The 60,948-nt window shown below is 33.8% G+C and overlaps 5 protein-coding genes and 2 long non-coding RNA genes across 8 annotated transcripts; 3 read left to right on the forward strand and 4 right to left on the reverse strand.

Annotated features, from left to right (window-relative positions):
• Window positions 1-6,961: 6,961 nt before the first annotated feature.
• LOC25486423 (nucleosome assembly protein 1;2) lies at window positions 6,962-9,225 on the reverse strand. Its single transcript, XM_024776974.2, has 10 exons — window positions 9,177-9,225; window positions 9,024-9,067; window positions 8,711-8,812; window positions 8,289-8,381; window positions 8,092-8,164; window positions 7,948-8,009; window positions 7,651-7,835; window positions 7,319-7,493; window positions 7,191-7,234; window positions 6,962-7,082 (listed from the first exon to the last, which is right to left on the reverse strand). The coding sequence occupies exons 1-10, from the start codon at window positions 9,223-9,225 to the stop codon at window positions 6,962-6,964; spliced, it is 948 nt and encodes a 315-aa protein (XP_024632742.1).
• Window positions 9,226-12,168: 2,943 nt separating this feature from the next.
• On the reverse strand, window positions 12,169-14,341 carry LOC11438772 (nucleosome assembly protein 1;2). The gene is made up of 11 exons (XM_024776975.1): window positions 14,305-14,341; window positions 14,126-14,184; window positions 13,880-13,987; window positions 13,604-13,696; window positions 13,456-13,516; window positions 13,318-13,379; window positions 13,036-13,220; window positions 12,778-12,934; window positions 12,645-12,688; window positions 12,320-12,539; window positions 12,169-12,195 (listed from the first exon to the last, which is right to left on the reverse strand). The coding sequence occupies exons 1-11, from the start codon at window positions 14,339-14,341 to the stop codon at window positions 12,169-12,171; spliced, it is 1,053 nt and encodes a 350-aa protein (XP_024632743.1).
• An 8,819-nt stretch (window positions 14,342-23,160) lies between these two features.
• On the forward strand, window positions 23,161-24,930 carry LOC120578172 (protein MAINTENANCE OF MERISTEMS-like). Its single transcript, XM_039830485.1, has 3 exons — window positions 23,161-23,189; window positions 23,513-24,244; window positions 24,345-24,930. Exons 2-3 carry the CDS (start codon window positions 23,720-23,722, stop codon window positions 24,492-24,494), a joined length of 675 nt encoding a protein of 224 aa, XP_039686419.1. The 5' UTR covers window positions 23,161-23,189; window positions 23,513-23,719; the 3' UTR covers window positions 24,495-24,930.
• Window positions 24,931-27,315: 2,385 nt separating this feature from the next.
• On the reverse strand, window positions 27,316-27,821 carry LOC120578035 (uncharacterized). The gene is made up of 2 exons (XR_005643989.1): window positions 27,619-27,821; window positions 27,316-27,414 (listed from the first exon to the last, which is right to left on the reverse strand). It is a non-coding gene; the product is annotated as an uncharacterized lncRNA (long non-coding RNA).
• Window positions 27,822-28,006: 185 nt separating this feature from the next.
• On the forward strand, window positions 28,007-31,347 carry LOC11443660 (30S ribosomal protein S16-2, chloroplastic/mitochondrial). Its single transcript, XM_003595164.4, has 3 exons — window positions 28,007-28,163; window positions 28,254-28,464; window positions 30,865-31,347. The coding sequence occupies exons 2-3, from the start codon at window positions 28,286-28,288 to the stop codon at window positions 31,076-31,078; spliced, it is 393 nt and encodes a 130-aa protein (XP_003595212.1). The 5' UTR covers window positions 28,007-28,163; window positions 28,254-28,285; the 3' UTR covers window positions 31,079-31,347.
• Window positions 31,348-35,314: 3,967 nt separating this feature from the next.
• Window positions 35,315-36,031, reverse strand: LOC11442849 (uncharacterized). The gene is made up of 2 exons (XR_003009617.2): window positions 35,881-36,031; window positions 35,315-35,738 (listed from the first exon to the last, which is right to left on the reverse strand). It is a non-coding gene; the product is annotated as an uncharacterized lncRNA (long non-coding RNA).
• A 2,994-nt stretch (window positions 36,032-39,025) lies between these two features.
• LOC11446628 (disease resistance protein RUN1) lies at window positions 39,026-45,209 on the forward strand. Of its 2 annotated transcripts, none has more exons than XM_003595166.4 (7): window positions 39,026-39,698; window positions 40,035-41,136; window positions 41,247-41,513; window positions 41,621-43,023; window positions 43,262-43,748; window positions 43,850-43,978; window positions 44,671-45,209. In XM_003595166.4, exons 1-6 carry the CDS (start codon window positions 39,199-39,201, stop codon window positions 43,907-43,909), a joined length of 3,819 nt encoding a protein of 1,272 aa, XP_003595214.2. In that variant the 5' UTR covers window positions 39,026-39,198; the 3' UTR covers window positions 43,910-43,978; window positions 44,671-45,209. The 2 variants fall into 2 exon arrangements, with proteins under 2 accessions (XP_003595214.2, XP_024632466.1); XM_024776698.2 differs by lacking the exon at window positions 44,671-45,209 and adding an exon at window positions 44,133-44,226.
• Window positions 45,210-60,948: the final 15,739 nt, after the last annotated feature.

The raw sequence follows: 60,948 nt of genomic DNA on the forward strand, positions 1-60,948 counted from the left end.
CGTGTCGGTCTAGATTAGGTTGTTATATTTCCTTTGGATTATTATTTTTGTTGATGACTACCCGTATGTTTGGGTTTTGAGATTTATCTTTAGGATAAGATTTATTTACTCATGGCATGTATATATTTGATCACTCTGATTTATATTCCGCTGTAACTGTTGAGAATTACATACATGTCTATCGGTTTTTGAATTTTGAATAAGACATAATCTCTATTTGTTGAATAAATGTATTATTCGCATGTTTAATTGCTTTAATAGAAATAGGAGCGTTACAGTCTTCAACGTAATATTCTGAAGCAAAGAAAATGTTTTCTTAAATGTTACAACATCACGCTTAAGAAACACGACAAAGTTAAACCTCCTATCACTGCTTCTAGAAACCACATGCTTATTCGTCAACATTTTACGTGAATCATATCTTCATAGAATCTTCAAAGATCTCTCGTTTAAAAGCAATCTCCAAAAAAGCGGAACAAGGTACACTATGATATCGTACCAACATGTCCGACATCTTACTAGAACACTTGTTCATATTCATCATCTCTAAAACACCATTAACTTCCACCATTTTTAACCATGTAATTAATCTCATAATCTCATTCTTCCAACTTTGCCAACGAAAGAACGACAACAATTAACAACAAATCCAAACAACAACACTAAAACCCACATTGTTATAGATAAAGAATAAGAGAAGAAAGAAGGGAGATCCTACGTGACTATCAAAGAGCCACTGTCATCGACCCTCTCACCATATAACACTACCACTGTCAAAATAACTTGTCGTTGCCGATGTATCAGACCGCCACAATCTCCGTCGGAACCCATGTCTTCAAACCCGTCGATTCACCACCATTTCATAACCATCATCTCCCTCTCGCACAACTCATGAGTCTCTCTGTTGAGTCTATTCCGCTAACCACAGTCTTCGCCGCCCGCCATCGTGAATGTCACTGTTTCCATCCATCTTTCACCTTCCATCAGTTTCAAAGCAGCGCACCACTGTAGAGCCGTCGTTAACCGCCTCTGTCGTCTCTCATCCCTCTCACGTTTGCTCTCTCTTGCTCTGGCTCGTGTCTCTCTCTCACGGTTGTCTTCTCTCTTTCTTTCTGAATAATGCATTTCTTATTTTTTTTACTTACTCCCTCCGTCCCAAATTGTATGTCGCTTTGGAAAAAAAATTGTCTTAAATTATATGTAGCTTTACAATACCAATGAAATATTTATGTTACTTTTCCTATTATATCCTTAACTATTAATTACTCTCTCTTCTTTCAATTATTTCATTTATCTTTTCCATACCATTTATTAGGGATAATTTTGTAAAACAATTTATAATTTCTCTTCCCCACACAATATTAATTACATTTCTTAATACGTGTGAAATGGCCAAAACATCTTACAATTTGGAACCGAGGGAGTATTATTTGTTAAGGTATTTTGCTATGTTACTTATTAGCTATTATTATATTATTATTACTATTACTATTTTTTATTATTAAAACATAGTGAGTTGGGTGCTCGGTCCATTCACGTTTTTACTTGCTTTTATTTGGTTTGTGTTAGCTACACAGTGAGTTGGCTTAATCACTTTATCAAACTAAAAAAATTAACTGTTATAAATAATAATAAAATGAAAAATTAAGTTAAATAAACCCTTTAAGAGGGTTAACCGGATGTATATCTTTTTAAATCCTCGAGTTGTCAGGACACAGGTTGTGAGATTTGATTGTTCCAACTTCCAAACGCATTTTAAGGCAAATCAAACTCACCTGAAGAATCTCAATGTTAATGACCACGTCAAATCCTCTTTTGATTTGATCATCACAAAAATCTCCTAGTCGATGACCACGTCAGTCAAATCCACTTTTGTTTTGATCATCGCAAAAAAAAAAATCAAATTCAATGAATACTCCAACTCATCTTTTGTTTTGTTCATTGGAAAATCGATGATAACGCTAAATTTTATTTTAGTTTGATCATCACAAACTTCAATCAATACACAAACTCGCCACAATCATCTTTTCACAATCAATTTATTTTTAACAAATGTCAAAGGGTGCTAATATTTTCCTTACGAATAATCGACTGCCGAACTTAAAATATGGTTTCAAAGATTATTTTTCATTTTAAAGGGTTTTTTTCCGATGTTTTCCCTATTTACATAAACTTTGGTGTCGACTTCACTGTCTTCAACCAACCCTCGAATTTTTAGGCCACTACACACCGTTAGCTTCATCACCAATGGCGACATAATTGCTAGAATAAGACTTAATGTCAACTAAATATTTCTTGACTCTTGTCATATGTCTGGAACATCCACCATCAAAATACCCGTCCTATCTTGAGGAGGCTCTAAAAGATGTATGTGCTACAAGACTAGTATTAACAACCTTAATTTTCCATTCTTTTCTAGTTTGGCTCATCACATGGTTAACTTTAGGTTGTGCTGGATGTTGAAGATAATCATATAGTCTATAACAATAGGGTTTTATGTGACAATATCGCCCACAATAATGACATTTCTAAGGTAAGAATTTAGTTCTAGCTTGAGGTTTCAGATGTTGGACAGGATGTTGAGACATTTGGTCCGACATTACAAACTCAATTTTACTTTCAGGAGAAACAAACCTAGTCATAGAGGTTCCACCTTGTTTCTTTAGGGACTGGTAATCAAAACCTACACCTTTCAAGTTTCCAGACCCCTTATCAACTTGAAGAATCTCATCTAGCATATCGGAACCATTGTTTAACATTCTAACAGATTTGGTCATGTTATAAAGTTTGGAAGTTAATAAGGTTACCTTATTTTGAAAACCATAGATGGTAGATAAGAGTTTTTCTTTTTCAATCCGCATATTTGCTATGATTTTTTTTTATGCTTAACTTCTACTTGACAAATCTCCTCACATTTAACATATAGCTTTTTGTTTGAATCAACAAGTTCTTCATAAGATACATCATCATCACATGATTCTTCATCCGATTCACAGTGAAAGCCATCAGATGGTTTGCTACTTCATCATCATGCTCTCCTTCTAAATCATCATCTAACCAAGAGGTCAACCATGCTCTCCTTCTGAATCATCATCTAACCAAGAGGCCAAAATTCCCTTTTTCTGCCTCTTATGGTATGTAGGGTATTTAACTTTGACATGACCAAAACCTTCACACTCATGGCATTGGACACATTTCCCTTGGTTTTGCTTTTCTTTAGTTTTTCCTTTGCATTGAAACCACTGTTCTTGTTGTTGTCGAACAACATGTTCTTGAGATTAGGCATGTCGAATGACATGTCTTGACATTATGCCTTGAATTCCTGGCCATTCTTTTCAAAACCTTGTTGAATTCCTACCAAGAAGCACAATTGCATCTAAAATTCTTTCATCAAAATCCAATTCACATTGAACATCTTCCTCATTAGTGTTGGATATGAAAGCTATACTTTTTTTCTTCTTCTCATGTCTGTCAATCATAGCTAACTCAAAATTTTGTAAAAAAACCAATGAGTTCATCTACCTTCATGTTGCTTATGTCTTGGGCTTCCTTAATTTTTAGACTTTCATGTCATATTTCTTAAGTAAGGATCTTAGAATTTTCCTAACCAGTTTTTCTTTTAACATCGTTTCTCCCAAGGCACGTGATGTATTAACAATATCAAGGATACTCATGTGAAAGTTATGAATGGTTTCATCATAATTCATTCTAAGGTTTTCAAAATTGGTAGTAAGGAGCTGGAGCCTTGACATACACACTTTAGCAGTACCTTCATGAGTAGTTTTGAGGATTTCCCACACATCTTTTGTCACGATGCAAGTGTTTATCAATCTAAACATGTTCTTGTCAACACCATTGAATAATGCATTCAATGCTTTGGAAGTTCCAAGAGAAAGTTCGTCCTTATCCTCTGACCACTCTTCTTTTGGCTTCAAGGTAGATGTAGTCTTTCCATCTTTATCAATAATAACATGATGTTGCTGTTTACCGGTGTTTTTGGTAAACAATGAGGGTTGTTTTTCTTATTACAAGCAGGATCAATGAGGATTCTTTTTTCAAGCGTTCATCAAGTTCATAGGTTGCTTTACGAACAAGACGGGATCGTATGATGTCTTTCAACAAAAAAAAGGTTTTAAAAGCAAAGTAAAGGCAATAAGTTTAAATTGCAGAAACTTAAAGGAAATATAAAATACAATGCATTAAAAATAAAGGTGGTTATACAAATCCTTTACATACATTCTTTATAACTTTTTTCTCTCGTGCCGGTACTTAGAGTGTTTTAGAATTCTATATAGGTGATTTGCGACCTGTTTTCCTTATGGAGAACTACTATTTATACATAAGAAAATAACTGGAAAAAGCATAATCCCACGATCAACACTCCTTCCACGTAGACAACCTTGTCTCCCACATTCTCCATTGAGGAAACCGCTTCTCTTTGAAATTCAAAATCTTCCCGCCTCAACAGGAATTGATTGGCTTCGACGGTATTGCATCCTTGACCCATGTCTTGTCAAACACTAAAGCTTTTAGGCCTTTTCCCACTAAGTCCACATCTCGTCGAACTCCTCAATTTTGAAAGAAAAGACTTCAATTGCTGCAAAGGTAAAAGTTAACTAATGTTGACCACATTAAATGAGGCTGGTAAAATTACCAGCTAAAAAATTTCCCAAAAAAAAATGCCATTTTTGACTAAAGATTTTCGAAGGAGAAGATTGACATTTTTCAGAAACTCTAAGTATTTCAAAGCATGATGTCATGTTTTATCATGACTTCCAAAAGTAGTCTTTTCAGCTGTTCCTCCACTTCTGCAATTGAAAAGGTAGTGGGACACCTTGTCTTTTCAAAGCACAGATGTCGGCCTCAAGTCGCATCAGCTCATGCGAAAAAGTTCGTCCATGTGGTGACTTTTTAGTGAATTGGTAATTTAACCATTTCCTCTCTTTTGGCTCTATAAGAACTTTACCTTCAACCTGAAGCCCTCTTTCTTGAAACCTTCCCTTTCCGAATTTTTTTACTTATTCACCAACATTGTTTCCTTTTCAAAAAAATTCAAAAGATTCCAGATTTTCTTAGCACCATTCGTCAAAACATTGTTCAATTTTTCTTTAACCTGCTTCAATTTCGTCAATCCTGACCTAAAGATGGCTTCTGGTAACGACTTGACTAACATGACAATTAACGGCCAAGAGATCCCCCCCTTGTAGTTAGTGTTGAGGCTTTCCCAAGAAGAAACAACCAAATTCACGCCCCAGAGCCCGACTTAGACGCAGAAAAGACCAAGATTTAGAAATCTCAGGTACTCATTCCATACTCTGTCTCTGGTACTGTTTACGCCTTTATAGGGCCTTACCCAGATTCCAAATTACACCCTGAAAAGGTTGAGGAAGACTTTCCTGGCAGCGAAGGTCGCAAACCTAGAGTCCTTTCACATGCTTCGCTCAACATGTCTTTCATGAGCCACATGATTTTAAGGCCGTCCCCTTCAGTCAACCACACTCTAATATATCTAAAATGGTTAGAAAAGGTCGAAACCCAAAAATCCCATATTTGTAGAAAATTAGGAATCTTCAACCTCATCCAACTTTCTAAGACGATGTTAGAATATGATGAGAACTTGATACTGGCTGCGATGTATTTCTGGGAAAGTTCCACCAATACCATGCAACTTAAATGTGGTATGTTGACTCCTACTTTTCTAGACATGGCTACTATCACTAGGATTTCTGGGAAAGTTCCACCAATACCATCTAACTTTTACTCACACTTTAATTGATATATCAACAATCTCCCATCAGATGTGTAGTCATTCACTAATTAGATTTTTGCTCCCCCCTTAAGTAGTGTTTTTTCATCACATAGACTTGCATCATCGTTACCACTTAACATTAATGCGACACACCTCTTAATCGATTTTATAACATCTTCATTACCACTAAACATTAATGGGACACACCCCTTAACCACTTTTATATGAAAGATTTTTGATAGAAAGAGTTGATTGAATCAAACTCTGATACCACTTTTAAATCATGAGGGAGCCTGAGAGATCACCACTGACTTAGAGAAATCACACGAGTGCAATTGATATCTTAAACCAAAATCTCAAGACATTAAATATGTGAGTTCCCTCACTTGTATGATGCTCAACAACAACTTTTCCATCAAATATAGAACTTTTACTCACACTTGATCCATCAACAAACTCCCTAAAAGTGTGAGTCAATCCATTCATTTGGATTTCTCTCCCTCAAGCAGATGCTTTTTCAACCACGCAAATATACAATGAGCTTAGAGCAACCACATAAGTGAAATTGGACATCACATCTTAACTCAAAACCTTTAAGTATTAGGTATTTGAGTCTCTCACTTATATGTTACTCAATATATACTTTTCCATTCAATATGGACTCTTAATCACACTTGATATACAAAAAATGTCTCTCTCAAGTGTAGACTTATTCATTAATTTGGAATTAATCTGTCAAGTAGGGGATTTTCCACCCACATACATTTACATTGCCAATGTCACAAAACATGAACATGACATGCCTCTCACCACAGTTGGATCACAGGAGACCAAGAGGATCATCACATTAATTGGACTTTGAACATCCACGTAAGTGAAATTGGACACCACTTTTAACTCAAAACCTTAAATTAGTAGGTATATGAGTTCCAATACTTATATGTTTCTCAACGCCTACTTTTCATTCCAAAACCCACAATTGATATACCAGCCATTTTTGCAAATGAAATTGAATCCAAAAAATCAAAACGCACAATCAAAACATGCACCAATAACTAAAAAGAAAAAACTTGTTGAAACAAATACCACAAAATTGATAACAACAGGGATGAAATATTGTCAAGAAACTATAATATCAAGGACAAACCTATGAATTAAAGTAGCAATAAATCAATACATCCCCAATTATAAAAACCACGTTCCTCCAAAATATTATACCTCGCCATCATCCAAGTCGTCGTACATATCATCGTCCTCATCGCCCTCTCCATCAACAGCCTCCCCAGTAAACCATACAACAGCATGGGGGATGATCTTGTCCCTTATGGTTGACCTAAACAAGCATCAAAGTTCATTTAAGTACATAATCAAAATTATAAATAGCAAAAGAGCATCATGAATCAACAATTATTATGTTAAAACACCATATTATTTAGCTTACCCAATGTCATAGTCCCGTTCCATAACATCCTGAAGTTCATAACACTGTTTAAAAAATAAAAATAAAAATTGTATAAAAATAAACATTATTTCATTTCAATATTTAACAATGAGTTTTTATTATCATACAGCATCTTCGTCAATATCCACGTCATTTTCAGGTATCTCCGGTGGGTCGAAAAAGTTAAAGAAACTTTCACACGGAGGAGTATCGATAACTGGTTCCACATTCTTCAAATCATTCTTTTGCTTTTCATTTGCAATCTTAGTCAAAGACTTCTCGGGCAGCCAATTAATTACCGTCCTGTTAAAAAATACATCAAGCAAACCTTATTCGCAATCATAAACTATTGAAAATGGATTGCATAATAGTATAGTGAATAAACCACAGTTAGTGAATCAACTAATTATGGTTTATTCACCATACTATTATAAGTATCAGATTAAAAAGACCAACTTACCCAAAAGCCCTCTCCAGTAAAGGCTCGTCCTCATCAAGCATGTGATAAGTTTTGGTCAGGACCGTGTTTGAAAAATACGGATTGGGATCAAAAAAGAACTCGAGTTTGAACCCTAGCGGTTCTACCATCTTGGTATATTTGATATCTTTGAGGTACTTTAGAGCTTCCTCATCGCGGTCAGTAATCTGATTCATCAGGTAGTGAAAAGATCATTACAAAAAAGTAGTTTTATGGCTATAAAAACTCAAGCATTTAAGAGTAAAAAAAGTTAACAACTGAACAATTTTTTCAATTTACCACATCAGCTACCACTTCATTGTTTTTTAGTGCAACTAGCCAGAAACAAGGAACTCCTTTCTCTACATAATTCACAAGAAAAAACTATTAAAGTGGAGAATCAAAACAATAAAAGTGCAAAATGTTGATTTCTATTTAATATACCTTCAGCTGTATCAGTTGCAGTTCCCATTGCTACCCCTTCCACTTCAGCAAGGCCATTCACAATTTCATAACGCTGCATTCATTTATAAATAGGTTTAGTGATAAATATATTACATTTGAATGTTCCCATACGAATCAGATTCGATAATTTTAAGTGTGAATAATTGCGCAATCATTGAAAAGAATCCTCAGGATACCTTAGCGAACAATGGTTGATACAATAATTGGTATTTGGCTTCAAGAGCTGCTCTCTCCTCCAAAAACTTTTCCTTCAATTCATCATGTTCTCTCTGGAGATTAGGTGGTAAAAATTATAAGAGCAATTGACAAATTCAATATTACAAGTGTTAAAAAATATTTTACGTTAGGTTAAAATAAATGAATTAATAAAATGAAATAATGGAATATCTTTCCTCAGTCCAGCATAGATTTTCAAATGTATATATTAAAGTTCATATCTACGTAGTCATAATTAAGGTGATATATTATATTCATATGATAAATGGTACACATCAAGCATAAATTATTCAATAAAGCATAAAAAAAAACACACAAAAATCTTAAAAAATAAAATAAAATTTAGAAGCATAACAATAACAATGAAACTTAGGGAATATACCTGAATCACTCTGAGAAAATCAACACGTTTCTTAGGATTGGGGGACAGAGATAGATACCCCATAACCCTAGAGAACTGCCCAGCCAAGTCTTGAATCCTGTTCTGCACTCAAATTCAACCAGGAAAAAATTTAATTGATAAATAATATCTCAAACCAACCTTTAAGACGTAAACCCTAAATTATAGATAACAATAAAGCATAACGTTACAAAAAAAAATTGAAAGAGAAAAAAAAAGGTCTATAAATGAAGCGAAAATGAAAGAAAAAAAAAATCAAACTATGTCACTAAAGATAAAGAAGAGACATTCAAACCTTGAAATATTCACCAAGGTCAACACGAGCACCACCATCTTGAACTGGTAAGAAAAACAAAAAATCAAAATACAATCAAGAAAAACATGAAAAATAAGAGGTTAGGGAAACATAAAGAAATTGTTTAGAGAGAGGGAAGAAGAACATTCGAACCAGAGGGATATTCCAATGAAGGCATTTGGTTATTGTTGTCGTTGGCCATTGTTGAGGGAAAGGAAACAAGAGAACAAAGGAACACAAGAATTAAACAAAGTGGGGAGAGATGATTTTGAAGCTTAAGTGTCACCCTCCTTTTAAACACAAAAAAGGGTGGTTCTCTCCCACCTTTTCCTTTTAATTTAATTTAATGCATTAGTTTCTTTTTTGACAAATTTAATGCGTAAGTATTATATTACTCCATCCGTCCCTAATTATAAGACCCTTTTGCTAAAATCACGGGAATTAAGAAAGCGGATATTTGTATTAAAGTTGTTTGTAATCACTATTGTTTTTACAATTTTATCCTTAAGAGAGAGAGTTAGTTTATGTTTTCCATATACTACTTATTGCTGATTGAAGAAAAAAATGTATAATAAATAGGGACATGTATGTAAAGAAATAATTAATGTAGTTGGAAATAACAAAGGGATCTTATAAAAAGGGACAAAAAAAATTCTCAAAAGGGTCTTATAATTAGGGACGGAGGGAGTAGTTTGGTGTACCGTAGAATTTATCATATTGTATTATTTTAGTTTGACTAAGTTAATATTATATTATTATTATTGTAACAAAAAGTATTATATTATTATTAGTGTTTACTGATTTTTTTTATTAAAAAATATAAAAAGTATTTTATTATCATTATTAGCGTTTACTGATTTTTATTAAAAAATATAAAAAGTATTTTATTATTATTATTATTAGCGTTTACTGCTTTTTTTATTAAACAATTTATTTCAGTCAAAAAAATATAGACTATTACTTTTCCCAACCTATGTCATACTCACGCACCTTGCAAAAATGACAAACATGCCCTCCGGATTACATTATACGGAAAAAACCCAAATAATATCCGAATTACGTAATCCGGACAAATTCGAAGTATAAAAGGAAGTTCACCCCCCATTTTAACAGTTTCACTTTTTATTCTCTCTCTCTCTCTCTCTCTCTCTCTCTCTCCCTTATCCCAAAATCCGAATTGTACGAATCAGTCTAAATTTGGAGTTTTCTTGCTCAAAATCACCGCATTTCAAGCCTTATCAAACATCCAATTGAAGGTTGGTTCGAAATCCTTATGCTTGCAAGTTAATTTGGGCGTTTTTTTTTCTTGGGTACTGAAGCTGTCCGGATTTTGTTTTCCAGAATAGGTTGTTGCAATTCGGAAAATGAAATTTGGACAAATCGGTGTGTATTTTTTTTCCTTTTTTTTGTGCTGTGTTGTGCCCTAAAGTTGATTCCTTTTGTGTTATGCATGTGACAGGTATGGATGATGATGTGCATCAGCATGTTACATGTCACGCATCTGTTAGGAGAGAGCGGAAAGAGCGTTGTCTCGCACAGAGGATGGCTCGAGAGGCAAAGGCTGGAAATGCAAATTACAATGACAGCTAAACGACAACAATTTCCATGTCTTCGTTTAGAACCGCAACTAGATTTGGTCTGAACTCGCATGCACGCAAATGCAACTATTTGTGGCTTCTCAACTTTCACTTCCAAAGTGCATGGAGACGCGATAAAGTGCATTTAAACATTGTTTTGTAGATGGAAGCTAAATTTATTGAGACAGTTAAACGATGATGATTAGTAGGTTCGTATTACATAGACAAAAAATACACTTGCACTCAACATCAAATGAACACACCTCTTAATCACCTTTGTCAAGAAGACTTCCAATACAAAGTTTTTGTAAAAATCAAACTTTGATACTATTGGGGGTTCTGGAAAATCATCACGTTGAAATTTAAGCAACTACATAGGTAAAACTAGACACCACATTTTATTTTTTGGTGCAATTGGACACCACATCTTAGTCCAAAACATTAGAGCATTAGGTGTATGGGCCACATCACTTATATACCGGTCAACAAGATCTTTTCCATTAAATGTGAGACTCTTACTCACATTTAATATACCAACAATCTCTCCTTCAAGTGAGTCCTTTCATTAATTTGGTATTTCTCTCCCTCAAGTAGAAAATATTTCATCCACATACACTTGCACAACTATATATTGATACTCAACATCAACGAGACAAGCCTTCTAACCATCTCTAACCAGAATAGTTACGATACAAAGAGTTGTTGAACAAGACTCTGATTCCATTGTTGAGTAGTGAAAGGGCAAGGGAAATCATCAAATTGAACTTTGAACAATCACGCAAGTGCAATTCGAATCTCAAATTCGACTACGAACAATCTTTAAAACATTTATGAGTCTCTTCATTTATGTGTTCAACATCTAATTTTCCATTCAATATGATACCTCTACTCACAATTGATATTCCATAAATTTGCAATTAAAACATATTACAAAACACTAAACACACAATCCGAACATGTTTCAATTAAAAAAAACTTGTTGAAATGAATTGGAAGTCAGATTTTACCAATAAATATTGATATTATTGGGGGCAGAATATTGTCAAAAAATAAGTATCCAGGACAAACCTATAATTCATAGCAATAAATCAATACATCCCCATCTATAACCACATTTCTCCAAAATACTAACCAAAATAGGAGAATGGGCATTATATAAAATACAAACATATAAAGACAACATCACAATGAATGAAATTAATTCTTCATCATGCAACTTGGGACCCAAAAACATCCATCTTTTATTGTTGCTTGCACTTTGCTTCTCTTTGACCCTTGCCAAGCTGAAAAAATATATAAATACATAAATAAAATAAAAAATGCAATGTCGAGCGACATAGAAAATAAAAAAAATATAAAAACTATGTGATTAGTGCGCAGTTTCTAACAGACTTCTATCTGTCGAAATTCATACAAATCTCACCAAATTTGATGGAAGTGAAATCCACATAATTTGGTGGGACTTGTGATTTCAACCGATAGAAGAATATTGTCATCGCTCTTTGTAAAGACAATGTTAACTAAAGGAGTCAAGCAAACAACTTCAGCAAAAGTTAAAATATCTTACCTTAATTGTTGAGGATTGGAACAGCAATCTGAAGGAAATTAACACAAGGACATGCAAAAAACAAATGTATCAGTTCTAGTTCAAAATTCAAATTTAAAACAAACAAAAAAATTGAATAAATATTTCAGCAATTCAAATCATCAAGATTATACCCTCTTTTTTGGATTGTTGACATCTTCATTGTCATCTTCTTCATCATCATCCAAGCCATAGTTGTCATCTTCCTCCTCCTTTTCCACCTCCACCTCTTCCTCGTCATCCTCCTCATCCTCATCATCATCATCATCATCTAAATCTCCAGACTCTCCATCGGAAGCCTCCCCGGTATACCATGATACAGCATTGGGAATGATTTTGTCTCTTATGGTGGACCTAAACAAGCATCAATATTCATTAAAGTACATAATCAAAGTTGCAAAAACCAAAAGGGTATCATGAGTCAACAATTATGTTAAAACATCATAGTATTTAGCTTACCCAATGTCATAGTCATGTTCCATCTCATTCTGAAGTTCTTCATCCTGTTTAAAAAATAAAATAAATTTATTCAAGAAAAATAGTATTTCATATTTATCTATATCAACGAGTTTTTATAGATAGTCTTTCATACCGCTTCTTCATCAACACCCATGCCATCTTTGGGAATCTCTAGCGAGTTGAAAAAATTGAAGAAACTATCAAATTTTTCAGTTTCGATAGTTTGTTTTGCAGTGTTTGGATCTTTCTTCTCGGTCAATGATTTGCCCGGAAGCCATTCAATTTCGGTCCTGTTAAAAAATGCAGCAAGCAAACCTTACTCGTGATCCTAAACAATTGCAAAATAGATCGCTAATCGCATAATAGCATCAGGTTAAAAGAACCAACTTACCCAATAGCCTTCTCCATTATAAACTCGTCTTCATCGACCATATGATAAGTTTTGGTCAGGATCGTGTTTGAAAAATACGGATTTGAATCAAAAAAGAACTCAAGTTTGAATCCTTGCGGTTCTGTGGTCCTGGTATACTTGATGTCTTTGAGATACTTCAAAGCATCTTCATCACGCTCTGTGATCTAATTCATAAAGAAGCAGTGAAAAGATCGTAAACAAAATATAATTTTATGGCTATAAAACCTCATCAGCTAACGATTGAAAAATTTATTCAATTACCTCATCAGCTATCTCGTCATTATTTTGCAAAGCAACGAGCCAAAAATAAGGCACTCCCTTCACTACATAATTCACAAGTAAATTTTTAAAGTGGAGAATCAAAATAATAAAAGTGAGGTAAATTTCTAGTTAATATACCTTCAGGCTCATCTATATCAGCCCCTTCCACTTCAGCAAGACCATTCACAATTTCATAGCGCTGCATTCATTCATAAATAGGTTTTGGTGATCAATATATTAAACGTGAATAATCGAACAATCAATGGCAAGAATCCGATCAAGATACCTTTGTGTACAATGGTTGATACAATAATTGGTATTTGGCTTCAAGAGCTGCTCTCTCCTCAAAAAACTTTGCCTTCAAATCATCATGTTCTTTCTGTAAAGTCACAAAACAAGTTCAGAAGCTACTAGGAAACTCGAATTCATAACAACAATTTACAGATTCATTTCTTTAAAAGCAAAAATAGGTTAATGATGGACGGTTAGGTTCAAACTATGAAAGAAAGAAAAGAAAAAAAAAGCAAATAACCCTAAAATGATCTCAATAGTTAGGGTATACCTGGATCTCTTTCAGAACCTCAAGACGCTTCTCCACAATGGGGGATGCAAATAGATACTGAAGAGCTTTATAGCGTTGTTGAGTTAAGGCCTGAATCATTCTCAATTCCTACAAAAAATATTGACATTCAGAATCAAGAATCAATTAAAATATAAAAGAACACAATAAACCATTCAACAACCGAAAACACGAGGCAACAAATTCGAGTAAGAAAAATTTGAGTAACTAAAGAAGAGACATTCAAACCTCAAGAATATCAACATGGTCAGCTCTACTCCCTTCATTGGTAAATTCATTGAGTAATGCTGAGAAACAAAAAACAAAAATTTAGTCTGGAAAACATTGCATAATAAAAAAATTAATAAAAACATGAGACAGAGATATTGTGGAAATATAGAGAGAAATATTCTTACAAAATTTGAAACCTCCCATTGGGAAAACATTGTTGTCGTCGTTGGTCATTGTTGAGAAAATGAAGAAAGGAACAAGGAAACAAGAAGCAATGAACAAGAGAAAGTGGGGAAGAGGGTTTTGAAGTAAGTGGCTGTCTCTGATCCTCTTTGTGCCACCCTCCTTTTAAACAAAAAAAAAAGGTTGTTTTCTCCCTCCTTTTTCCTTTTTTAATTTAAAATTAATTATTTTCTATTATATTCTTTTTGAGGAATGTAATAGAAAAAATTGAGTTTTGCCTTTCTTTTCTAAAGTAAAAATTGAGTTTTACCTTTGTAGGTACACATAATTCAATGTCCGATTTATACCAGTTACACCTCTAATTAGACACATAATATATAGTCGGGATTCATTGAAATTATGTGTCTTTTTTTTGTGGTGGTCGGGATTTGAACACTGATCTTACATATTTTATGCATTATTCCAACCAACTGAGTTAAACTCACGAGGACACCTCTAATCATAATAATTAAATTACACCTCTAATAACTTTGTATAGAATATGGATCTTACAAATCGAGCCTTTCAACATGTTGTATTATCTTGATAACTATACATTTTTTTTTTTAATAATCTTGATAACTATATATAAACTTTTAAAATAATTAAATTCGAATAATGACAAACAAAAGTGATATCAAATACAAAAAAAAAAAAAAAAAAAAATCCCAATTTTTATAATAATATGTTCCCCTAAGTCTATAAATATTGTGTTTAAGATAATAGGTTTTACCATTCAAAAAAAATTAATGGTGCAATATGTTTTCTGTTTGTCTTCTATTCTTCTATAATTCATCATAAATACTTTTTCATCCACTAATAATATTGTGGAGCTTGATCTCCTAACTCCGAATTTTAATATTTTTTTGGCTAAATTTCCTATTTAAAAAATAATATATTAGTTAAGAGAATTAACTTTATACTTTCTAGAAATCAATAAAACTTATGTCCTTTTATCACATTGTGTTTATGGTAGATTCTTTATCTTCTTAATCTTTTTTTTTTTATTTCTTTTTAAAACCATACGATATTATCTTTAATTTATTTCCCTAAAATAAAAATCTTTAATTTATTAAAGTTATTACTATATTTACAAAATAACATCCGATAATTTGGTGAATAAGGTAAAAAATTGAAAACACATACCACTTTTTAATATAATTTTTTTAATTTTTTTATAGTAAACTATTCAAAGTACGAATAATTAATGGCATTCAAAATAAAATCGGATACTGAACTTAAATAATTTCCAGTTTTTATATTTTTCTTTAGACGTTGCAGTTGCCTATTTAAATGATAAAATAGTTTAACAATTTAACACTATTACTTTTTAGTATTGTCCTTTTATTCATATTTTGTCAGGTGGTAGCTGGCCTTTTCATCTAATCTGATTAAAAATTAAAAAACGATAGTCCTCAAAAGATTTTTTTTTTTTATCGATTCTAGAAGAATTATTTAGGAAAGAACAAATTAAATTTCTAATTTCATAAAAACAAAAGATATCCTAAAAATAAAAAATAATATGAAAAAGAATAAAAATACATGGATTGTCCCCGTATGACTACTTGACAAAAAGAATACAAAACATGGACCTGTCTGTCTTATATATGTACCCCCCAAAAATTGTTTCTTTTTTTAGGGAAACAAAATATGTTTATAGATAAATCCACTAATTTTATAATTAATAACTTGTTAATTATTTTTCCTCTTTTTTTTTTTTGAAAAAGTCAAAAGATAATATAACAACAAACAAAATCACAACACAAGAAGTGTTTGAAACTCTGATGTTTGACCCTTGTCTTGTACCGTTAGCTCTCTGAAAGAATAAAAGAGTGTGTAAGATCTATATTTATAGTACATCATTACTTAGAGGTTAAGAGTAAAACTAGGAGTTGTGCACTAAAATTACCTTACAAACCAAGCAATCACCACTCCATGGCCGTGCTCATGCGTATGGGACATGAAGTGAGGCACAAGAGCGCATGGCATGAGCGCTGGTGCGCTTTTGACATCCCCTCCTGTGCGAATTATGTAGTTTTTGTCCCTTTTTTGAGCGTTCTTCCGTCTTGCAATGTCTTAGAACTTGAAATGAATTTTCTTCACTTTTTGTTGTCTTCAAATAACTCCTAAGAACCATTGATTTCAATCTTCATGTCCTCGATCCTTCACGTGATGTCTTGTTTTGCCGATTTACACGATTTCTCACTAAAAAGACTCAAAACACCTATGAGAGTTGCATTATTTACGATAAAACACCTATGAGAGTTGCATTATTTACGATAAAACTAAATTACAATCAATCGAATGAAAACAATACAAAAATTTCCTCAACCCATTGACAACTCCTCTAAATGACTTCTAATTTTCCTTCAAAAGTAAAGAAAATAGCTAAAAACTTAGTCTAAGTTCCCCAAACTTAAATCGTTGCTTGTTCTCAAGCAATAAAATAGCTAGAAGTTATAATTTACATGAATTTAAAAATTGGAGCATACCTTTTCGGATATCGTGCTTAGATTGTTTGTCTTCCCACTCCAAAACTTAACTAGCTTACCACTTCCACGCAAGTGGAACAAACTTAGAAAAGATACTCTTACTTTCAACTATTCCCAATTCCAAGATACACGTATGTACCTCCTAAAGTCAGTGGGGTTGATCAATACATTTACCACACTTCGTTCGTAGGACTCTCAATACAGGTTATAGAATTATACAAACGTGGGACCTTCAAGGAAGAAGCTTGGGGATGAAGTTTGATAAGTCACCAATGATTGCTAGTACGAGGAAGGAAAATATGTTGACTCTCAATAGATGAGGCAGAAATCTGCATAAGAGAAATTACCAAAGGGCATAATTTGGATAGAGGCTAGACTTGTACTATAAAAGGAAAATGTTAATTTTGTACCAAGGGTTCGAAAATTGTCTTCTAATTTGAGCAGGAGTTTTCAGTTAGGGTTAGTTAGCAGCCAGTATAGTTCTCTCACCATCTCATCCATTCCATTGATGATCATGAGTGCTAGTTCCTAAAGAATTAGAGTCTTAGGATCATTTTGAGTGACTAAAGCAAATTGTTCACTCCCCTCCTTCACAAATTGTAATTTTCCATTGTTAACTCCAAATTCTTCTACTAATAATTGCTATTATGTTCTTCAAAAAATATTGCCATTATGTTTTCATGCATCTTTTCTCTATCTTATATTGTTGTGTTTGAGTTCATCATGAGATATGAGATTCGGGGACGAGATTTGAGAAATTTGACGCCATAAAGGAAAAGGTAGGGGATGCTCTAATTGAGGGCGAAGTGCTCTGCCACCGTTGAAGCAATAAGTGACAACACTTTCAGAGGCTTGGAACAATAAACTTCTCTTTCCAAACTTAGCAAGCGAAAATCTTCTCATGGCTCGAAGAAGGAATGAGGGCGATTTGAATGGAAAAATGAAACTAGTTATGTCCAACTCAAACGACCCACTAGCGTATGAAAACACTAACAAACTAGAGAAAAAAAAAATCTTAAAAGTTGCTCACAAATAGGGGTGGGAATGAGCCGGGCCGAACCGAACTTTGATAAAAAAAAGTAAATATATTTAGGGTTAATAAAATAAATGGTCCATATAAATATTTAGAATTTCATTTTTAGCCTCTACAAAATAAAATCATACATTTTAGTCCTTGTAAAAAAAAATCGACGACATTTTCGATCCCTAAAATGCTAAAGGAAAATATCACACAGACTAAAAAGTGTGATTTTTTTTATAGGGACTAAAAATAAAATTCTGAATGTTTATAGAGATCTTTTACGTAATTAACCCTTTTTATACACAAACATTAATTTATTTTTTATGACCAACGGTTGAATCACGATAAAAATATTTTTTCTTCACCTTTTTTCATTTTTTTCGTGACAACACTTTCAGAGGCTTGGAACAATGAACTTCTTTGGCCAAACTTAGCGAGCGACAATCTTCTCATGGATCAAATAAGGAATGAGGGCGATTAGAATGGAAGAAAGAAACCAGTTATGACTACACCAACCCAAACGACCCACTAATGTATGAAAACACTAACAAACTAGAAGAAAAAAAAATCTTAAAAGTTGCTCACATTGAAACATTTTGTTTGAACAAGAAGAGTTTTGTACAATTCCTTTAAAGTTTTGATGATAACAAAGTATTGAAGAACAATTGGTCAAACTAATATTTGTTCAAGTGTGTAGGATCATAAAATATATCTATCAAGTATTGAACAAGTATGAAAGCATCAGAAGCACAAGAAAAGCTCAAAGACATTGGTAGAAGATCTGAAGAAATGTCAATCAGAAGTCAACACATTAGATCAGAAGAAAAGAACACCTCTTCAGAAGCTGAAGAGAGCACCATACTCAAAAGTACTAGCAGGATATAGAAGACCCCATCAGACTCGGAAGACCTTCATACTGCAAAAGCATTTGAAGGACCCAGACTCCATGTCAGCTTTGTCGTCTTCTGTAGCTATCCACATCAAATGATTTGAGCATAGTTTTGTCTTCATCTGACCACGTGTAGAAACAAGACAAAGGATACTTCCTGTTTCAGCAAAGGGTTTTCAAATGACTATCCGACATAATTATTCATATCGTCAATGGTTCAACGTCCTTGATATGAAGCTTCTCAACAACTCTTTATGCGCTGGCACTCTTCTCCAACGTCTCTCAAATCCATGTCTATATAAGGAGCTGAAGACCATGAAGAAGATTAACAATGCTAATACTCTGCTATTTTAACTGTGTCATTACTCTATCAAATTAAATAGCGCATAAACACTTAAGATTTTCATTTTGCTTGTTGTATCTTAGAAATCCTAGGAGTTTAAAAGAGTTTGTTCACTTTGTTCAGTCTACACGATAAATTGTTAAATTAGGTATAGGAACAAGTTTGTTTATATTTGCTTTAAACAAACAGAAGTATCTTGCCTTTTAAGCTTGAGCGTATAAGCCTCTTGGTGAAACCTTGAGCACTAAAGTCTCAATCTGTTGTGATTGAGCACCAGAAGTCTTAATCAGTCGTGATTAAGTAATATAAGTCTCTAAGTGAAACCCAGAGCAACATAAGTCTCTTAGGGGAGCCCTTTGAGCAAAAGATGTCTCTCGCCTGTGTGCTTGAGCAAAGGAAGTCTCTTAAAGTTGTCCTTGAGCATTGAAAGTCTCTTGGTAGTGACTTTGAGCAAAGAAGTCTCTTGAAAGTGTGATTGAGGATCAGAAGTCTCTTAAAAGAGTCCTTGAGCAATTGTAATCAAGAGTGATTATAGTGAAATTCCTTGGAAGCGCAAGGGGACTGGACTACTCCTGTGTTGTGGGAGGAACCAATATAAAATTTCTTATGTCTATTCTCTCTCTCTCTCTCTCTCTCTCTCTCTCTCTCTATCTCTCTGTTTTTATCTTTGTGTTATGTATTTCCACTGTATCAGAATTTGCACCCATAAGATTTTTAACCGTCGTAACACTTAGAAAAAGAAAACCAATAAAATCAACACAATTCAACCTTCCTTTCTTGTGTTTTTCTCATCTTCACGTTTTATCATGACTAAAGGGAATAAATTAAAATGATTAGGGTTATGAGTTTGACTCTATAACAAACAAATGTGGTGTGTAGTTTTTATTTAAAGACTTTCTCTATTACTTTTTTTTTTTTTATAAGGCAAGGGCACACTGAAATAGAAAAGAAATGGAAGACACTCCAACGGAGTTGCGATGTCTTACAAATTTTAGTCCTTGTCAGGTGCTCATATATATTATTAAAAAAAGGAAAAAGAAATACAAATAAAACTGGGGGGACATAAACCTAACCCAGTAATCCACACATAAGTGTAGGTCGACCCAAGCAGGAAATACAAAAAAATTAAACAACACAAGTGATAAGTCTGCTTCTAATTAATCCTAAAACTAATCAAAGGTCATAAGTGTGGTGATTGGACCGTCCGTCAACATGAAATCAGGTCCATGTACCATCAACTCCCTGCATATCACACAAAGCTAAAACGCTCTTTCGAGCCCCACAGTCCAAGTCAAATAGGGAATGGCGATTTCCAATGGTGCTAGAACTCGATTCAATTGCCAACACAGTAACAAGTTCGTACACCTACAGTTCACTGTTACCACAACAGTAAATTTTGAGAGTGGCGAGTGAATTCGACCGCCAACACGGTAATTAGCGAATCCACACGCACCAACAATTTACTGCAATCATTTAGAGCAAATTAACAGTCATTTCTGGCCCAACAGGCATGACATGGCTACCCACAGGAAAGGCAACAACACTGTCTTTTTGAATACGTACAAACAGAACCACTAGTGTGATGGAGGCAACCCAAACGCCTTGAAATCTGTAGATCTCAACAGATCTGGAAGAATCATATATCAAAGGCAAGAAACAACCACCAACACAGTGTCGCTGACATCAACCTCTTACGAACAGAGGAGTTTACAAACCAGAACAACGCCAACCCTTTTTGAGATCCAAAAAGTACCCAAAGCTTGCCGTGACGGAGAAAGGCCGACGACATCTTCGACAGCCCCCAGAGGGGAATTGGTGGTCAGAAAAACAACGGAAAGAGACCACCTCGGCACAATCGACGATGGTTGGACGACCCAAACGAGTTAACAGCCCTAAAAGGGTGTTAAACGGCATTGCGGCAGTAAAGGGCTAGTGCACCGCCGCCATCGAAGCTACTTCGAAACGACGACCTCTCTATTACTTAAATTAAACAGACCTTATATTTTTTTCTCTCACTAATATCTATAATGTAAATAGCTATATGTATATATTTTTTTTAATAACTATACTATATGTATATATAATTTGATAAAAAGTAATTATATTTAGGGTTTTTTAGGGTTAATTAAGTCAATGGTCACTAAAATTTTATTTTTAGTCTCTACAAAATAAAAGCATACATTTTAGTCCTTGTAAAATTTAACGTCATCATTTTTAATATTTTTAAAATTTTGGATTAAATAGGTTTTTAGTCCCTATAAATATGTCAACTATTCGTTTTAGTCCCTCTGAAATTTTCCTTCAACTTTTAGTCCCTATAAAATTTTCAATCTTCACGTTTGGTCCCTCTTTTAAAGTAATACTCATATGTAGAATACATATTTTTTAATAAAATTGTCCCGAAAAATTCAAAATATTATAAGAATGACTCCAAATTTTTTAACAAAACATGAATTTAATATGAATTTTTATGTTTTTTACGGTTAACAATTCATATTTAATTTGTGTTTTCTTAAAAAATTCTAATTTTTCTTAAGAATTTTATTTAGAATATATTATACATTTTTGCACAATTTTATTAAAAAATACAAAAATTAAATTAAATATAGGGATCAAATGCAGTGATTGAAAATTTTATAGGGACTAAAAGTTGAAGGAAAATTTTAGAGGAACTAAAACGAAAAGCTGACATATTTATAGGGACCAAAAACATATTTAACCCTAAATTTTTTGTTGATAGAATATGATTTTATTTTATAGAGACTAAAAACAAAATTCTCAATATTTACGCAGATGTTTTACTTAATGAGAATTGCTGTTCCCACATATAGTATGGCTGTGCCACACGAGTAAAATACCAAAATGCCCTTCGGCAGTTTGCTACCGAAGTTTTTAGGAAACCGGCGGCAGTTAACTGCCGAGAAAATCCTCGGTAGTTAACTGCCGAGGAAATCTGAACTTAAACAGATCGCAGAACCAGAACCTCCCATTTCCAAAAAACCTTCAAAATTCTCAATTTCTCTCCCATTTCCTACCAAATCCATTTCACGAATTCTCAACCTTCAAGTGCACATTATCACAAGTAAGTTGTGTCAATCATTTTAATGTTAATGTTAATTTGTTTAGGTTGATTTTTTTAGAAAAATTAGAGTAGTTTGCATGTGGTTAGGGTTGATTTCAAAATTGAGAATTTGATGATTGCATGTGTAGTTTAGAAATTGATCATTGAATGTAGTTGTTGCCTATGTTGTTTAAATCATAATGTGGGTTTGAATGGTGGCAAATGAACACAATTTGAATATGTTTTATACTTTGCACATCAAGTGTTTGATAAAATGTCTCAATGACAATTTTATTGATTATTTAGTTAGTTTAGTTATGGAAATGATAGAAATGATGTTAATTATAGTTTGGTTAAGTTTATTTTGATTTTTTAGTTAGTTTAGGTTACACGAGAATTATGTTCATTGTTGTACTTTTAATGAGTTTAATTTTGTTTATGTTTAGTTTAGGTTTAATGTGTTTATGTTTATGTTTAATTAGGTTTAATTAGAATTAATTATGTTTAGTTTGGTTTAGGTTTAATTAGGTTTATGTTTATGTTTAGTTTAGGTTTAATGTGTTTGATTAGGTTATTGAAATGATATAAATTTTTTATTTTTATTTTTTATAGATATGGCCGATCAGGACCCCATTGATCCATCGAAGATGATTGGTGGTAGGCGTGCCATGACTCAGAGCCACCGCAGGGAGAGGCAGGGCGGCCACATCCCAAAGAGGGGTAGAGGTCGAAGAGGAGATGGCTCAGGAAGCTCTCAGGCTACACAGCCTGAGGAGTCACAGGTTGTTGACCCGTCACAGCCTGTTGACCAGACTGGGGTGGAGTACCTGAACTATCAGGATCAGGTACATCATGATGTGACGGATGGTGGATATGACCAGGATCATATACCACAGCAGCAGGATGCAGTAGACGAGGATGACATTGCAGCAGCTGCTGCACCGGAGGTGTTACCTACGGACCCTCCATTTCCTGGTGGACCGGAGGACCTGTCATTGCTCCACTCTTATGCCGATCATATGTGGCTTTGCCACTCTGGTATAATTCAAATAATGTAAGTGTATTTATTTTAAATGTTTTTTCTTTATGTTAAAATATTTTCTTTAATTTAAATGTGTGTTTGTTTAATTATTATATCCAGTTTTATATGTGTTTTTTTTAATTATATTTTGTATGTTTAATTATTATATCAACCTTTATATGTGTTTTTTTTTTAATTATTTTTCTTTATGTTTAATTATTTTCTTTAAATGTGTGTTTGTTTTAATTATTATATAAACTGTTATATGTTTATTTTTTTAATTCTATTTTTTATGTTTAATTGTTTTGTTTATATGTGTTTTTGTTTAAACCAAATTTATTTTTCTATTATTTCAGGTTCGTAAGACCCGCGTGCTTAAACCGATTAATCATGGGGCCAAGATTCTCACTCTCGGACGCCCTAACGCGAATGAGAATTGGTTTTGGGATGCGCTTCAGCAGAGCGGGCTACATGATTTGGTTTACTTGGGGTACTCCACCGTGCCTTATGCCCTGCTGCTGACTTTATGCGAGAGGTGGCATCCGGAGACCAGCACCTTCCACATGCCGATGGGGGAGATGACTGTGACATTGGATGATGTCGCATGTCTGACGCATCTTCCTATTGAGGGGCGGATGTTGGCTCATGGGAAGAAGATGCCCAAGCATGAGGGAGCGGAACTGCTGATGACGTATCTGGATGTGTCCCAGAATGAGGCTCAGAAGATCTGCAACCAGGAGTACGGCGGGTACATTAGCTACCCGAGGCTGAGGGAGTTCTATACCTCGTACCTTGGTAGGGCCAACGTATTGGCGGGTACGGAGGATGCTGAGGAGCTTGAGGAGTTGGCGAGGGTCAGGACATACTGCGTCCGGTGTTACCTTCTGTACTTGGTCGGATGCTTGTTGTTTGGCGATAGAAGCAACAAGTGCATCGAGCTGATATATTTGACGACCATGGCGGACGGATACGCAGGGATGCGTAATTATTCCTGGGGAGCTATGACCCTCGCCTACCTATACGGCGAGTTGGCGGATGCATGTAGGCCTGGACACAGAGCGCTTGGGGGGAGCGTGACACTGCTGACTGTAAGAAAACTTAAATTTTATATTTATGTTAACTTTTATTTTTTTGTTATATTTTTCCATGCGTAATAATTTATAAATGTTATTTGTTTGCTTTGTGCAGGCATGGTTTTTGGCGCATTTTCCAGGTTTTTTAGTGTTGATCTCAACACTGACTACCTGGAAAACTATCCGGTTGCAGCGAGGTGGAAGCTCCAGAAGGGTCATGGGGAGGGGATCACGTATCGGTCACTGCTCGATCGTATACAGTTAGATGATATATGCTGGAGGCCGTACGAGGAGCACAGAGAGATCCAGGACTTCGAGGAGGTTTTCTGGTATTCTGGATGGATTATGTGCGGCGTCCGTAGGGTGTACCGTCACTTGCCCGAGAGGGTTTTGAGGCAGTACGGATACGTGCAGACCATCCCCAGACATCCGACTGATGTTAGGGACCTCCCACCGCCTTCCATTGTGCAGATGTTCGTCGACTTCGGCACTCACACGCTTAAGGCGGACGCCCGGGGTGAGCAGGCAGGAGAGGAGACATGGCGGGCGGCGGATGGCTATGTCCTGTGGTACGCTAGGGTGTCTCACCCTCAGATCTTGCCACCTATTCCAGGAGATCTTCCGAGGCCTGCAAATGAAGAGCAGATCATTGCAGAGCAGTGGCAGCGGTATGAGGCGAGAAGCTCGCCTGACACCTATGACATGGTTAGTGGCGCTGATGCGCAGTTAGGCCAAGAGGAGGTCATGAGCATGACCCCTCAGCAGTGGTTTGAGGCCATGACCCATATGAGGGAGCAGATCGCGCCGATTCTGACCAGGAGGAGAGCCCAGAGGCCGAGGCGGAGGCACCATCAGCAGGATCAGGACCAGTAGTATTATTTTCCTTTTTTAGTCTTATTTTTTAGTTTTAGTCTTTTGATGACATTGAGTTATGTATATATGTATATTTGTATATTTGTATATTTCTACTTTGATCACATTATTTTTAATTTCATGGGTTTTTTTTTACTTTGTTTAATGTGCAAAAATAGGTTACTATATTAAAATAGGTTGCTTTAATATAGGTTGCTTTATGAACATAAAACATAAAAATAAGTTGAGAGTAGGAAAAATAGGGACGAGAGAGAACTTGACAGAACATAATATAAGTGTCCCGTTGATTTGCTCGCAATTCGTGAAAGAAGAATTGGCGAAGATTTGAGAGAACTTGAGAACTTTGTGAAGTATGTTCAGTTTTCCTCGGCAGTTAACTATCGAGGTTTTCTTCGACAGTTTGCTTCGGCAGTTAACTGCCGAAATTTTGGAAAATCCGGCTGCAGTTAACTGCCGAGGAAAACCTCGGTAGTTAACTGCCGAGGATCTTCTGCACTACAAAATCTGGCAGAATCTCCTCTCATCGATTATTGATCTTATCTTCCAAAATTTCTTCAAATGTCTCTCAAATTCTCTCTAACAAACACAACCAAATCCAACAAACTTTATTCAACAAAATCACAAGTAAGTAATTATAATGCTATTAACTGACATTTTAGTTGTTATAAATGTTATTATTTTTTAGTTTTTGAGTACATTTATTATTTTTTAGTAGATTTACATGTTATAATTAAATTTTAGGGTATATGTTAGTTGATTAATGTTGTTAAAATATTTGCATGATGTTTATGTTATATGATATAAATTTTTTTATTTTAGTAAGAGTATATGATTTATAATTTTAGGGTTATTTTTATGAATTTTAGAGTGTATGTATAATGTGTTTTTGATTGATTGTTTTTAGTTTCTTATTGTGTAGATTTAAAACAATGGCGGGGTGGATCGACGTTCATGCGCAATTCAACGGCGGAGAACCTCAGAGGTTTAAGGTTCGGTGCCTTGGTGTAACGTTAAGAGGTCTCAAGGATACACTGACTGAATTCAACCAAGGAGTCAACCCTAGAGACACAAGGATGGTGGAACACATTTGGTATAAACGTCCAACACTCGACGAGGGGAGAGTATCATTCAGTTGGGTGGAATTAACGAACGACGAAAACGTGACGACCATGTTTTGGGAGCACAACATGTTCTAGTGGATCGATATGCGGGTGAAGTTGCTTAGATCAACTGAAGATATCATCAAAAGTTTGATTCCGCCACAAGATCGTCATTAGTTAGGGTAAGGTGCATTCCAACTACAACATTTGTCTTCCTTTGAATGAGGTAATTCAAACTTGTCAAACAACAGGACTCAAGCATTTCGCAAGCACCTCATGTTTCTCCTTTGAAAATATTAAATTTTTGTTATGCTGGTTTAGATGAAGGTATTAAGTGTCAAGGATTGAACCTCAATTCGGTGGCACTTGAATACCATCATCTAAAGCAAGCCTCACAAAAATTTATTATTTTCAAAGGGAAAACATGAGGTGTTTGGCGAAATGCTTGAGTCCTGTTGTTTTGCAGGTTTGAATTTATCCCATTCAAAGGTAACACAATTGTTGTGGTTGGAATGCACATTCCAACTGCAACAATTGTCTTACCCTGGATGGGGCAATTCAAACTTGTTAATCGGCAGGACTCCAGTATTCGATGAGCATCTTGGACAATGGTATTCAAGTGTCAAGGAATGCACCTCATTCTTTTGACACTTGAATACCATCATTCAAGATGCTTATCGAATACTGGAGTCCTGCTGCTTAGCAAGTTTGAATTTGCCCCATTCAGTGGTAAGATGATTGTTGCAGCTGGAAGGAAAATTTCAGAATCTAATGTGTAATGCAATGTAATGTGATAACATATATTTTGTTTTGAATGGAACAATAATTATCTTATTTTGTTTTCAAATTTATTTATTCCAAATGCAATTTTATTCTAAATACCATAATGTCAAACAAAATGTGCGCGACAGAAAAATAAAACATAAAAAAATCCAAAACAATTAGGCATTAAAAGCCATTACATTCATTCTTCCTCGTCACACAAATCGATTGGCTTGTCCGCTACAGTCCCTGCGGTACCTTGTTTTGGTTGAGGACTGAAATAGCATGTCCTCCCGCTCCTCCTCAACCTCGAGTGATTGTACACCGGCACCTTCGAACCCTTCTTTTTTTCGGAACCATCGCAAACAATTCCATGCCATGTCATAGGTGACTTTTCTTTTTTCGTCTCATCATCGTGAACGTTACCCTGATTCTGATTCTGAGACATATCTACATTTAAAAAAATATGGCGATCAATTCAACCTACACTAACCTAAACTATCCTAACAATTCTAACCATTCTAACCTAAACTATCCTAACATATCATAAAATCAACAAATCAATATAATCGAACCTATATAATCGAAATTTAACAAAAAATAACATACAATTCGACCACAAAGCAACAATGCAATAGGATTCAAAAAACTTACTTGTTTTTGTGATTAAAATTGGCTTCTAATGGCTTCAAATGACTCAAAATCGCACCTTGAAAAATTAAAAACGCAACAATGGAGTTTTGGAAACTCATATGAAGTTCTGTTCTTATAACATTCTCCTCGGCAGTTAACTACTGAGGTTTTCCTCGGCACTTAACTGCCGCCGGTGTCCTAAAAACTTCGGCAGTTAACTGCCGCCGGTTCCTAAAAACCTCAGTAGCAAACTGCCGAGGGACATTTTTGTATTTTACTCGTGTGGCACAGCCAAACTATATGTGGGAACAACAATTCTCTTACTTAATTAACCCTTGCTATACACAAACATTGATTTTTTTATTTATTTTTATTTTATGTTCAACCGTTGAATCACGATAAAATATTTTTTCTTCACATTTTTTCCATTTTTTTTTTTCTTTCTTTGAGATACCTTTCTTTGCAAAAACCAGTGAGCCCATAAACCCTTCACCCCCATCTCTCCTGCAATTCTCCGCCGCCGTCACATCCAGTCCGGCGACCGTCATCCACTCCGTCACATACAGGTTTGTTCCCCCCTTCTCCATTCTTCACATTCATTTGTTTCTTCCTTATTCACATTGAAATTGATTTGTGCTATCGCAACCACCACACAGGTAGTAGAAGAAAGGTTGAATTTTGGGGGAAAATGGTGGTTAGAATTCGATTATCACGTTTAGGATGCAAAAACAAACCATTTTACCGTGTTATGGCTGCTGATAGCAGATCTCCGAGAGATGGAAAGCACCTCGAAGTTCTTGGTTACTATAATCCCTTACCTGGTCAAGATGGTGGCAAAAGAATGGGTATCAACTTTGATAGAGTCAAGTAAGTAGTTATTAATACTCTCACTAACTAACTAGCTCACTTTGTAGCACCGATACTTCTGATTGAAGGCATGTGTCTGACACGACATGACACTGACACATGTGATGACAATTGATTTATAATTTGAAAATTATTACTGATGTTGGTGTGTCTCTGTAAGTGCCCAGTGTATGTGTCGGTGCTTTCCATTGAGACTTCTGATCGAATGTGTTTGGTGTCTGAAATGAAAACGAGAAATGTGATTACCTTCAATTAATTCATTTTCTCAAATTATTGCTGAAATGTCAATATGTTAGTGTTCTGTATGGTGTATGTGTTTGTACTTTATAACTAACTTCGTAGCACTCGTGATTATAGGAAAATTATAGAGCTTCTGATCAATATGTTAGTGTTCTGTATGGTGTATGTTAGGGGACCACTGGTGTAATTTTGCCATGTTTATATTATGAATGCAAAATTATTTATACTACTCATTGTGTTAAGTAATCGACAGAATAAGTAGAGTATATATTCAGTAAAGGTGGTTGCAATTTTGCAGGGAAGAAAAAATATAGAGCTACTACGTAAAATTTCAATGCGTTTACAATTGCAAATTCCTAATACTCTACAAGATTCAAAAAACATTTCTTATTACAATTTACTGTTTCTAAAACAAGCTGGAGCATCAAGGTTGGGGTATTATACAATAAAGGAGCTATGTATAATATATTGAAGAATATACACCATTGAGTATTGAGTACTGGATTCAATTTAGGAATTTCTCCATCATCTGTTAACTTTAGTGGACTACCATTCAGCAACATGATTTTGCTTTTAAGGTCATTATCTTTTGGTGTTAAGTGGGTACTCCTCCCTGAATGTGACATCTGATAGTTTTGTTCCAACCCAAGAACATGCCCTCTTGAGTTGATTAATGAATGAATTATCTATGTGGGTGTTGCTTTTTGCATCTTCACTTTCTCTATTACTCACATGCACGCGGTCATGAACATTGATTATGAACTTAGACTGATTGCTTAAGTTGATTAGCAGTAATGTTACTCCATCTTGCAGAATGAAATAAATTAAGAATGGTTATAGGAATGCTCCAATGTGTTGAGCTAAAATTCAATTTGCTAACTGTCAAAAGCTTTTGTGCACATACATGTAATGATGCTTATATGATAAAAATTTTATGCCAAATGTCAGTGTGCTGTGTTCTATATGATTTTGTATCAGCTGAAGTTTTATAAATTTACGTGTCAAATTAGCATACTTACTCTGCCTTTTGAACAATGGGCATAAGTTCGTAAAAATGGTGAAAAAACATCACTAGAAGCTGAAAGAACACCTTTCCCCATAAGCTTATGCCACAAAAGTGCACTGCTCAAAATCAAATCCAAAACATAGGATTAGATATATTAAATAATTGGCCATACATATTATAATTCTTCAACAATTTGGAAAAACAGATTTATATTACTGTTGTCTCCTTCATTTTACAATTTTTTTTTTCAATTTACACTTGCCTGTAGTAGTCAGGATTGGGAGTGAAAGTAGTGACATTAAGAAGGCCATAGTTTCCTCCAATTAAGGTCTGCCTGCAATAGACCTTAGTATTGTATCTGGATGCTAATCCAAGTTGATCTAAGTACCTACAATTAATTTAAATTTCAGAATTTCTAATTTCTCTTTTACAAAATAAAGCATAATCCTTAATTTCCAAATGTTGGAAGGAATTTACAACAGACACCTTTGATCAGAAGCCTGTGTTTGACACTCGTAAGTGCCCGTTATGACACTAACACATGTGATTGCATTCAATTAGTTAATTTTTTAAATTATTACCAAAGTTGACATGTTTTATAAGTATCTGATGTATGTGTCTGTGCTTCCCATCAACCTTTCTGATCGAATGCGTGTCTGGTGTCTGACACGACACCGAGATATGTGATTATATTCAATTGATTCATTTATCAAATTATTACCGGTGTCGATATGTCTGTGTTGTGTCTGTTGTGTTTGGTGTCTGTGTAAGTGCTTCATAGCTAACTAACACTTTTTTTTATACCAATTCCTTCTGGGTGCGTGGAAATGGATTCTCTCATGTGTAATTTACTCATGAGATACTAAAGTGTGATCTCTTACCATTCAAATTTGTTCCATTTAAATTCCTTTGGATCGAAAATGGTATATGATAGAACATTATGACATAATTTGATTCATGTAGCCGACCCCACTTAGTGAGATAAGGCTTGGTTGTTGTTGTAAATCCCTCATGTGTTTGTCTCTTTGTGAATGGTGAGAGATCACACTTTACTCTCCCATGTGTAAAATACACACGAGAGAGGATCCATTCACGTTTGTATGTATGTATGTATGTATGAATCTTATAGTGTTGTTTTTCTTTTTATGTTTTAGGTATTGGCTTTCTGTTGGAGCTCAGCCTTCAAATCCCGTCGAGCGTCTTCTGTTTCGAGCAGGGTTACTTCCTCCACCGCCGACTGTGGCCATGGCCCGTAAAGGGGGACCCCGTGACATGCGTCCTGTTGATGCGTTAACCGGGCGTATCATTGGTCAACAGAAGCCTCCTAGTTCCAACAACAGTGACACTGCCGTAATTGAAAACCCTTGAAATCTTGTGTTTCCATTGCTGTCTTTAAGAAAAGAATAAGCTGTTATATGATTACATGTAGTTGAAACTTGAAGCCGTTGATTTCAATTGGTAGATTGTCTTGTTGAAACTTGAACCTTTAGTGAATGTAGTTAATTTGATTTTAAACTTTCTGTACTGTACTCCTAGTTGGTTTATTTGTTGATGCAACACAGGATTTTGAAATATAACCTGTTTATACTGTTTCTGCTGTGAATGCATTTATTGGAACTGTGCTGTGATGTTGTTTATCTGAGGTGTTTTTCATGCTAACTTGGGGTGCTGTTTGTTGTTTTGGTTAGTTAAGTGGCAATAATCGTATGCGTTTCTTGTTGTATATTATTTGTTTAGAATGGCTCCAAATCAACCTTAAGAATCAGCATACTTTGAGCGTTGTTTAGATTTTTCTGTTAATGCAGATTGGTTTTGGTTGTTTAAATAATTTGTTGGGCAGAGCTATTTATTAGGAATTCTAGTCTATCTTGAGTTGACTATTATTATCGTAAATTCTTGTTGACACAATGATGGTTTGAAATTTAATTAATTTAATCTAGTTGTTTAGGTCCATAGGAAGAAATTGCATTCTAGCATTCTTATGCTAGAACTGACTTAGTATGAGGTGGAACTATTTTGTTTTTTGAACTAAATAAAGTGTATCACAGTGTACGCGTAGGTGTGATGGGATCAGTTGTAAATCACGAGGGATAAGTTGAAAACTGGAAAATGGTCTCTAGTTGTTGTAGTTATAAGATTTGACTTGCCTCAACTGGAGAGTTCATCTCTGGATAAGGATTATGATAGAATTTTTTTGTTTTGAGACAACACGAAGTGTACTGCAGGCTGCTCTGTAACAAAAGAGGTTTCAAAGAAAAAACACACCGGCAATAAGTAGGGGCTTTGAAGTTTCCTGCTAGAGCCTCAATAGATGATTCTTCTTCTGAATAATCAGTTCAAGCAAGAGGGAAAATGTCGGATTATTCTCAGACCTTATCTATTCTCTCAGCTGTTACATTTTGGATTATTTTAGTTTCGTTAGACTTGTGATTCTGTTAATTGGCGACATCTTAAGGAGAGACACAATGAGTTCCTTACAAGTGTAGCATGGTTATTTATCATTGGATAGAAGAATTCAATATCAGATGATTGTGTATTTTCAAGAGCAACTGGGATAAAGTACTATCAGAGATTCGAAAGCATGTCCCTTGATTTGAAACTAATGCATATAACACAAGTGAAAATCCTAACTCTGCCTCTAGCTGGTGCCTCTAGCTGGTGCTTCCTCCATTCATTGTGGCGGTTCATTTTGAAGCATAATTGACTGAGGGATAGGTAGCATTGCTAACATAAGGTTTATTTTATGTCTTTGAGGGTGTGACTGTTTCATTATGCGGAGGGTGCAATTAACACTTGTCGTTGGAGTGCACTAATTGTGAGACAATTTTGAACCATCAGTCCATCAGCCAAATTCTATATCGTCTATAGAAGCTAACTCCGCCACAGCATCTCAACTAGCACCACCCAAAAATAAGTGGAGCCTCCCTGAAATGTCAGGTGTGTGTTATTTGCTTTTACTTTTTAAGTTTATGAATATTGAATTATTTAGATTTCCCCTTTTCAAATCCAAATGATGAGGTGAGCGCTTTGTCGTCACTCAAGCTCTATTTTTCATTTTGATCAAAATGTATTTGTTGTTTTGTAAGCTTTCAATATCAACTTGGCCTTGCATTATTTTGCTCAATAATAAGCGTGTGATAACTGCATCCATAGCGCTAGGATTCCAGATATTTTTTTGAACCTTCGGAACTTACTTGACATGATTGATTTCATATTTTATGTCTTGAATGATGATGCCAATATGCAATGATAAAGGTGAGGGTCAGCATCTCTGATTTGGTTTAAGATGTTGACTGAACTTGGATCTTCCCTTGTGCACAAGTTGTCCAAGAATTCAGAATTATGTGTTTATTTTTCTTATACTGATTACATTGTTTCTGGTTCTGATTCTGAAGGCACTGCCCTTTGAGTTTTCCTGTAAAAGTATTTCTAATTCTCTTTTGAAGTTTGAACAACTTCGTTTTGAGTTTTCTTTTGTAGTTTTATTTGACTCTTTTCCCATAAGTATGTATGGTTTTATTGCAAATAGTAACACATGCCTGGACTCCTAGTTTATTGCTGATGTTTTTTTTTTTTTTAAACGGCTAATCTTATTAAAGCAAACCCGTGCAAGACGCACTTGGCTGCAAAATCAACATACACTGATGCCGCACTTGGCTCTATAAGTTTTTTGCTGATACTGATTAATATTTTATCAAATAAGCTACCTATCTATCACACAAAGGAAATGCATGAGCTGTGAATGGTGACACAGTGTTAAAGTGGGCAACATCTATTGCCATTTATACTTTTCATGTGTAGGATGTTGGTCTTTGTTAAGCATCTTACATCCACTAAAGTTGATGTTAGATAAATAGAAACGGTAGCAGGGAATTAGTTGGTCATGGGTGCACTAACAGAAATGCAAGGACAGAGGTTTTTTAGGGACGTGAGTTGTAACAACATGCACTTGTGGCAAGTGATTAAGATAGGAACTAAAAGGGAGGGAATGAGGTAGAATATAAATGTAGTGTAAGGAAAGTGACGAGGTAATAATGAACTGGGTGGCAAGCAAGGTTGCAATTTCTTGAAATGTTATTGCATTTTTGTCTCTCTGTTTTTCATCTTATACTTGCACATTTCTTCATGTTCTCTGGTACCTCTTCAAATTAGTCGTAGAGTGCAATATCAACAGGGAACCGTTTTTCAGTTCTGAAATCAATGACCTACATAGTTTCTTTGTCAGTTGAAACTTGAACAGCAAAGTATTCAATAATCTAAAGTTTAGTTATGTTTTACATAACATTATAATTGTTGCAGTTCCATGCTCAATTAACTCTCTAGTTACCACTTTTTCCTTTTCTTTATTTTCTCTCTTTTTCTATAGCTGTAATGTACTCAACTGCTCAAGAAATTGTGACGGTCCGCAAGTGAAAAATCCAACGGAAAGAATAAAAAATGGTGAAGATAATAATTTTTTTTTCAACAAAAGGGAATATAGTATAGCCCATGAAAAAGCTTACATAATAAAAAACATGAAAAAGCAATGACTGATTTTTTAAGTGAGTAGTAGAGTGTAAAAGTTCAACTGAACAAGGTGAAGTTTTAGACTGAGTTTCTTTTCAACATGATCATTGATTTCGATCACTTACAGCTGCTGAGTTTGAAACTTATTTTGATTTACAATTTTAAAAGAAACCTTGGTGTTTATCTGAACTAAAATTGAATGCCATTTACTAGAAAGTTCATGGAGGAATAGGTTATGTAAGACTTAAAAATGTTTCAGCAGAATTGTATTACACATTTTTATCAAGGGATCTCACATCCCTAAAATAAGATGTGTGTTTTGGAGTAAAATACAATGGTTAATCAAAAACATCAGTTGAATATACATTATGGTGAGTGAGAATTGATAAAGCTATAATGAGTCAATCATTTTAGGAGTCATTTTTGTGATAAATACGAGATTTGTCAATTTACTCCGATCTATTTCTTTTAGAGCAAGTAAGTTAGCACTTACCAAACCTTAAATAAACCAATATCTAAAACCCATAACCAAATTAAATTCTTCCGGACATGGTCTAGAGCAAAGAAGAAAGGAGTGTTTCGACTATAAATGGTCTCAAATTCAGCACATGTGTCAGAGACGTTTGTCGGGTGGAGATGGCGTTGGGGTTAGCAGCGGACGACATTAGTTTCACACACAAACTCTTACAAGAAGCCAGACACTCTTGGGAAAGTTAATCAAACAATGTAAAAACTAAACTTGAAAACAATCTACAATCCAAACATAAAAGAAAGAAAACATAGATACACCAACTATATCTAACTAACATAATACTAACAGTACTAATCTTATCCATTAAAAAAAAAAAACTACATATGATTGTGAATGGCCGGTAGGTCCCGTGAAGTTATCTACAATACTACATGTATTGATAACATCAAGAATGACCCAATTTAGTCCCGCACAATCTGTTCGAGCTAATTTTGTAGTAAAAAATAAGTCATTATTCCTTAAATTTTTTTATATGGAGGACAAATTAGGCCTTCGTTCATTATAACACAGACTATACTGTCCTCTTATAACAATGTTAGAGACTAATTTGACTCGAGAGAAAACTGTGACAGACCATATTAAGTCTCCGGTCTAAGACTAATAACATTTCATTGAAGAAGATTTGAAATTAAGCAGCTAGAATCAAAATAATCAAGACTGTGATTACTAACAAACGTTTGATTACAAAATAGTGACAGTAACCACTTGATTAGGAGCAGAAACCCTACTACATTTACCACACCCCCTAATTTACTTAAATTTGTAAAACAACAATGGAATCAAACTCAACAAAATTCCAATCATCAACAATAAGTTTAGAAATTTCAACCGGCGAAGTTTTGCTTTGAGTTCCTTCAATTGATTATTCATCTTGATGAAATCAACTTCAAGGCTTCTTCGACAAATGTCTGTACCAACTGATACATTTTGCACAAAAGGTCCTTCAGGACCATCTGAACTCCATGCTGCCATTTCTTGATTGATCAAACCCTAAATAAAAAAATAAAAAAAAGATCAAATTTCAAGGAAATGAAAGCTGTGTTTGGGAAATGGGTTTTATTTTATGATAAGCTATCTGCAAAGATTCTGTTTGGGAAAGAGAGAAAAGAGATTAATGGATTATGGAAGGTACCTTACTGAACTGGAGTGTAGAGATGTTCCTTCGCTTTCTTCTTCAATGGAATGGTTTGAACGGTGAAGATCGAAGAACATGGGACGACAATGAAACTGTTAATTGCTTTTCTATGTCATTTTAACTGAGTTCTGACCCCAATTTTTTTTACCGTTGCAAACCAAGAATATATATATATATATATATATTAGGAGAAAACTTATCTTAGATACAATTCCTTATACGCTTTTTCGTATGGTTCTTAACTAAATTCACCATAATTTTCTCAAAGTTTGTTATATCCAAAAAAATATATTTATTTAGTTAAGAATCATACGAAAAACATCTAAGGAATTGTACCAAGTTTTTATTTTATTTTTTATTAATAGACTTTTACCCACCTGCTATTTGGGGATCTTCTGATTTACCCTCCTATGCAAAAAAAAAAAAACTTGGAGATTCCCCCATTAAAGTAAAGATTTTTTGGTTTACCCCAACAGTCAACAGTCATCATCTGATTGGATAAATTTGATGACATGGCGTGCTGACACGATATTTATTTATTTTTAATTTCCAAGTGGCATAATTTTAAAAAAGAAAAAATTTAAAAAACAAAAAAACTTTTTTATAAACACAAAAAATCATTTTATTTTGAAAAAAATCTGAACTTTTTTTAATTTTGATTTTTTTTTAAAACCCCAAATTATTTAAAAACATTCATATTTTTTTAATTTAATTTTTGTTTTCATTAATTTTGATAATTAAATTTCAGAACTTTTAAATATCTTCTTAATTTAAAAAAAAGATTCTGAATTATTTTTTTTTCTAATTTTTTAAATTTCAAAATAAAAACCCCCATATTTTTTAAAAACATTGAGTTACACTTAAATTTATTTAAAATTTTACAATAATATCAAAATTACCTTCTTATTTAAATTTTCTCAAAATCTTGAATCATTGTTACTCTAATCTAAACTTTCACCCTCTTTCACCAACAATCATGAATATTCAATCTGAAGGTGAGAAAAGCACACAAGATGACAAAATCTGATGTTGTAGATTCTGAATCAGAGTCTGAATTCAATGGAAATAAAGAACACGCAAATAAAAGATAAAGAGTCTGAGAGAGATGAAAGATACAAAACAATTTATACTGGTTCCTCCTACAAAACAAGAGTACTCCAGTCCCTTTGCACTTCCAAGGGATTTCACTATAATCAATCTTGAATACAATTTTCTCAAGGACACAATAAGAGACTTCTATGCTCTAGGACAAATTACCTAAAGACTTCTTTTGCTAAAGCACCCCCTACAAGAGACTTACCTTGCTTAAGCACAACTGCTTAAGACTTTACCATGCTCAATCACAACTAACTGAGACTTCCAAGGTGCTCAAGGTTTCACAAGGAGACTTATATGCTCAAGCACGCAGGCAAGAGACTTTCTAAAATGTTTACCCCAACTGCAAACAAATTAATTTGTTCTTACACTCTTTCTAACTAGTGAGTGTAAACTGAACAAATGAAAGTTGACTATCATAGTATAACATTTTTTTTTTATAATTTATGTCAACTATTGAAAATTTAAAAGTTGACTATCTTTTAGTTGAACATTTTTGAGTGATAAATTTGCACATAACAATCTATTACTTTTACTTTTCAAATTTAAATTTTAAAAATATTAAAATATAAAATACAACGAAATACAAAAGAAAAATGAAAATGAACAAAGATAAGATATCATTAATTATATTTTTTGGGGTCATGTTCTAACAAGTGCTCTAAATATGTTGTCACAGAAAGCTAGAAAGGGAAAGTTTGTCTTAAATACTACAAGTTAAACACTAAACAAGCAAAGTAATAAATACACATGTATATATGCAAAAGTTTCTTCTTTTGATTTTTAAACAAGATCATAATGGCATTTATTAACTTTTTTTTTTTTTTTAATTCAATCCTATTTTATTGGAAAGTTTAGGGACCTTATGGCAATCAGTTTTTCTAACAATATCATAACGACATTTGTTAACATTTCGGAAGTGTGTAGTGCCGAAGTCAATAAGAGAGAAAAATAAAATATAGGCTGAAAGTTGTATGCATATACGATGTTGTGTATAAGAACATCAAGTGGCACAAATCTAACCAAATACTTGTTATATTTTATAACAAGACCAAGATCATTTTTTGTTATTATTAGTTTGTAAATCTTTCACTTTCAATCATATAACTTGTCGCAGGCCATTCTTAGGATGAGTTGCTTTCTTCTACTCAAGGAGGGGTGATCTATACTACTGGGTTGGAAGTTGCTTCAGGGTTTGGGGTTGGCAGTACATATAAACGTCTTAAATATCTTGCTTATATTAAGGTACACGACACTTCGTGCCGTTGGAATATTTTTTTTAATGTATAGATGTGGAACAACAGTTAACTATTGTCGTGAAAGAGCCAAATGCCCGTTAATTAACTGCTGTTGGAGACATTTGAGTAATTTCCTAGTGTTTTTCATTAAACTATGAAGTTTAAACATCAACTTTCAAGTAGAAATTATAAATATAAGGAAATCTAATATGCGCCTTTATGACCATATTAAAAAGTAGAAATTATATATTAAAAATTGTGTCAATCTTTAAAGTGTGTCATAAGGATACATATTGAAAATTATATATTGGAAATCTAAGCTCGAAAGTGTATTTGGTACAAATTTTGAACTAAATACATTAATTTTTGTTGACAAATTTTTGTTTATATTTTGGGACGGAGGGAGTATGTCATAAGTTATTTTTGGCTGAATTGTAAAGTGTCACAACCCTAGTAGTTAAAAAACAGATATTGACTCGAAAGTCTTAGGTTAAAACCTTGTTAATACTCTTAAAAGAAGATAAATATAAGGAAAATGCTAACTAGTGACTACGGAGCAATTGATAAGGAATATAAAAGGAAATATTACTTTGAAAATTGTGTATTTAAAAAGTGTTATTTTCAATGCAAATTTTATATTTTTTCTAATTTTAGTTTCTTAACGAGTGTTTTGGACCGGTTACTAAGACCTACGGCTACACATAAATAAATATTTTTAGCTTTAAGATATTCCCGCGTTGACGTGGGGCATCAACACTGCATCCTAAAAGTGACTAAACCACCATATGGAAGCTGTCAAGAAGCAACCAAGCTCCATTATTAGAAAGAAACACTAATAAACAAATCAATCAATTATTGTAAAGAAAGTGCCACGAAATCAACGCTTAAATTCATTGTTCACAGTATTAACATATGCTTTTTTTGAAGTGATAGATTCATTCACGTTGCCATATCCAATCCTCTAAACACTAGGTATATTCAGATGGCTAGTAGCAGCAAATCAACTTCAGCTCTTGTGACTTCTTCAAAGAAAAATCATTATGATGTGTTTGTCACCTTTAGAGGTGAAGATACTCGCAACAATTTCACTGATTTTCTTTTTGACGCCCTTGAAAGAAAAGACATTTTTGCATTTCGAGATGACACTAATCTTCAAAAAGGTGAATCCATAGGATCTGAGCTTCTTCGAGCAATAGAAGGATCTCAGGTTTTTGTTGCGGTTTTCTCAAGATACTATGCTTCCTCAACATGGTGTTTGGAAGAATTAGAAAAGATATGTGAATGCGTTCAGGTGCCAGGAAAACATGTTCTTCCTGTTTTCTATGATGTTGATCCTTCTGAGGTGCGAAAGCAAAGTGGGATTTATCATGAAGCTTTTGTCAAACATGAACAAAGATTCCAACAAGACCTTCAGAAGGTGTCAAGATGGAGGGAAGCTCTAAAGCAAGTGGGGAGTATCGCTGGTTGGGATCTACGTGATAAGTAAGTAATTTATAGCGAACTCTTTTCAAACTATAGTTTTCATTTTTGGTAGAGAAGAGGTAGGGTGAAGGGAAAGTATCATACTTCAAGGTATGAATGATTTTATGATTTAAATTGCACTTAAAAAATAACTTAATTTACCTCTCTCATAGGACACAAGTCGGGCTCAAATCCGATACTTCAGTGTTGCAGGCCTTTTTTTCTTTACCAGTAGAAGAAATATTTGAAGTTCAAACTAGTTTTATAAAAGAAGAAAAACATGTGTTATTTTTGTTTAGTGTGATATTATTTTTCTTATCTGATGATTTAGAGTTGATTATATTTTCAAACTTTCAGGCCACAATGTGCAGAGATTAAAAAGATTGTTCAAAAGATAATGAATATATTGGAATGCAAATCTTCATGTAATTCAAAAGATTTAGTTGGGATAAATTCTCGTATAGAAGCATTAAAAAATCATTTACTTTTGGACTCGGTTGATGGTGTTCGTGCTATAGGAATTTGGGGGATGGGAGGAATAGGGAAGACAACCCTTGCTTTGGATTTATATGGCCAAATCTCTCATCGATTTGATGCATCTTGTTTCATTGATGATGTAAGCAAAATTTATAGATTACATGATGGTCCACTTGAAGCACAAAAGCAAATCATATTTCAAACTCTTGGCATAGAACACCATCAAATATGCAATCGTTACAGTGCAACATATTTGATACGGCATAGACTATGTCATGAAAGGGCACTTCTGATTCTTGATAATGTGGATCAAGTTGAACAATTGGAAAAAATAGATGTGCATCTTGAATGGTTAGGTGCAGGTAGTAGAATCATTATCATTTCTAGAGATGAGCATATATTGAAAAAGTATGGAGTGGATGTAGTTTACAAAGTTCCACTTTTGAATTGGAGAGATTCTTACAAGTTATTTTGTCGAAAAGCTTTCAAAGTTGAGAACATTATTATGAGTAATTATCAAAATTTGGCAAATGAGATACTGAGATATGCTAATGGTCTACCACTAGCAATTAAAGTAATGGGCTCATTTTTGTTTGGTTGTAATGTGACTGAATGGAAGAGTGCATTGGCTAGATTGAGAGAGAGTCCAGATAAAGATGTCATAGACGTGCTGCAATTAAGTTTTGATGGGCTAAAGCATACTGAAAAGGAAATATTTCTTGATATTGCTTGTTTTTTCAACTCTGAATGTGAGAAATATGTTAAAAACATTCTTAATTGTTGTGGATTTCATGCTGATATTGGATTAAGAGTTCTCATTAATAAATCACTTATAAGCATTAATGGTCAAAACATTGAAATGCATTCTTTGTTGGAAGAGCTGGGCAGAAAAATTGTGCAAAATAGTTCAAGCAATGACCCAAGAAAATGGAGCAGGTTGTGGTCTACAGAACAACTCTATGATGTTATTATGGCGAAAATGGTAAAGTTGTTGTTTAGAAATTAAAAAAAAAAAAACATTTCCATTTTTATAGAAACTATAAAAGTATTGAAAGTAATTTATGTTTTCTTTTATTTTTCGCAATGCTTTAGGAAAAGCATGTTGAAGCCATAGTTTTGAAATATACTGAAGAGGTGGACGCTGAACATTTGTCAAAAATGAGTAATCTTAGATTGCTCATCATCGTCAACCATACTGCAACTATCTCAGGATTCCCAAGTTGTCTTTCGAACAAATTAAGATATGTTGAGTGGCCTAAATATCCTTTCAAGTATTTGCCAACAAGTTTTCACCCCAATGAACTAGTAGAATTGATTTTGGATGGGAGCAACATTAAAAACCTATGGAAAAACAAGAAGGTACCATAAATTCTCTTATTAATTAATGTTTATCTTTGAAATATAAACAAATTCGAAACAATTTTCTTATAATCAATGTAATGGCTCTATTTTTTTTTATGTCACAGTATCTTCCCAATTTGAGAAGATTGGATCTAAGTGACTCTAGAAAGCTAGAAAAGATAATGGATTTTGGAGAGTTCCCAAATCTTGAGTGGTTAAATTTGGAAGGATGTGAAAGACTTGTGGAATTGGATCCATCAATTGGACTTCTAAGAAAGCTTGTTTACTTGAACTTAAAAGATTGCTATAATCTAGTAAGCATACCCAACAACATATTCTGTCTTAGCTCTCTTGAATATCTAAATATGCGATGTTGTTTCAAAGTGTTTACAAATTCAAGGCATTTGACGACGCCTGGTATAAGTGAAAGTGTACCACGTGTCCGATCAACGTCTGGTGTCTTTAAACACGTCATGTTGCCTCACCATTTGCCATTTTTGGCTCCCCCAACAAACACATATTTGCATAGCTTATATTGTTTGCGTGAAGTTGACATTAGTTTTTGCCGTCTAAGCCAAGTGCCGGATACAATTGAATGTTTACATTGGGTAGAAAGATTAAATTTAGGGGGAAATGATTTTGCGACACTACCTAGCCTGAGGAAGCTTTCGAAACTTGTATATTTAAATTTGCAGCATTGCAAGTTGTTGGAATCTTTGCCTCAACTTCCTTTTCCTACCGCTATCGGGCGGGAACGAGTTGAGGGCGGATATTACCGGCCTACAGGATTGTTCATCTTCAACTGTCCAAAATTGGGTGAGAGGGAATGTTACAGTAGCATGACATTTTCATGGATGATGCAATTCATTAAGGCAAACCCTTTCTATTTGAATAGGATTCATATTGTTAGTCCAGGAAGCGAAATACCAAGTTGGATCAACAATAAGAGCGTGGGTGATTCAATAAGAATAGACCAATCTCCTATTAAGCATGACAATAATATCATTGGTTTTGTATGTTGTGCAGTATTTTCCATGGCACCTCATCGTGGGAGGTTTCCATCGTCGGCCCATATGGAACTGGTTTTGAAATATCCATTTAATAAGCGTAAGTCAGATAAGTCTCTGAGTAGAATAACTGTGAGTGTTCCGGTAATTCTCAATGGAAGTCTTGTTACGATAACAACCAAATCAAGTCACATATGGATAATCTACTTCCACTGTGAGTCCTATCATGCATTTCGAGAAATCCGTTTTGAAATTTTTGAGGGGCAAGCTTTGGGTATGGAGGTGAAGAGTTGCGGGTATCGTTGGGTATGTAAACAAGACCTACAAGAGTTCAACTTAACAATGATGAATCACGAAAAAACCTTGGCTCAGAAGTGCAAGATTTTGGCAATTGAAGATGAGACACAACCAGAACAAGAATCATTCATCTCACAAGTCATAACTACTTCACAAAGAAGAAAGTCAACAAGTGATAACAAATCAACTGCAACAACAATCTCTGTTGTCAACAACAAGCAAAGGTACGGAAGATAATTCAAAAAAATCTTGTTAACTTTTCCATGATTTTGTTGGCACAAGTGAGACTTTGTTTGTCTGATTTGCATTTTAGACTGAATTTTATAATTTGCGGGGTGGGGGTTTTAAATTTGTGTTTGGTTGTAATTTTGCATCCCGTTTCCGGTGTCTGTTTATGTTTCATAGACAACAATATTTTAAGGAACACTTTATCACTGAAATTTGCATCCATGTCATCCACAGAAAAAAATCTCGAACCGCCATATCAGCCACAGAAGCAGAAGTATCTGTGGAGGTACCAGATTCACCTGTTACAGATGAAGTTTCTACTGAATCTCCACAGAAAAAAATCTTGAACCTCCATATCATTGGTCGATTCATTGGTCAGTTCCTCAACAACTGTTGCCAACAAGGTAGCACTGATACAGACATGGACACCGGATACGACACGGACACTATAAATTCAGATGCTAAAAGTTTGGTTTCTGAAGAAGACTTAGATGCTGTAAATTCAATTATTGAAGACCTCAACAACTGTTGCCAACAAGGTAGCACGGATACGGACATGGACACCGGATACAACACAGACACTGTAAATTCAGATGCTGAAAGTTTGGTTTTTGAAGAGGACTTAGATGCTGTAAATTCAATTATTGAAAAGACTATTCAGACAGATATTGCAACAAGCAATGTCGAAACTGACTCACCGGTTGAAGTGGCTGATGAAAGTGTAATAGATTACTGTTCCCATCTCTATTACAAAACCGTACATGAGATTTTCACCTCGTACGGCTCCCTTGGATCTTACCAATAAAATTATTTGTTTTGCAGCTTGATAATTTAGAGTTAAGGAAGAAGTTCCAACTGCAACTGAGACAGACAGCGATGTAGTTGAGCCTGGTTCTGTTGTTACAGCATCAGACAATACATAAAGTGCACCAGCTCTTCAAGAAGGAAAAGGTTCTTGTTTTCTATCTCACACTTTTTCTGCTAATTTATCTCATTAGTATTTTACATATTTTTTTCTTTTCGAAATTACGACAAAAACAATAATATTTTTTAGCAATAACATGACTTTAAGTACCAAATAATATTTCCTTTCCATTTCAATTAGATGACAATGTTGAAGCTGTTCTAGAGAACAATAAGATTGATGCTAGTTTGAGTGGACAAAGTGATGATTTGTCTCCTGAGAGAAGCTTGAATTAAAGTTATGCTTAATTCATTTTCCAATCCTGCTTTCTTGTTTGAATCAGTGTTGTCAATCATGTATCCCTGAAAGTAACTGTTTGTTCCTTCACACAATAGTTTTATAGCGCCACTATAGATGCTATTTCACAACATTTTGCACTAAATATCGTAATTCTGAACAATAGCAATTTGTTCAAATTCCACTTGCTATAGCACTATAGGGCTGCTATTTAACAAGACTGGTTTGAATTTTGGTTAATGAATTGAAATTGATAGCAAGTTTTCTGAAATGTTGTCTATTTGAATTGTTGTTCCACATTCCATGATATTACACCACTTTCATTTCCTATTTGAGCCTAATTAATCAACTTTATGCAACCAAAGCAATTGAATGAAGGGAGGTTTATTTTTTTTTTCTTTTGTTATGGATTTTTATTTAACTTTGAATCCTCTATGAACAGATGTAACAGAAGAAAACAATGAAGTTCTCTCTCCTGAAAGTCCTGCAACCAAAGAAGTGCCAGAACAAACACCAGCAGCGGCACAAGTTGAACGTGAAGAAGTTGCAATTGCATTTGAAACAAACAATGGCGTATCTAACTCTAATGGACAAACCAGCATTACAGCTTCAGATGAAGGCTTGACCAAAGGTTGCAATTTCATCTTATTTGCTTCAAATTTCAATTCTCAAAGATGTATAAACAAGGATGTATTTGAACTTATATACTGATATAAGCACTTGTGAGACTGTTTGGAAGAGTTTATGGAAACAGCTCATGTTGCTTCATTATCGAGTTATCTTAATGTCAAGTTGGTTGTTTTGTTTAAAAACATCAACAATGTAGGATCAGACTTCACTTTTTATGTATGTTACAAAAAGTCTACCTCACCATTCTAAAAGGTACATTAAATCTTCAGTTCATCAAGGTTACATCATAGCGACTGTTACAATATCTAATCCATCAAAATTAATACAATAGTTTTTTGTTTTTATCTAAAACTGTGACCTTCTTGTCAATCGAAAGTCCAATCGTGGTACTGATCTGGGAAACTCTATAGTATATCATTGTTGTAAATATTTTTAAAGCTAAAAGACTAATTAATTTGACACGAACAAAACCAAACCTAAGCTGTGAATGTGTATGACATGTGAGCGCAGTGGCGGAGCCAGCAAATTTATGGAGTCTGGGCAAAAAATTAATCGTAAATTCACATGTGACATAATATATAAACAGTCATAAATCGATTTTTTTTTTAATTTTTATTATTTTACCTAAAAAAAATCAAAATAAAAGAGGTTTATCATTTTATCAACAAAAGTACAATTTAAAATAGGGTTATTAATTGAAATTGACCACGTAATATACGTGAAGTCTGAAAATTGACCCTGTAATTAAATAACATGTATTCTGACCATGTAATTCGAGATTTTTATTATTTATAACCTGTAATATACGTGAAGTCCAAAAAAGCAACTGAGAGATTGAATTTTTTCATGATTTCCCAGCGGTGAGTTAAGAACGTTAAAATATGGCTTTAACAAAAAAAAAAAATTATAAATTTTCGACAAACGACAAATTAATTATGAATTTTTAAAGTGTCAAAAGCTCAAAAAACGAAACAACAGAAATCTCGATCTATAAATCAAATTTTGAGCTCATTATTTGCAAAGACATCTATAAAAATACATAAAAGGGATTTGTAAAGTTTCATAGCATTTCGAAGTCGTTTAAATTTATTTTGATTTTTCAACTGAAACGTGCAAAATTGAAATTTTGTTCCGCGTAAGCGTATACTCACAAGTCAAATTTAGTTCCCTAATTTTGTAGGCATGACTAGAACATGATAAGAAACCTTCACAATGAAATTTTGTAAATTTTAAACGAGATACAAATTAATTATAAATTGTTTAAGAAATTCATAATTATGAGGGAATAAAAATTCATAATTAATTTATCCCTGTTCGAAGAAATTTAATTTTGTGTAAAGCTATATTTTAACGTGCTAAACATGTAAGAAAAAAATAGTGAAAAAATTCAACATGTAGGTCACATTTTTAGACTACACGTATATTATAGGGTGGTCAAAATTAAATAAGAAGAAATTCAAGTTACAATGGTAGAATATATGTTTTGTATTTTATTGGGTCATTTTTCAAACATAAAGTATATTACAGAGTCAATTTGAACAATTAACCCGTTAAAATAAGAGAGATGAAACTGTCAATAGTGTGCTAAATAAAATTCCAAGACCTATTTACGTGTGACAATTTTCAGATTGCCCAAATTTTTCTTTTTGTAAATGTGTTAATGGGCTTTTGGGTTGAGTCTAGTGCAAAAATTATCGATCGAGCTCGGGCGACCGCCCGAGGTCGCCACACGGTAGAACCGCCCATGTTTGAGCGTTACTCTATCAAATACGAACATTTGACACGACACTAACGTTGACATGCTGACTTTGGTAATAATTTTAGAAAATGCAACAACTGAACGCGTTAGTTAAACACAAAAAGTTGAGAAAAAATATTAATCTGTTCAATGTTGTGTTGCAGGAAATCAACGGTAGTGGTCTCGGAAAAGAAAGCCATTGAAAGAAAGCCATTGCTGAAACTGAAGGTGATCTTGAAAAGGCTCAAGCATATATACCTTAGTAAAAAAGCTCTCTCATCAGCTGGCAATAAATCCGGCAGGCTAGCAACTGAAAGAAAAATCGGTACATTCATTCATGACTCATGCAACGGTGTTCTAATTGAAGGGAACTGTGAAACCAACTTTGTAATGCAAGTTGATGCTTGTCCACATGTTCAGTTTGTATCTATTGAAGATATTCCCGAAACCATTGTGAAGAAGGAAAAAGAACTTGAGATGCAGCAGAGGGAAGACCTTTCTTCGAAACCCGAGAATATAAGAGAGAAAATTGTCGAGGGAAGGATCTCAAAGAGGTTAGGAGAGCTTGCTCTTCTAGAGCAGCCTTTCATTAAGGATGACAGCGTTTCAGTGAAATATTTGGTGAGGCAAAGTATAGCTGCTATTGGAGAGTTTAAAGTGCGGCGTTTTGTTAGGTTCACTCCCGGAGAAACAGTTCAAAAAGAAACAGCCATATCTGCATAGCTTACTAGGCTTTCAAGACAAGTATTTGTTGCATTTTCATAGGAAGAAGTATGCGGCAGAGTGAGATCAATTTTGAAACAGAAATCTGGTTCTTCATAATAACCGAATGTTGATTAGGCGCGGACACATTTTACCGATCTGTATCTGTATTGAATACATGAGGACTGAATTTTGTGTAATTCTCTGTTGTTCATATGTTGAAATTATTAGTTTCATTAAGGTTTGAATTGTTTGTTTGATTAACTCTTGATATTTGTTACTTCTCATGTAAATGATAATAATCATTAATCATTCAAACTCTTTACTTATAGTATACTGATATAGTTGAATATTTCGAATAACTTGAAATTTGCTCTATAAGTTATGCGTATATCTGGGAAGTGGAAGCTTAAAGGAAGCAATAAAGTTTTATGAAGTCTATATTAGGCAACAAGCAAAAGAAGACTGACTCAGCAAATGCAACTCCAACTAAATTGGAAAGAGTATCGATATTCAACGTAACGCTGAGGCCATTGATAAGATCCAGATGGAACTGCAAGCTCATTTTTACCGCCCTGAACCCTCAAATGCATAGTGTTTTAACCTCATCCATGAAGCTCATGATGCACTCATGACTCATCCACAAATAAACAACACCAGAGTCTTTCCATGGTACGATGAACTTAATCAAACAACCATTTTAGGTGAGATCCGGTGAAACTCGATTTTCCACGATTCGGCGGTAAAAAAGTGTTAAAAAAGTGTTAAAACAGTTTTTTCGATTATCACAACATACCGGATCCAAATGAACCAACAATCCCATCCTTTTCATTCTTGACAAGAATTTACGCGAGCGTTGGAACTTGATTTTGGTCCATCCGCATATGAATTTCCAAGAGTAGCTCTCTTTAACGTGAATCAAGTGGGCGAGGTTGTTGAGTACTATACATAGTTTAACACACTTGCAAACAGAGTTTATGAAGTGAGTACAAAAGTGCAAGTTTTAGGTTTTAACAGGCAGGAGGGTGAAGTTGTGGGTATGTAAACAAGACCTACAAGAGTTCAACTTAACAATGTTGAATAACGAAAATTCCTTGGCTCAGAAGTGCAAGATTTTTGAAATTGAAGAATAGTGATAGCATAGCACATAAGGTATGAATAAATGCTCACAGAACTAGCAATTTATCATTCATTGAATATCTACCTTACTTTAACTTGATCATTCTTTATTGTGATTCCTAGGAGAAATGTTTAAACACATGGATTACAAGAAGGTCATCATGAAGAGTCTCAAACAAATGGACAAGAGGAGAGGCATTGACATGATCTGCATCTCTAAGACTAAAATATATTACACTCTTTTTACAAATGATGTGAAGAACTAACTCACTTTTAAAATATATTAAACGAACTAGAACTGCAAATTATATCAGTGTCGTTAGTCAAACTTTTTTTTTTGTTTTTTTTGCATCTAACATATACATGAATTATTCTTGCTATAGAAAAAACTAAATTGAAGGTGTAACGTTTAAGTGTTAGTCTATGAAAGCCCAGACACCGAACATTTCACATGACAGTAACACTGGCACGTTGAAACTTGTAATAGTTTGAGAAAATGGAATAACTGAATGTAATCACGTGTTTATGTGTCAGTTGTACAAAAGAAAAATTGTGCGGAAAAAAAACTGATGTGTTTACTGCAAGTCATAAATTGTTCAATGTTGTTTTGTAGGAAATCAACAGTAGTGGTTTCGGCCTCATTGGTTAAACAATTAAGAGAAGAAACCGGTGCTGGGATTATGGACTGTAAGAAAGCCCTTGCCGAAACTGAAGGTGATCTTGAAAAGGCGCAAGCATACCTCAGAAAAAAGGGGTCTCTCATCCGCTGATAAGAAATCCGGAAGACTGGCAGCTGAAGGAAGAATCGGTACATACATTCACGATGCACGCATCGGTGGTCTAATTGAATTGAACTTTGAAACCGACTTTGTTGGCAGAAGGGAGAGATTCAAGGAGTTGGTTGATGATCTTGCAATGCAAGTGGCTGCTTTTCCACAGGTTCAAAAATTATATCAGGAACAAAGTGAGTGTCGTACAAACAAATCTGCGATGAAGGTGGTGTTTCGATTATTGCAACGCTTATAGAGGTTCCATGACACTCACTTTGATCCTAATATGATGTTAGATGGTTTCAATTCCATAAGATTAAACTGTATTATATTCTCCATTGCATTGGCTACAAATCAGATATATGTGATTTAATAAAATAAGGCTCAGTAACTTCAATACATCTGAATTTCTTATTTTGTGCAGGCATTTTTTTATTAGCAATATCAGCAACAGCAAAATGGTAGTAATAGAGGTGGTCGTTCCAACAATTCACGGGGATTATATCAATCTCTTCAGTTCTTCTCAATTGTTGTTCGATGGATTTTGCTGTTAAAATTTTAATTTATGATTATGAAAAAAATTGAGAGTATGCGATGTTTAAATTTTAATTTACTGTAAGAATTAAAAACTTCAATTTCAATTTTGGGGCTAATTTTATGCTACCATACATGACTTTAGTCATACTTGCCAGCATTAAGAAACTTCCTTAGTGCAATACAATCTTCTAGGTTGCTTTCTTTCTATGTGACAGTCTCAATGAAAGAATTTACATTTCCTAACAAACCAACCAAATAAACTAAAATGGAACGGTTACATTTCCTGTAAGTGGTTTTGCTTCTATAAAACTCTTAAACAGCCGGAGGGACCTCCTTGGTTGAGAAGTTGGGGCTGCATGACCCGCTCCTCTAATGATTGTGAAGGTGAGGATGTCCCCATAAGTTTCAGTCCATCCAGCAACCTAAACAATCAAGCATTAAAATAAGTTGAAAACCTAATGACTTGCTATATTACTCCTTTTTATAGGGACTTAAAAAGCATGTGCTTTTTATATGGAGAACTTAAATTACCATTAAAACATATTATCATTAAAATTTTATAAAAACTAAACTTAAAAACTCATAATTTTATAGGGATTAAAAACATATTTAACTCTTATTACTATCATCATCATTCAACACTTATTCTAGACAACAACATTTAGCCATGTTTGGTACACAGGAGCACCACCCGTGCATTGTTCAAACAAAAAGCACTTTCGTGTAGCATCTGTTGGATCGACTATTCCTGTTACAATGAAACTCCGTTAAAAATATTATCTAACAGATTTATGGTCAAAGAACAATTATTTTCTACCTAAAATTATGAGTAAAAAATGATGTTAACATTAAATTTGTTCACTTATTTTCTCCCTAATTAAAATCCAAACCCTTACAAAACAAAGAGTTGGTTATAAAAGTTTGTTGGATTACCATTATTCCAGCTATACTGATTTGCCACGATGAACATGCATGTTGCAATGGAAATGAAGAAAATAATACGAATGGAGAAAAGCATTGTTGAAGAGAGGAAGATGAGTGGTTGGAAAGCAAGAGGTTTGAAAGAAGGGAATGAAATTATATTGAGTGAGAGGTTCGGTTGATGAGAGTTGGAGAAGAAGGGAAATTCTAACTTTTCTTTTCTTTGTTATCGATATTTCTTCCATTGATTTGTGAGTGAAATTCACACTATGAATGAATCAATGAATTCCACAAATGGAAACAATACTTTTACAAAAGCTTTAAACAAATTTAGTCTGAAACGGTAAAATAGAATCCAACAAAGAAGATGATCATGATGAATAAATAAAAACCAACCCACATGTGCCGCACTACAATTCTATTTCTTATAAAGTACTCGTTTAAAAAAGAGTAAATTACACTTCCTTCTCTTCAAATATATTTGAATTACACTATTCTCCCTTCTTATGTTAAAATATACACTCCCCTCTCTTCAAAAGTAAAATCTACGCTATCCTCACCTATAACATGCTTGAATTACAACTCTATTCTTTAATAGTTAAATATTCACTACACTTTAATCTATTTTAACACTATGAATGAATCTAAGTTTTCTTTTCTTTTCTGTTATAGATATTTCTTCCATTGATTTGTGAGTGAAATTCACACTATGAATGAATGAATTCCAGAAGTGGAAACAATACTTTACAAAATGTTTACACAAATTTAGCTGTAACAGAAAAACAGCATGCAACAAAGAAAACCCTGCAAACCAACCCACATGTCCCGCACTACCTTTAATGCTCAATTCGGTACAGTCTTTCTTTCCATGGGTTTTGTTGAGAAGATGATGAAGGATGTGGTGCTCGAAACGTGGCACGATGCTGCGTATTTCTGAACACTATTTAAGCACTTCATGACCCATTTGTTGGGCAAACTTAGAGAATCTCATGGAAACCAAAGGAGGGAACTTTTAGGGTTTTAGATACTAAAGGTTGAGGGTCTTTGAGTGAGGTTCAAAGCTTCAAGATGTGAATCTTGGAGAACCAAAAGAGGGGGCTCTTGGGAAAGGGTTGGTGCCCTTTGTGAAAGATTCATGGGGATGGGAAACACATGAGCGAAGGAGTCAATTGTGAGAAACTTGGGTGAGTCTTGTGAAACCAAAAGAGAAGATCATTAGGAAATCAAAGGCTAAGGGTTGATTCTCTATTGGGGGTTGGATTCTAGAGTTGGCAAACATTTGCAAACACCTTGGGTGAGTGAAAATCATTGAGTGTCTTGTTCATTGGTGAGATTTGAAAAATGGGTAGAGATTAGGCTTGTTCTTTGTGAGCTTGTTGAAGCTAATTTTTGTAACCCATTTGTGAACTCATTGATAGTGGATTGGAGAGATCAATCTCTCCACAGAGTAGGTCAAGTTGGACCGAACTAGGTGAACAATCTTTGGTGTTGTTATCTTTTCTGTACTCTCTTTATCTTGTTTATCCTTTGGTTAGATTGTGGTTTTGCTATGCACTTGGTTTCTAGATTAGGTTTAGATTGTTGTTGTTGCTTGTGATTTACATTTGGTTATCGGTTGTCATTGATACTTGCGTCACGAATCTAAATTTCATTGGTGTGAGGTTTAGAATTTGAGACCGAATTCACAACATTAAATTAGCTCACCCAAATTGACACCGGTAAAAATCGAACTTGAGACATTAATGATAAGCACACTCTAAAGTCTCAAACCAATACCACTATATCTGCCCAAGTGGTTTAATTTCAACCTAGAATTTACATCACTTAATTAATTCTCAAAATATCTACACTCTAGATATTTATCCTACGGTTAATTTAAAATGTTTTCACGTCAAAATAATAAAGCTATCTAAGTACTTTACAAGACAAAAAATTGTACCTTAAATATTTTTATAAATAATAGGAGGGGAAGGAAGCCTTACTTTTCTTTCTAAGTGACATATACTATATAAAATGGAAACTTCTACGGTACACTCACAAAATAAGGTGTACCGGTACTCCTGCTTCTTAATTTTATAAGTGAACGATCATTTTTTATGTAGTAAATAGCTATTTGTCAATATTTATATTTTATATAACAACATTTCATAAGAAAAAACATCATTTAATTGTTTATAAGAATCATAGTAACTTTTTTTACATATTATCGTAAAAAATAATGAATGTTCTCAATTATGAATGATAAAAATTTTAAAAAATAAAAAATTATTTCGTTGACACTTTTGATGAATAAGATTTAGTTATTATAATTATAAATGACAAAAAAATAACATTTTTCTTCAAAAAAACAACTCATTTAACTATGAATTTAAAGAGTGAGTGTACCAGTACACTCAAATATAGCAGGTGTACCATAGAATTTGCCATATAAAATTACTTCAAAAAAGTATATTATATAAAATATTTTTTTAAAAATAAACTAAGCGAGATTGAAGAATTATACGATTATTTATTATGTTGTTTAAATTTTTAAAATATATTTATATTTATTAAATTAAATTAGACCTTCAAATTACTTTGTTGATATCTCATCACTTTTTTGCCATATCATAAAAATTCTGATGTGACACTCTCGCTATTGCATTTCTCCTTCAAGCAAATTCTTAGTCTCATTGTTTTGTGCTACACCCATGGTCACACGATTCACAATTCAAATTGGTACGCGGTATGCGACATGAGAAGAATTCGATACATATAAGGGTATTGAGCTTTGGTACGTGTTAGTTCGTAATAATATTACTATCTTATTAAGCATAATAAGCTATCAATTTTAACTAGGATTTTTAAACAAAATTTAAAATTTATTAGTAATCACTAAATATTTACATCCTATTTGCAAGAGACATTCAAAAATAAATAATTAAAGAGATTTGTCTTTATCTTTCCATGTATCCCGGGTCGAAAAGAAATGAGTTGTGTCCACTTCGTTGTCATGAAGTTTCCACACACCGGAATTGAAGCTTGAAGCCTCAACTTTAACGGAAGCTTCAACCTTCACGGAAACTTCAACTTTAATGGGAGCTTCAACCTTAATGGAATTGACAACACTAGGTTTTTGATCACCGGATCATCACCCACATTCTCAACCATATCTATAAATAAACAACATATAATTGCTAAATTAATTAATTAACATGTATCTAATATCATATAAGAACAAAAACAATCGGATGGAAAACACATATTAGTAGTGTTTATATAGTGGGTTGTACCTTTAAAGGGATACATAATTATGTGAACGAAGTAAGCATTGGAGAAAAAATATATATTGATATATATTTTTTTATTTGGAAATGATAAATTAAATAGTTAATTTAATCATTATTAGACAATGAATAATATATGTAAGGTCTGGGGTTCAAACCCTGGCCACCACAAAAAAAAAAAAAAAAAAATCATTATTAGAAAGTGTTTTCTTGGTCCCTAAGTTTTGCTGAAATATTTTAGAACGCAATCTAGAATATTTTGGAACACAATTTGAAATATTTTGGTAGGCAATCTAATATATTTTTGTGCATGGTCTGAAATATATTTTGATAGTCAATAATATATTTATGTACTGAATAATATATTTTTCTACTCAATATAATATATTTTGGTACTCAATTGAGATATTTTTGTACTAGATATAACATGTGAATTACTTGTTCCCAAAGTTTCTCACTTATTAGATTAGTTGTAAATTTTCTCTATAAATAGAGATCTCACATAGTACATTCCACACACCAAAGAGTTTTATTGAGTTGTCGAGAACTCTTTCTCTCTTCTCCCTTGTGTTAACAAGCTATTCTTCTCTTCATCTCTTCTTTCTGTCCCTTTGGAATTAAGAGTGCTCTTAAGACCAAAGTCCTTTTTCAGTATATTGTTCCTTCGGAATTAAGAATGGTCTTAATAGCATAGTCCCTTCAATTATTTATAAGTCTTCAGAATAAATAATATTTTAATATCATAGTCCCTTTTTCGGTATAATAAGGATGATCTTAAATATTCTTCTTCAAATCTTGGAGAAGTTAGATATTAGAATGGTCGTATCACCATATTTGAGTGGTTGAAATATTATATTGATATTTTTAGAGATGTTAAAAATTAGAATGATGATAACACCATATTTGAGTGGTCTCAACACCATAATAGAGTGGTTACAATACCATATTAGTTTCAATTATAGAATGGTCTTAGTACCATATTGAAGGTGTAATTCTCGAACGGTTTTCTACAGTGCAGTAGTTAACCGCACAATTGGGTGCAAGATAAGGAAATGTTGGTGGCGTAGTTTTAGCAAGGAAGATTTTCATGAAGACTTACAAATGTTGAATAGTAGCGGACAAATCATTGATATTAAAACTATCTACCTTGCCCTAATCTACAAAAACAGAGAAATTAATTAGCTAATAAATACTTACTTGCTCTGCAAGTTGAGGTTTTTTGTGTCGCAAATAACGACCCAACCCATGTTTGATAGCCACACGTGCGTGTTTTTTAGAGTCCACATTCTTAGATTGTAATGGAGTCAAAATACCGGTTTCAAATTTGGATATGAAAAAAACTGTTTCTTTGCTATCAACAAGTTAATAACAACATCTCCCATGTATTCCGACTACTCATAAGATAAATCATTTTCAGCACCATAAGTGCTGTGTGAAAGCCTCTTTCAATAAGTGCTTATTCTTAAACTCATATCCTATGAGTGCTTCCACTTCATTCAATATGGCGGATAAATGTTGTTGTTGATGGTGTTGTTGTCTTCTTTTTCTTGTTTAGGAGATAGTTTTTCCTTGTCATAGTTGTTCTTGGTGTCTTCATTCTCTTGCTTAGGAGATAGCTCTTCTTTGTTGTCTATTTTGAGTGCATGTGTTTGGATGAGAAGTGTTTATTCTTGCTCTTTGTATGCTAGTATAAATTCTAAGCGGCGTGGTTGTAGAATTTATCTTCTCTCTCAAACAACATCACAAATTGCGACCATGGAAGCTCAAGAATACAAAGAGCAAGAAGAAGCACTTCTCACCCAAACACATGCACTCTCAAAATAGACAACCAAGAAGAACCAGCAAGAGAAAGAAGAAACCAACAACAACTATGACAAGGAAAAACTATCTCCTAAACAAGAAAAAGAAGACAACAACACCATCAACAACAAATTTCTCCGCCCTATTGAATGAAGTGGAAGCACTCATAGGATATGAGTTTAAGAATAAACACTTATTGGAAGAGGCTTTCACACAGCACTTATGGTGCTGAAAATGACTTATCTTATGAGTAGTCGGAATACGTGGGAGGTGTTGTTCTTAACTTGTTGATAGCAAAGAAACAGTTTTTTTTTTTTTTTTTCATATCTGAATTTGAAACCCGGTATTTTGACTCCATTACGATCCAAGAATGCGGACTCTGAAAAACTGGCATGTGTAGCTATCAAACATGGGTTGGATCGTTATTTGCAACACAAAAAGCCTCAACTTGGAGAGCATGTATATTTATTGGCTAATTAATTTTTTTCATTCTTTGTCGATTAGGGAAAGGTAGCACCTTCCGGCATTCAACTGGTATGGACAAATCATTTGCGGGTGAATTCACCTGCTGGACATAATATAGAAAGGTCTAATGAGAACAGCTTTTTGGTAAGTCACCTTATCCATTAATTTTTCCTTTCTTTCCCTCTTCTAATGAAATAGGGGGGTGATGGAACATATCAACAATATTAAAAACTTTGTATTACATGTATCCATTTTAGGGAATGCTTGCATGAAAAAAGGATTAGTTATATGCATTTACAACTACTCAAATCTGTATTCTTAGCACTACGCATTAGATCAAACAAATAGACCCTCAATCAGAACAAAAGACATCCAAGAACAGCATTGTTGAACTCTCCATCACTTGATCTTGGTCATCAGTCCATGTAACCTTGGGCAGATTGTGTGAACAATTGAATAACAAGCCACCATGTATTACTTGCACAGGCTTGCTTTCCACGTTTCTACTTCATATTGCATGTACATATCAAAGTCAATCAAAATGGCTTTAAGTTCTTCTTCAAGTTCTCCATGAAGAAAAGCAGTCTTTACACAGATTTCATCTCTGATTTATTTTTCGCCGTGTCCAACAGAAAACTTCCTCCATTCCATACTGATACAGAAAGCTTAATTATTTTGAAGAGTGCATGCAATTCAAATGACAAGAATATGGGGACAGTCAGTGCCATTGTTACAATGGTAAATATTCCTTGAAGAACGATGTACATCAGCAAGCGATTTTGATCCCCAAGCAACCCACTTAAGTGCCACCATACATTGTTTGCTTTCTTAGCTTTTCTTGAGAGTTCCCTGTAAAACATTGAAGTCGAAAATGTGAAAGAAAAGTGAAGTGCATAAACTAGTGGTCAAAGATACAGACATTAAAGTTACCTTAGTCAGTTTGTTTATTTATATACAAGTCATTTTTACGGTGAGTATAAAGACAAATAATATAGTACCTATCTCGACTCTCTCTCTCTCTCTCTCTCTCTCTCTCTCTCTCTCTCTCTCTCTCTCTCTCTCTCCTGTTATGAACTGAAAAAGGGAATGAAGTATGCGCGTGGTCATTGATTACCTGTAGAAGTCATGATTTCAGGATCTCTTAAAAGCCGTTGTCGGCACAAAACATTAACAATGAGGAGGTATAGAAGCTGCCACAGAATGTAAGCTGCTAAGGGTACCAGAAACATCCATGTCCAAATATAGGATTTATCTGCTAAGAGTTGTTTATAAGGGTACTCTTGCAACGTTTTTTCTCGTGCGATGGTGTTTTCTAAAATATAAGTATTGACAAACAACTAACTATTTATATAGCAAGAGTACCGGTGCAGTTCAATTTATGAGGTGTACCGTAGAAGTCCCATATATTTTTGTTATGTGAATGTGCATATATTAATGGTCGAACCACCCACTTATTGCCCATAATAACAGTGCAAAGAAAAACAACACAAGTAGACTGATCAACAACGTGGAATGCAATTGCAACAACCAAAGTTCAGCTTCTCGTTTCTTAAGATGATTTTTCATCTTGATCAGATCAACCTCAAGGCTTCTTTCCCAAATGTCTTCACCAACAGATACATTTTGTTCAAAAGCTCCTTCAGGACCATCTAAGCTCCATACCGCCATTTTTTAATTGATCAAACCCTAGATAAAAAAAAATAACTAACTTTTTTCAACAAAACAGAATTTATTTAGGAGAAGAGGACACCAAACCTAGGGTTTATCCTTTTTTTTAATAATTTTCAAATTTTGTTCCAAAAAAGCTGCTGATATTTTTTCCTCACTAGTAAAACAAAAATGGGAACGATATGATTGAGATTAATGGAAGGTACCTCAGTTGATTGTAGAGGACAGTGAAGATTGGAGAACCTAGGGTTTTTTTTTTTTTTTTAATATCGACTTCAATTGTTGTGTAGAGAAAAATAGGAAATAATCTATGCTGTTATATAAAGAGAATTAGAGGTGTTTGTTACGGTTTTTTAACTAAAAAAATCACATTTTCTTCTAAATATTGACTTTTAAAAATATTGCATTAGTAGTTTGTTACTACTTTAAAAAAAATCTAAAGAATAGTTTTTTTTTTTAGGAAAAAGAACATAAGTGTCAAAGATTGAGACGATTTTTAACAAAAAATTCATTTTATATTGTAAGAAAAAGAAACTCATTACCACAAATGTGAGAGTTATCACACACATCGATAAAAATTAGATGAATAAGGGTTACACACTATAGGGCATATAGCTTGGCTAATAAGCAATAGTTTACTATAAATACTTTGTTTATAGATTGGAATTAACATATCCAATCAATCAAACAAACCTATTTTTGCAATATATCACAATGATGAATAATGCTTATATCCAAACTAACCTTCAAGCACGTCAGGTACATTACCACAAGTTCCATTTTTTTTTTTTCAAAACACTCGTCCATAATCATCAGAGCGCACTCTAAGTTTTTCATTCGAGCTAAGAAGAAAACTTTGGGTTATGCAAACAAGTGCGTACACTTGTTAAGAAAATAAAAAATAGTAGGTCCCATTGGGTTCAACAATATTTTTAACTTTTAAAAAGTTAATTCCGCCACTTTCTATCATTTCTCAAGACAATATTTCTATTTTATCCTCTTAACCAATATTCTAAGGGTAGTCTTTAGTATTTCATGAAAACTTTTTATCAAAGGAACCAGACCCACCATATTACTCTTTAAGGATTTATGCTCATAAGACTCACTAAAAAAGGAAATGACCACTCCACCCAATCCTCTTTCTTCCTCCTTCGAGCTCTACATTAAATTTCCATTTTTTTGTTTAATTCATCTTTGATTATGTATGTCATTTAGCTCTTTATTAAGTGTAAATGCTTGATTTTATTTATGGCTTAAATGTAAAAATAGTCCCTGCAAATATTTGAAATTTTGGTTTTAGTTCCTGTAAAAAAAAAAAATTTATTTTAGTTCCTGCAAATATAAAAAATTAGGTTTTGGTCCTTGATATTTTGTTTTAGTCCTTGTAAAATTAATTCATATTGGATTTGGTCCTTGTAATATGTAGAATATTTGATTTTAGTCCCTCAAAATAAGGACTAAAATGAATATTATAGGGACCAATTTCAATATGAAATGATTTTACAAGGATTAAAACAAAATACCAAGGACCAAAACTAAATATTTTATATTTGCAGAGATTAAAACCAAAAAAATATTTTTATAGGGACTAAAACGAAAACACTAGATATTTGCAGGAACCATTTTCATATTTAAGCTATTTATTTGATGTGGTATACACTGGCTATACTGTTATTATTACCGCAAAAATCGTGATATTTTTTATTCTTTTTAAGAGTAGTCCATGTTCATGTAAACTAGTATATATTGTCCACATTTTACCTTAACACATGTCCATGTTCATGGTTAACTAGTATACTTTCCATTTTTCTAACACTTGTGCTGTTACTCTATGGTGAATGCTAACGATGAATGGGAAATTCAGTGGCTAAAATCTGATTTGGAAGAGAGATGAGAACTTGACCAAAAAATAGAGATTCGATGTGGGAGGTAAAAGTTGTGGAAGAGAAGGAGGATTGGTTGGAGTTGTCATGTTCTCATTTATTTGTTTTTTTAAATTTTATTTTTCATGTTGGCAAACATATGAAGATTACACGTCATTAAATTAGTTCAGTTGTCAAATCTTTGAATATTTAAATACTTATTTTATGATATTAATGAACTAATAAGATAATATAAAATACTTCTCTAAAAAAAATAATATAAAATACTACTTTAATTTATAATACTTCAAATAATATATAGCACTAAGATTTATTAAGCTAGAGAAAAGAAGTATGATGATATGTTATGATTTCTTAAAATGGTGTGTTTTTACATGAATCAAAGTGTGATATTTAGACTACTAAATTTACCACTATTACATGTGTGAAATTATTTGTTTCACTATTCTAATTTGGCATTTACATAGGTAATAGATAATTAACACTTACTATTGTAAGTTGACATTTTAGATAGATATTTCAACCTAAATAGTAAGACCTATAATTATTATGTTTTTATAATTTCTTATAACACAAGTTAATTTTTTTTTGTCAAAATGTGCATAAAGGATTAATAGGTGCAAAATGAGGTATACTCAAGGGGTCAAAACCGCTAATTTTAAATTTGGGGAACCAAAATTACACATATGTAAAATTTAGGTGAGCAAATTGGATCCATCTTATAAGAGATATTTGTACTTCCCATTTATTTGTATCGAATCCTCTTTGCCTTAAAAAAAAAATAATAATAATTGTGTTGAATCCCTTGATTTCACACATCACAAATAAGTTTTGACAGCATATTCTTTTTCTTTGATCAACATATTAGCATACATATAGTCTATGTTTGGTAAAAAATAACCGGCTTATTTGATCCATTAGTCCCTTAAATAATTTCAAGTTTTCATTTTGGTCACACAATTAATAAAACGTACGTTTAAGTCCCTCACTTTTTCCTCCGTTTGCCAAATAAATTCTGACTTTTAAGTTTAACCCCAAATGATGTCTATGGTGGACGAATCTTAAAAGTGATCTAACATAGATCCTATTAATTATTATAATTTAAACCGTTTGATTTTTTATTTTTTTTTAAAAAAAGAGAACCATTGGATTAGACTGACCTATTTTATCTATGATATACCACCAACACCTAATTTTTTCCTTTCTTCATCTTCTACATTT

Source organism: Medicago truncatula, chromosome 2, assembly GCF_003473485.1.
Source record: "Medicago truncatula cultivar Jemalong A17 chromosome 2, MtrunA17r5.0-ANR, whole genome shotgun sequence".
NCBI lineage: Eukaryota > Viridiplantae > Streptophyta > Magnoliopsida > Fabales > Fabaceae > Medicago > Medicago truncatula.

Bases quoted from the DNA above. Each gene is read 5' to 3' on its own strand.
- LOC120578172 (XM_039830485.1), top strand. From the start codon at position 23,720: ATGCCGATGGGGGAGATGACTGTGACATTGGATGATGTCGCATGTCTG. The intron at 24,245-24,344 runs GTAAGAAAACTT...TGCTTTGTGCAG, and splicing joins GGAGCGTGACACTGCTGACT to GCATGGTTTTTGGCGCATTT.
- LOC11443660 (XM_003595164.4), top strand. From the start codon at position 28,286: ATGGTGGTTAGAATTCGATTATCACGTTTAGGATGCAAAAACAAACCA. The intron at 28,465-30,864 runs GTAAGTAGTTAT...TTTATGTTTTAG, and splicing joins ATCAACTTTGATAGAGTCAA to GTATTGGCTTTCTGTTGGAG.
- LOC25486423 (XM_024776974.2), bottom strand. From the start codon at position 9,225: ATGGCCAACGACAACAATAACCAAATGCCTTCATTGGAATATCCCTCT. The intron at 9,068-9,176 runs GTTCGAATGTTC...TTTTCTTACCAG, and splicing joins TTCATTGGAATATCCCTCTG to TTCAAGATGGTGGTGCTCGT. The intron at 7,836-7,947 runs GTAAATTGAAAA...CTGATGAATCAG, and splicing joins ATGAAGTGGTAGCTGATGTG to ATTACTGACCGCGATGAGGA.
- LOC11438772 (XM_024776975.1), bottom strand. From the start codon at position 14,341: ATGACCAACGACGACAACAATGTTTTCCCAATGGGAG. The intron at 13,697-13,879 runs GTATACCCTAAC...GTGACTTTACAG, and splicing joins AGGTTCTGAAAGAGATCCAG to AAAGAACATGATGATTTGAA. The intron at 12,196-12,319 runs GTATAATCTTGA...AATTTCCTTCAG, and splicing joins TCAACAATCCAAAAAAGAGG to ATTGCTGTTCCAATCCTCAA.
- LOC11446628 (XM_003595166.4), top strand. From the start codon at position 39,199: ATGGCTAGTAGCAGCAAATCAACTTCAGCTCTTGTGACTTCTTCAAAG. The intron at 39,699-40,034 runs GTAAGTAATTTA...TCAAACTTTCAG, and splicing joins GGTTGGGATCTACGTGATAA to GCCACAATGTGCAGAGATTA. The intron at 43,024-43,261 runs GTACGGAAGATA...TGTCATCCACAG, and splicing joins GTTGTCAACAACAAGCAAAG to AAAAAAATCTCGAACCGCCA.